Below are 72,089 nucleotides of genomic sequence, written 5' to 3' on the forward strand. Positions count from 1 at the left end.
GGGGGGGTGCTAGGGCCAAGAGAAGGCTCTCCCCAGAAGATCTCCCAGCCAGGGCAGAGGTGGATTTAAGGCAGCACAACTGGCTCCCCCCAAGTGGTGCCACTGGGCATCACAGCTATGACTCGGTGCATGCGCAGAGCAGAAGGTGAGAGGCAGAAGGGGGCCTATTTTGGCCTCACACCAGGCGCTGCTGAAATTGGAAAAAGTCTTCCCCCGCTAGGGGGATGAGCATTTACGGTTCCCAACCCTGATCCTGCGGAAAGCCATCTAATTAGATTTTAATTTGATCCTGACTTGTTTTCAGGAGGTAATTTAATTATTGTTTGGTTTTATAGGTAAAGGGACCCCTGACCATTAGGTCCAGTCGTGACTGACTCTGGGGTTGCGGCGCTCATCTCGCTTTATTGGCCGAGGGAGCTGGTGTACAGCTTCTGGGTCATATGGCCAGCATGACTAAGCCGCTTCTGGCGAACCAGAGCAGTGCACGGAAACGCCGTTTACCTTCCTGCCGGAGTGGTACCTATTTATCTACTTGCACTTAGACATGCTTTCGAACTGCTAGGTTGGCAGGAGCAGGGACCGAGCAACGGGAGCTCACCCTGTCATGGGGATTTGAACCGCGACCTTCTGATCGGCAAGCCCTAGGCTCTGTGGTTTAACCCACAACGCCACCCGCATCCCTGTTTGGTTTTATACTAATGTTATATATTTGATGTTAGTCGCCTTGAGCCTGGTTTCAGCTGGGGAGGGTGGGATACAAATAAAAGTATTATTATTATTATGGCAGGTGTGTATGAGGGAATACAGTCATTGCACAGGGTTGGACTAGCCTTGGGGTCCCTTCCATCTCCACAATTCTGTGATTCTGTGAATAAGCAACAACCGTGTCCAGTTCTTAAATGGGAGAGGCAAGAAGGGGGAGAAGAAGGAGGCCCCTCCTCAGCAGAAGCTGCCAGCAAAACCTCCCTGGGACTCCTTCTTGTCTCCTCGCCTGATGAAAAGACCAGTTGCTGTCGTAAGAAGTTCCATTTTAATATGAGCAAAAATGAAATTCAGGCTGCCAGGTGTCAGGCGACCGCAGGCCATTCTGTTCATGCGCAAAAGACAGTGCGCTCTGCTCTGGAAAGGGGGAGCAGGAGAAAGAGGTGCGATTTTGCAGGGCCTTTTCCCTCCACGTGAAATACTTTTCTGGTTGTCGTCTAAGTGACAGCGACTGTCACTCAGGCAACCCGAGTTAAGAAGAATATTGATAAGCTGGCAGGTGTGCAGAGGAGAGCGACCGAGATAATCAAGAGCCTGGAAACCAGACTCCTATTTATGAAGAAGGGTCGAGGGAGTTGGGAGAGAAGATACGAGAACCACTTTCACATACCTGAAGGGTTGTCACACGGAAGAGGGAACAAGCTTGTTTTCTGCTGTTCTAGAAGGTGGGGCCCGAACCAATGGATTCAAGTTACAAGAAAGGAGATTCTGACTCAATTTTAGGAAGAACTGTCCGGTAGTAAGAGCTGTTTGACAGTGGAAAGGACTCCCTTGGAAGGTGGTGGACTCTCCTTTTAAGCAGAGGTTGGGTGGTCACCTGTCAGGGATGCTTTAGCTGAGATTCCTGCACTGCAGGGGGTTGGACTAGATGGCCTTTGGGTTCCTTCTTCCAACCCTATGATTCCATGATTCCATTATGCTGTTATTCTCTGCCTGCTGGGAGCAGTGCCAGATTTACGTATAAGCTAAACAAGCTATAGCTTAAGGCCCCACTCTCTTGGGGGCACCCAAAAAATTAAAGAGAAAAAACCTGGATGTACGTCTCCAAAATATAACATAAAAAAAACAAATGAAATAAAACCTACACCCAGCAACAGTGTTTTGTGTTGTGTAGGCTCCTATGATGTAAGTCATGGGCCCCGCCTGCACCCTCAAATATCCCTGGTTTGCTCCTTGCTAGATATAGGCTGCCTACATTCTGCATGTGCAAATGGCTTGAGCTACCTATGAGGTCCATAAATTACCATATAGCATATATTCAACACAAAAAACAGCAACCATTGGTTGGTGGCAAACAACAGCTGGACATAAAAAGGGCCCCATTATCTTCAGGAGCTGAGGGCCTCATCAAACCTAGATCCGGCCCTGGCTGGCAGTTATCTTCCCCAAGCTAGAGGAGCAGAGGAGCAGGCTCCCAATATATACGGCTACACTTTTATTTCATAGCACAGTGGTACCTCGGGTTACAGATGCTTCAGGTTACAGACTCCACTAACCCAGAAATAGTACTTCGGGTTAAGAACTTTGCTTCAGAATGAAAACAGAAATCACACAGCGGTGGTGGGAGGCCCCATTAGCTAAAGTGGTGTCTCAGGATAAGAACAGTTTCAGGTTAAGAACGGACCTCCAGAACGAATTAAGTTCTTAACCCGAGGTACCACTGTACTTAACTGTCCTCCTCCATCGGGGCAGGGCAGGGGAGGAGGGTCCTTCAGAAACCATCCCTGCTGTGGGGTTGTCATTGGGGTTCCCACCTTTCGATGGTCGCAGGCTCTGGAATAACAGCAAATGCAACGCAGGATCTCTCTTCCACTTGATAGATGGGGTGGAGTGGGGGAGAGAGAGATGAGGAAATTTTATACTTCATAAAGAAGCCCTCAATGGAAAGCGGAGAATAAATTCTTAGGCAGCATCTCCATTCAGAGGTTTGTAGTGGTTAACAAATGGCACATCTGACCTCAAGAAGAACATAACCCAAGTTATCTCCTTAACATTTGACCTCCCCTGAAGGTGCGAAAGGGGTCTACATTTTGGGAAGGGATGGCTGATTTCATGAACTGACGGGGGCCACTGTTGCCTCCAGACTAAATAATCCATGTTTTCATAGAGTTGTGGAGTTGGAAGGGACCCAAAGCATCATCTAGTCTGACCCCCTGCGGGAGCTGTATGTTGTTGTACCAACGCAACCCTTCAGAGGTGATTTGGCTCGATAAGAAAACTGGGCAGGCCTTCACTGCCAGGCCTTCACTGCTGTGGAGCAAAAGGAAAGCCTAGCAGTCAAACGTTTCGTTTATGGATTAAATGCAGCATCAAAGAGAGAGATGAAACATTCATGCCCAAATCTTGGATTCCTCCCTCGGTGGCTTCTCGCACAGCCTGCAGCCTCCTCTCCATGTGCGCAGAGTGAACTCCCTGCCTTTTGTTTGCCTTGAAGTCTTCATCCAAACGGACGTCCCTATTAAACAAAAAGGGCTAAACTGCACGCAGAGACTCAGATGCAAAACGCGGCGCAGCCTCCCAATCAGTTCATTAAGTCTGAATAAACACATGGAAATTAATATTCAACTTTCATTCTCATATAGCCAAATTAGAAGCCAGCAAAGAGGGAAAGAATGTAATCTAATTAAACTAATGAGAGTTGTGCTAATAAATTGCCCACCATTAATTCTTTATTGCAGCAGGAGCGGCTCGTGAAGGAGACGTCGGCAGCCCCACCGACCCGCCCCTGACGCAGGGGGGCTTCAAAATCAGTTGGTTCTCCCATCAGCTTTGCATGTCCCCCAACCGCTTCAAGGAAAAGCCAGAGATCTGCAAGGCGCTGGAGCCGAGAAGACCCACTCCCAGAGCTCAGTTGCTCCTTATTTTTAGAGAGATATTCACCCACCCCTTGTTTTTACTCCATTAAATTGTTGTTGTTGTTTTAAAGCACCTGAAAGTGGTTTACCAAAAGATAAAACAATAAAATCCACTGAACAATGACAATACTTTAAACACGTACAAAAAGTTAAAATCCACACCGGCATTTCTACGCATCGGGGTAGGATGCTTTTAGCAGCTGCCAAAAAAGAAGCAAGTTGCCAGCTTGATCTCAACTGGCACCAGAGGAGAGAGAGGTGCATTTGGGCTCAAACCCTACAGGTGGGATTTCCGTGGTGGCATCTGGTCGGCCCCTGGGAGAACAGGAGGCTGGACTTTGGGCCTGACCCGGGAAGCTCTTCTTTAAGTCGATAGAAAAATCTGTTGGAGAGGGAGGTGTTCCTTCTCAGCGCCTGATCTCAAACGTGGATGCCATGGAACGAGAAGCTGCCAGTTAATTTTGCTTTAAAGGTAAAGGTACCTGTTATGTACTGAGTTGAATAGGATCCAAACTGCAGCAGTCTGATTGGTCCTAGAACAATGCAGCAGTATGATTGGTTGGCAGGAACCACCCAATAATGCTCCAGATAGAAGTGAATCCACAACCTGATTGGCTTACAGTAGAATTCTGGAATTAGCCAATCATGTGCAGCCCATTGTGTAAATAATGTATATAAAGCAGATACTTTGAGGGGACATTCATTCATTCCTCCTCACCACTATGAGCTGAATAAAGAGCATGAAATCACTTTGCAACTCTGAGTATATTTCAGTACCCCTGCCCATACGGGCCAGTCGTGTCTGACTCTAGGGTTGTGCGCTCATCTCACTTAAGAGGGCCAGCGCTGTCCGGAGACACTTCTGGGTCACGTGGCCAGCGTGACGAAGCTGCTCTGGCGAGCCAGCACCAGCACAGCACACGGAAACGCCGTTTACCTTCCCGCTATAAAGTGGTACCTATTTATCTACTTGCACTTAGGGGTGCTTTCGAACTGCTAGGTGGGCAGGCGCTGGGACCGAAAGATGGGAGCTCACCCCGCCACGGGGATTCAAACCGCCGACCATACGATCGGCAAGTCCTAGGCACTGAGGTTTTACCCACAGCGCCACCTGCGTCCCTAGCACCACCCGCGTCCCTAAAAAATATGGAACGCTTCACAAATTTGCGTGTCAATTTTTCTTTACTTGTTTTTTATTTACTTGTTTCTTATTTCATTGCATTCATATTGCCTTTTTTCATCCATGGAATCAGGGGTGTCTTACCCATATTTTACTCATATTTTACTGGATATAAAACTGGATATTTCAAGTTTTTTCATGTTTTTAATATTAGGTTGGGAACCACCCAGAGGGGCTGGGGAAACACAGCCAGATGGGTGGGGTGTGAATAATAAATTATTATTATTATTATTATTATTATTATTATTATTATTTTATTATTATTATCTACAGGCGTTTTTTTCTTGTGCTTATCTTCCTTCCAAAGTGGCTGGGCACTTTCATTTCCAGAAAGAGAGAGAGAGAGCAGGAGGGATTCAACATTCATTTCTGCACCAAGGAGTAACTTTTGCTATAAGGCTACAAATACAAGACTTTTCACCCGGGAACATGGAGCTGACGAAAGAGGTACATTTCCCCGCTCTGTAAAGCTAAGTCTAAACCCAACCAGTAACCCAAACAGAGACAAACTGAGCCGCAGAAAAATATCCAAAGATGAACGGATCTGCCTCTGGGAAGCACAGAACCATTCTGAGCATTTGAGTGAGCCTAAGTGGGTCACAGGGATCCTTTACGCATCCGGCTCAGAGACTCAGCTGGGATCTGGCGCTCTAAAGCTAGATCATCCTGCCTCCTCTCGGCTTCTGCCGCTTGGCTTGCAAAATCCCCCGAACCGCCTTTGTTGTGCGGTGTCGCATTTGTGATGCTCTCAGTGTCTCCATGGAAAACTCTCAAGTCTGGCAGGCAGGCTCAGCCGAAGCCTCGAGGACCTGGTGGAATTTCCCCATTTTGACTTACAATCAATGGAGGCAGCGCAGCAGAAGGGGGGGGGGAGAGAAGGAGGCCTTGCTTGCTAAGTAATTTTTTTTTTTTTAATGATCCGATGTTTTGATGCCTCTGCCAGATACCGTGGCATGTCGATGGAACAGGAATTTCTTTTCATAGAATCAGTGCATTGCAGAGTCATTGGAACTGGATATGGAACAACTGATTGGTTCAAAATTGGGAAAGGGGTACAACAAGGCTGTATATTGTCTCCCTGCTTATTTAACTTATATGCAGAATTCATCATGCGAAAGGCTGGGCTGGATGAATCCCTAGCTGGAATGAAGATTGCCGGAAGAAATATCAACAACCTCAGATATGCAGATGACACAACCTTGATGGCAGAAAGTGAGGCGGAATTAAAGAACCTTTTAATGAGGGTGAAAGAGGAGAGCGCAAAATATGATCTGAAGCTCAGCATAAAAATAACGAAGATCATGGCCACTGGGCCCATCACCTCCTGGCAAATAGAAGGAGAAGAAATGGAGGCAGTGAGAGATTTTACTTTCTTGGGCTCCATGATCACTGCAGATGGTGACAGCAGCCACGAAATTAAGAGACGCCTGCTTCAGTTTTGGCCCACACTATGAAGAGTAAGACACACCTAGACAGCATCTTAAAAAGCAGAGACATCACCTTACCGACAAAGGTCCATATAGTTAAAGCTATGGTTTTCACAGTAGTGATGTATGGAAGTGAGAGCTGGACCATAAAGAAGGCTGATCGCCGAAGAATTGATGCTTTTGAATTCTGGTGCTGGAGGAGACTCTTGAAAGTCCCATGGACTGCAAGAAGATCAAACCTCTCCATTCTGAAGGAAATCAGCCCTGAGTGCTCACTGGAAGGACAAATCCTGAAGCTGAGGCTCCAATACTTTGGCCACCTCATGAGAAGAGAAGACTCCCTGGAAAAAACCCTGTTGTTGGGAAAGATGGAGGGCACAAGGAGAAGGGGATGACAGAGGATGAGATGGTGGGACAGTGTTCTTGAAGCTACAAACATGAGTCTGACCAAACTGTGGGAGGCAGTGGAAGACAGGAGTGCCTGGCGTGCTCTGGTCCAGGGCGTCACGAAGAGTCGGACACGACTAACGACTCAACAACACAAAGGGACCTCCAAAGTCATCTAGCCCCACCCCATGCAATGCAGGAATCACAGCCTTTGCACAAGCTTCACTGAAAAGAAAGGTGTTGCATATTAATGAAGGGCCTTGCACATTTAAGGAAAAGAGCAGGGAAAAAGAGACAGTTCGTGTTCAAGAAGGGGACAGTTTTACCCCTTCTCACCCTGCTGCAGTCCTGGTGAAAGCTGCTCCTTGCATCAGAGGAGAGGTCAGCCTGGCTCTGGCCAGTGTCTAGGCATCAAAGCTTTTGTCTCCGCAGACCAGGTGTGCTGGTCCAGGGGGGAGGTTACCATGGGGCGAGGTCCAGGACCTGAGTTGAGGGTCGGCCGACAGTCCTCCACGAGTGAAGCAGGGTCCACAGCGAGGAGCCGGGCAAGGACAGGAACTCTGGGGGAACAGGACTGGATGCTGGCCGAAGCAGCTCTTCAATGACGTTGCTCCCGCAACCTGGGACCGGGCTGACTAGCCTTTATCTTCTCTGAGGCCAGGGGCAGTCCCGGCCCCCAGGAGACCCGCCTCTCCTGGCCTTAAGGCGAGCACTCCTCCTGGGAGAAACCAGTTCCCTCCGCCTCTCTGCCCTGAGCCTCTGCAGCTCAGGAGAGGCCGGTGGGTTACTGGACCCAGGGGGAGACTCACTTTCCCCTGACAGGGCTGGGAGAGGCGCACCTGTAGGCAATGCATCCTCAATTGCCTCCGGAGCCAGAGTGGATTCACCTGGTGCCTGCTCCTGAGGATCCAGCACAGGTGCAGGCGCTTCAGAATCAAGGCCCTGCCCCAGCTCAGCCGGCCCTGGAGGTGGGGACTCCTGTGCAGGCTGGGATTCCTCCGGTTCAGCCTCTGAATCGGATTCCCAGGACATCACACCAGGTCAAGCAAGCAGGCTCAGGGGGATGAACGGGAGGTGAGAGAGCAGTGCCCAGGACCCAGCTGCAGAAAGCGAGGGTCAAGTCTGTCTGCCAGGGTTCACCCACCACCCTCTGTCCTCTCCAGTTGCCCATTGATCTGTGGTTTCTCCCCCAAAAGGAGCCACTCTGAAAATCTCAATGTCCAAATGCGTTTTCTCTCAAAATCAACTGTTCTAAATACTCTTTTGTGGGATGTGAAACACAAGAGCAGTCAAGTACAACATTCCTAGAGTGAAAATGTTTACACATGGGGAGGAATGTTTGTCCAGCCAGCAGGTAAACTTCCTGTTTCCTTCTGGGCTGGGACAGACTTCCTCTGCATGTGACTAGAGGTGGGCGTGGCCTCACCTGTGCAGGTAAAAACAAAAGCACAGGGCAGGGTAGCCATCTCTCTCTCTGTGGCTATTTTTGTCGAAGAAGCAACATCTGCTTAGCCAAAGATGCTCTCTTGGGCTCTAGTCAAGAGAGGACAAAGGGACTGTCTCCTTATGAGATAGTTTCCAGGTGTATGTTACTTTTCTAAGCTAAGTCTGCCTTCTGGGATCCAACTGTGAACAGAATGTGAGTGAGTAAACTCTTTTATACTTTTATAGAAGACTGTGTCATGTCTTACCTTCTATGAGGGAATAAAGGGGAAGATTCCAGAACAGTTGTTATAGAGGCTTTAGCGAGCCTGAGCAAACGCATCCGCTGCAAGTTTAAAAAGGGGAATGTTACTCTGCTAAATTGTGAACTTGTTAACACAAGTTGGAAAGGCTATAATCAAACAATATATCTTCTCCTGCATCCCTGAACATTCCCACATATTTTGGAGCTACAAGCTGCACTGGGACATTTGGTCAGCAGCAACAACAACAATGGCTGAATGTCCCTGTACAACTTGTGGCTCAAAAGATAGAATTATAGAACTGTAGAAACTTGTTTTCTACTCTTCCTGATGGTAAGACCCAAACCAATGGATTCAAGGTACAAGAAAGGAAATGCCAACTAAATCTCAGGAAGAACTTTCTGAGGACAACCGCTGTTGGGCAGTGGAAGGGACTCCCTCAGAAGGTGGCACACTCTCCTTCCTTGGAGGTTTTCCATCTGAGGTTCGATTGGCACCTGCCAGGGATTCCTGGGATTCCTGCCTTGCAAGGGGGTGGACTAGATGCCCCTCAGGATCTCTTCCAGCTCTGCAATTCTATGTTTACATGAAAGAGGGCCCCAACAGGGGTGATGGGACAGTTGCAGCTGGGAAGGAAGGAAGGAAGGAAGGAAGGATGGAAGGAAGGAAAAAGCACAGGAAGGAAGGGGAAATGGAAGGAAGGAAGGAAGGAAGGAAGGGGAAAAGGAAGGAAGGAAGGAAGGAAGGAAGGAAGGAAGGAAGGAAGGAAGGAAGGAAGGAAAAAGCACAGGAAGGAAGGGGAAATGGAAGGAAGGAAGGAAGGAAGGAAGGAAGGAAGGAAGGAAGGAAAAAGCACAGGAAGGGGCAATGAAGGAAGGGCAAAGCAAAGGGAGGGAAGGAAAAGCACAGGAAGGAAGGGGGAAAGGAAGGAAGGAAGGAGCCCTCACTATTTCCAGGGCTAATTGGTGCTTTTCTTCCGCCTTCCCAACCCGCCTCCTGTTTTCCAGGAAGATGTGGCGGTGGCACTTGGAGCCATTTCTGCCGGAATGAGCGAAGTGCCAAGGGAAGGCCATTTATTCTGATTAGCCTGCCTCATTACACAAACACAAATGTTGCTTAATCAAATGAAGCCAAGCTGCCTCCTCGCTCTTCCAAGGAGGCCCTTTGTGGCCCCGCCAACAGAACGCGCCAACGGAACCCAGAGCGCCAGCAGCTGAGTAATGAAACATTCATCGGGGCCTCGACTGGAGGGCTCTAGAGCTGGGGGAGAGGAAGAAGGCAAAGGAAAATGGGCTGCAGAGGGAGCGAGAGCAGGAAGAAAGCCTCAGAGGTGCCTGGTGGATCAGGCCACAAGATGCCTCTTCTGGGAAACTTCCAAGCAGGATTCGAGCACAAGAGCAACTCTCTTCTCCTGGGGTTTCCAGCAACTGCTCTCCAGAAGGATGGCTGAGCACAGCCATCTTGGCCAGTAGCCTTCCTTTTGATACGGAAGGGGGGGCATGTCTTCTTCTTCACCTTCTTCTTCACTACAATATATCCATTTATTTCCAATTGCCAATGTCAAAAGGGACTAAAATCTATAAAATTCATAGAAAATCAACGTGCCAATTTGCTCAATTTCTCTAGGACTCCATGACACCTCCCCTGTCCTCCATAATCCCTCAAGCAAGGTGTCAAGACCCTAATCCTGTCAAATCGCTCTGCCAAGCCCTTCCTCCGGGCGATGCCAGGTGACAGACTATGCATACATGGACCATTGTCTTCTCAGGATGTGCTTATCTGCGCATATCTCCAGCTCTGCATATTCCCCCCTCCCTCCTCCATATGTTAATCCAGTGTAACCCAACCTCTTCCTAATGTATTCGTGATGTAATCTGTGTAACCCAACCTCTTCTTAATGTATTCATGATGTAACTGGGATGTATTTTGCACTGTATTCTGGGACATGGAGGGAAATTTCAAAAGTTCATGTCACCCCTTTCTCGCTGTTCAATCTCGCCTTGAACCTGTTGCGCAATAAACTTGGATCTTCTGCAGTTTACTCCTGTCTCCAGCTGAGCTCATTTTAATTCCACAGGGACCCGCAGACTTAGTCCGACGAGCTGGGTGGCAGAGTAGCCCCGCACCCAGATTTTACCGTAACACTTTAAATAATGGTTGCAATAATTAGAGCCATCTAGGTGGTGGCCATCTCTGCTTCCTGCAGGAGTGAGTTCTGCAGTTTAACCAAGGCCAGGCAGCCCATGAGGTGAGGTGAGGCCCTTGCTTTAGGCAGCAGATCGGGGTCCAAGGAGAGGGCTTTGGGTTTTACTTAAAGACTCAAATATAGGTCCATATAAAAAGGAGAAGTCCCTGAATGCCTAGACCCAGGTTTGAGCCCAGAGAGAACCCTGGCAGAGATTTAAAACTCACAAATAATAATTATTATTATTATTATTATTATTATTATTATTATTAATATACCGTCCTATACCTGGAGGTTTCAGGGCAGTTCACAGAAAAGATCAACATAAAAATCACAATATATATAATCAAACTCGTACATTAACATCTTTTGCCTTAGAAGAAAAGCACAATGACAGAGCTTTCAATGACACAAACCACTTTTTATTGAAAGGTAAAAGTTTGCATTTGGCATGCTTTTGAACAATTAATGTGATTTTTGCTGTTGCATGCATGCTGCTAACTTGTCTCACCTTGGCTCATACTTTGTAAGCTGTTGGGTGATCTATTCTAGAAAGATAGTTGCAAAAACTAAGATACTGGGAATGATATTTCCTCAGTTTCCCTTCAAGAAACTCTTTTCTTTCAGTTTCACCAAGTTGGGCAACACTTTTGTGGTTGGTGTCAGAGTGTCGTCGGATGCTTGATGTGCGACACACAACATTTTCATTGCACAGAAGGCAGAACACTTTCCCACTGCGTTCCATCACTCCAAATGACTCTTGGAATGATCTTCCACTATCTGTTCTTTCTTTATCTTTATCTTTTTCTTCTTCTTTTTCTTCTTTTTCTTTTTCTTTTTCTTCTTTTTCTTTTTCTTTTTCTTTTTGCTGTACTCCTTTTTGGGTGTTCCAGACTTGGAGTCTACAAAAACACAATTATTATTTTTTTTAAAAAATGAAACACCCAATACAAATCTATCCCTGTGTCTGCATCACAATGGTGATCCTCAATTCCTCTGGCAATCTCGTAACGAACTCTGGTGAACTTGGTGCTGGTGCGATGGCACATGTGCCCACAAAGAGGGCTCTGAGTGCCCCGTCTGGCACGCATGCCATAGGTTTGCCACACTGGGCTAGAGGGATCTTTCCAGGAGCTCTTAGTGTTTTGAGACTTTTGCGGGTGAACTGAGAGTTTATTTGGACCCTGGGTGAGAATCCAAAGGCTGAGAGGGGGTGTCAGAAGGAAAATGGATCGGTATTGATTCATATATATTAGTCACATTATCTTAATGTTACATTTTTATATGTAACTGTGTGTTTTTGCAATGCTTTCTTTAAGTTGTCCGCCTCTGCTTCGGGTTTTTTTTTGCACACCACTTTGAGATATTTTTCATAAATTAAGCGGTATAGAAGTTAAATGCTCTGATCTAATAATCTAATCTTTCTGAGCCAGGAAACGAGGATGAAGTTGCAGTCCAAGTCAGCAGAATCAATTGTTCTGAAAAGACTGCTAATTTGCTGAAAGTGAGCCCTCAAAGCATTTTGTTCGTCAAGCCACCGTGTCTTTGTTTACAGGTTAAATCCCCGCTGTCTCATCCTGTTAATGATCTCCAAATTAAAGCTGACCTTCCAATTTGGAGCCTTTCAGGGACTCAGAGATAATGGCTGGTGGGGGTGGGAGGCATCATTTAGGAGACCAATGAGACAGGCCGGCAGGTGCCCCGTGCCTGAAAACCTGAATCGGGGCCGTTCCATTTTGAAGAAGGCACAGAGGAAAGGGGTTCTGGGCACTCTCCCTACCCTTAAAGAAGGCAGGAACTTGTGAGTGCATTATTTCTTGGAAATGTCTTGCCCCCCAAAATGGTTTTCCTTGAGCTGGAAAGATGGTGAACCATCTGGAAACCAAGTCTTTTGAGGAACAGCTGAGGGAGTAGGGGGTGTTCAGCATGGAGAAGAGGAGGCTGAGAAGTCAAGGGTTGCAGTGACTCGTTTTTCCAGCCAAGGTACACCCAGAAGCCAGCCCCACCCTTCTGGAAGCTGGAGGAAGAAGAGTGCACAGGCAGAAGGACAAAGCATGTCTTTTGCTTTCCTTTTTCTGCCCCATGCAACTGACTCAGGCCACAGTGTGGGACAAAATAATGTGTCTTTTGGGGCAACCAGAGCTCTGGAGCCCACACAGAACATTCAGACTTGGGATCAGAAGCTTCTGTAAATCTGGGATGCCCCTCTTAAAACGGGACAGTTGCATGCTATGCCAGACCCAGATCTTCAAATATCTGAAGGGCCGTCCCAGGAAAGATGGAGCCAGCTTGTTTTCTGCTGCTCCAGAGGGGAGGACCTGAAGCAATGGATTCCAAAGACCAGAGGGAAGATTCTGACTCAACATCAGGAACAACTTTATGATAGTAAGAGCTCTTCAGCAGTGGGACAGTCAACATCAGGAGATGGTGGGCTCTCCTTCCTTGGAGGTTTTTAAGCAGAGGTTGGATGGCCATCTGTCATGGATTCTTCGGCTGAGATTCCTGCATTGTGGGGATTTGAGCTAGATGACCCCTTCCAGCCCCACAATTCTATGATTCCTCCTGCAACGCCATGGAAGGCTCAAGAAGAACGGAGGCTGTGCCAGTGCAACTGGTCGCTTCAAGTGCTTTGCCAGGGATCTTCAAACTGCAGGTTTCCACCACTTTACCTGCTGCAGTCGAGTCTGCTCTCTGCTCTGCATTACCATCCTATTACGATAGAAAGAGAAGATGTGTGTGTTGTCGAGGATATATATATATATATATATATATATATATATATATATATATATAAAATAAAGACTGGTTGTTTAAATAAGAATGGTTCTGTACTGAATAATTATGGAACCCAGTGTTATCCAAAAGGGCAAAAAATAAAAATAGAGGTTATTTAAATTTAATTTGCATTTAGATTTTCAAGTCAGGTTTATTATATAGCAGAAACATGCTAAAATTAAATCCATAATGTACATTACAGCAAGTTGAGCAAATTGTACCTTGGAGCAATTTCTGCTTCGAACACAGGCTGCCTTGCCTGCCTCTTCTCTTTTTCCCATCATGGGTAAGTAAATTTGCAGGCACTTTTCAGCAACTCTTTTATTATGCCTATTAGTAAATCAATGGAGAGTCTGGAAGAGAGAAAGTGTAACTGCTCAGGCAGCTGAGAGAGATGCAAAACCCGGAGGCGGATTGGACTTTCCGAAAGGACTAGGTGGCGTGGCAGGAAAGCGTTGCCTTCTCTTTGGCTCTGCTGATTCAGCATTAAAGGAAAATTTAAGGATTTTGACAAGCTAGAAAGTATACATACAAGGGTGACCAAGATAGTCAACGGTCTGGAAACCAAGCCTTATGAGGAACAGTTGAGGGAGCTGGGTATGTTTAGCCTGGAAAGGAGGAGACTGAGAGGAGATAGGAGAGCCATCTTCAAATATCTCAAGAGCTGTCCCATGGAAGATGGAGCAAGCTTGTTTTCTCCTGCTCCAGAGGGGAGGAACCAAACCAATGGATGTGGGATGTAAGAATCAGGTGCAGTCAAACACAACATTGCTAGAGTAGACATGATGGTTGTCTCAGTCCTCCAGCTGGAGCTTCCTGCTTTCCAGGACTAAGACGAAACTTCCTATGTGTAACTTGAGATGGGCATGGCCTCTCCTGAAGTAGAAGAACCAGAACCACAGGCTGGTGACCATCTTGTCTCCCTTGTCTCTATCGATGCCATCTTAACAACAGCACTACTAAGATGACCCCTTGGCTCCAGGCCAAGAGCAGAAAAGGGGGGCTTTCTCCCATAAGGAGATAGTCACCACATTTAAACTATGTTCTAACCTTTTAAGTCCGCCTTCTGGGAACCTTTGTGTGAACAGATGATTACTTGTGAGTAAACGTTTTATACTTTACAGAAGACTGTGTAGAGTCTTATTTTAGGAGGGATTAAACGGGGAAAATACCAGGAAATATTCACAGAGACTCTAACGAGTCTGAGCAAGCTATCTGCTGTGCTTGTGTTTAAAAAAAGGGGAATGTTAACTCTGCTGATTTTGTTGAACTTGTAAAGACAAGTTGGGATAGGATATCTTAGACAATATATCCTCCCCCGGATCCCTAAACATTCCCACAATGGATTCGAATGACAAGAAAGGAGATTGCAACTAAACATCAGGAAGAACTTTCAGACAGTAAGAGCTGCTGAACAGTGGAGTGGTCTTCCTTGGACGATGGTGGACGCTCCGTCATTTGAGGTTTTTAAGCCAAGGTTGGGTGGGATTCTTGGGTTGCGATTCCTGTGTTGCAGGGGGTGGAGCAGATGACCCTTGAGGTCCCTTACAGCTCTACAATTCTGTGATCAGATGAATCCTAGGGTGGTATGACAACCATTGCCTTAATGAAAAAGAAAATGCTTCTCTGGACCTTGAATCAATGGCTCCCTCTTGTCACATTCTCAGCGGACTGAATGAAAATCTCTCTCCCCTTGCCCATTCCTTTGGATGTTTGTAAATTGCTAATGTATTCCAAGCTCCTGATCACTGCATTTCCCATTTCCTTCAGCCAGAAGTCCACAATATTGGCCTTCTCCTTATCCTATGGATTATTAGCTCCTTGTGGGGGGCAGTGTAGCTGATACCACAGAAACGTGAACAAGGATTCAGCAGGAACTTAACAAATCACCTCAGTGGCACAGAGTGCCTTCCATCAGCTTCTGCTGGTGGCCCAGCTACGCGTCTATCTTTTTTTATTGGGTTGTTGGTTTTGTTTTGATTTTATGTATTTGATATTTTATGTGAACCGCCCTGAGACCTTCGTGTATAGGGCGGTGTAGAAATTAAATCAATCAATCAATCAATCAATCAATCAATCATATTGGAGACTGGGGCTAAGTCTAACAAAACAAATTCCAATCTTTAGTTGAGGTTCCTGCATTGCGGGGGTTGAACTAGATGACCCTTAGGGTCCCTTCCAACTGATTCTGACTTCTTGTTGAAGCCACTCTTAGCACGGGGGAAAGAGAAGATACACACAAATGGCCTCTGACAGAGAGCCAGCCTCCATTAGGCTCTGCCTTTGAAATACTTAATAAAGACAGATTTGCTTTGCTCGAGAAGAAGGAGATTGGTCTTTCCCAGCCTCGGTCTCCAGTGCTCCCTCTAAATGCTCCCCACATCCATCCTCGCTTTTCCTGGCCGCCAAGGAGCATACGGACTTTGCATTGCCCCGTCGTCTCCGCCATAACATCTCACATCGCCAAGCAAGACATCCCTTTTCTGTTTGGGTTTACGCCTGTCATTTGCAAAAAGCGGCTCACGCGTCACATGTTTGGGAAGGAGCTCAGGGGTTAGGAGGAGACGTTGAAAGGCAGAATTTAAAATCTGATGCTCTGGATCCCATCTCTTCTGGTTACTTTGACAAGAGCATTTCAGAGAGGCTCATATTTGTCCCTTCTTGTTAGGCCCACCATCTCTCCAGTGCCTCACATGCGCTTGGAAGTGAGCACATCATAGGAGCAGAGGCGCCCACTGAAATGCAAAGAACATCCCTTCCCTTCTAGTTAGGAGTTGCAGGACTTCTTGCCAGCCAAAGCTGCTCACTGCTGGAGCTGGCAGCCATGAGGCTACCTCCTTTGCCACAGAAAGGGTTTCAAGGGAACGCCAGAAAGGCACCTGCTGAGATCCTTCATAGAATCACGGAATTGGAGAATTGCAATGCAGGAATCACAGTTAAAGCATCCTTGGGATACGGCCACCCAACTTCTGTCTAAAAGCCTCCAAGGAAGGAGTTTCCACCACCTTCTTGTGGGGTTTGCAGCTAAAATCACAACTGTGTGTTTTGCTTGGCAAGCGCAGAGCTAATACACTGAGAGTTATTGAACTTCCCAGAGAGGACCCTCTGTGTGGTTTAAAGACTCTCTCGAGGTTTAAAGGCTCTCTCAAGGCAAATCTTTAAAAACATAGTATAAACACCGACAACTGGGAAAAACTGGGCTGCCAGTGCTCCAGTTGGAGAACAGCCTTTACCAAAGGTGTTGTGGGCTTTGCAGACACTCAAACTCAGGACAAAAGGGAGGAATGTGCTAAGAGGAAGGCACACTTGGCAAACCCTCACCGTGATCCACTCCTGCCCAGAAACCAATGTCCCCACTGTGGAAGGACGTGTGGATCCAGAATTGGCTGCCACAGTCACTTACAGACACACCATTAAGGCCATGTTCATGGAAGACAATCTTACTTGGCTACAAGGGATCACTAAAGAAGAAGAAAACAAAATCACAAACATGTGTTTTGCTAGACAAGCACAGGGCTAATATACCAAGAGTTCTTGAACTTCCCAGAGAGGACTCTCTGTATGTGTTCACTTCTTTTGCCTCCACTGGGTGAGACCTCTCTAACAAATGAAACAATCCTTCTTATTTCCTTCTGCCTATGAGGAGACCGTCTCTTTTTCCCCACCACGCCTCCAAGCTGACCAGACATGCATGGCCAAAGCTCCTGCTTTCAGCCATGTTAGCTAAGACTACCATTTATTTTATTTTATTGTAAGTTAGAAGCATTTTTCTGCACACTACTTTTGTTGTATTTGCTGCTTGCATTGAAATGTAAGTAACCCCCTCTTTTTTTGTTTATCTTATTAAAAACATTTGGTTCATTCTTTGCAAGGGGGGTGAAGAGGAGAAGGTGAGCTGACCACAAACGAAAGGGATGGAAAGGTCTGAGTGCCTAATTCCTCAGCTTTATTAAGCTGCAAAACGTATAAGTGTTTTATTCTGCTAAAAAGGCTTCACAGCCAGTTTTTACTGTTGTTCTCATAGTGGCTGACCAGGGGCCCTAATGGAAAACCTGGAAGCAAGATTCAGGAAGCATTTTCGTACAAATTTCTCCTAATAAACACCTTGTGCTGTTGTGACTAATATGCACTTTTTTTGGCAACCAATTTCCCCTGATATAATTTATATTTATATGTTGTTTTTATTAATAGATAAATTTTTAATTCCCCTACCATATGCATTTTTGTGGACGTGATTTAGTTGGAGAAGCACGCCTCAAAATTCAGAGATGCACGATTCTCAAAAGCTAGCCTTGTTTTGGTTCAGGAGCTGGTTGCAGAAGGGCAAAGGGGGAATTTTCTTATTGAAATGCAAACAAACACCAAGCTCTCTCTCCCTAGGTTGGCCAGGTGAAAGCAGGAGGCTCAGATCCATTCATTCCATTCAGAGTGAATGGTTCCCTGGCTCCACGGAGAGATGCAGAATGTGCTGCAGATGATCCCTGGAGTGGGAAGGAAGGCAAAACATTGATTTCCTGCACTCCTTTTCGTGGGCTGATTGAAATCAGGTTAGTTCTCCTTTACAGAGACACCCCCCCCCTCCATCCTTTATCTCCCGCAGTGTGTGTACTGGAACAGTGGGGCTCTCCTTCTACCACCCCAACAACAACAAAACGCTGGGAAAATAGAAGCAGGAACAAAATCCCCTGGAAAGATATTGCAAAGGCAAACAAGTTTGCTCGTTTTTTCTCCTCCAAAGCTCCGGTAAGCTCCATGGCAACTGATTGGCTGTTCTCCTGAAGAGCACCGAAGCCGCAGAGCTCCATCAGGATTTCGGCAGCGAATCTGTCTCTGAACTAAACAACAGCAAATGAAGTTAGAAGTTAATCCTGCAGCGTCAGGGCGAGAGTGACAGCGAGCCCTGACAAGGCCCGGGGCTTTGCGCAGGGAGGGGGCGGAAGAAACCCCAACATCACTCAACCCCCAAAAGAAGGTTCTCAGAGCCAGGCGCTCTCACCTTTGCTCATGTGCAGAGAAGTGACAGCATTTGAGGCCGAGGAAGAAATCCTAGGATCACAGGATGGCAGAGGCAGAAGAGACCCCTAAGGGTCGTCTAATCCAGCACCCCCGAAATGCCAGAATCACCACTAATGAATCCCTGACAGATGGCCGTCCAAGCTCTGTGGGAAGATTTCTATGCCGGCTTGCAGGAGGAGAGGCAGTTGGGAAGGGGGTCTTCTCGTTGGGAAAGGGCTCAGAGCATTCAGAAAGTCCCAGCGTTTTAGTTTAGGGAAAAGGAAGGCAAGAGGCAACATGACAGAAGTTTGTAAAATTACGTGTGGCCTGGAGAAAGTGGAGAGAGAAATGTTCTTCTTCCTCTCTCCTAACTCTAGAACTTGTGGATGTGCAACGAAGCTGAACATTTAACCTTTAAAGCCCTATATGGCCTAGGACCCTTGTACCTATGGGACTGCCTCTCCTGGTATGTTCCACGGAGGACCTTACATTCTTCAAACAAAAACATCTTGGAGGTCCTGGGCCACAGGGAAGTTAGGCTGGCCTCAACCAGAGCCAGGGCTTTTTTGGCCATGGTGGAACGCTCTGTCACAAGGGACTAGGGCCCCGTGGGACTGGACATCTTTCCACAGGGCCTGCAAGACAGAGCTGTTCCACCAGACCTTTGGCCAGGGCACAGTCTGACCCCCTCCCTTCAGTAATCCTCACAGAACTCTAGCCCAATGGTTGCCATTAATTTGATTCTGAATTAATTTTAGAATGAATTGATTTTAGACTGTATTTCAATTAATTGGTTGTGATTTTATGTAAACTGTGTTACTATTTTTGAATTGTGGTGCTGGAGGAGACTCTTGAGAGTCCCATGGACTGCAAGAAGGTCAAACCTCTCCATTCTGAAGGAAATCAGCCCTGAGTGCTCACTGGAAGGACAGATCCTGAAGCTGAGGCTCCAATACTTTGGCCACCTCATGAGAAGAGAAGACTCCCTGGAAAAGACCCTGATGTTGGGAAAGATGGAGGGCACAAGGAGTGTTGGCTATTTGCAGTATGGTAGCGCTGCAGAGAGCTTGCTGGGGAGACTCAAAGAGGGACTCAAAAATAACTTAAACAAGGTTTTAATTACAAAAACAAAAACTCCTTATGCACTAAATACATCAACAACAAACCAACCCCAACCACCAACCCATCCCCCAGGGTAATGGGAGAGCTAGGTGCTGCTCCTTATATACTACACCCAATTGCTGACACAGCTTAATCAATACAACTCAGCAGCACCTGCTATGTTTCACAGCTGTAAAGCTGGGTCTCGTTAATTTGCTCTGGCCCCTTAAAGACATACACATCTGGTGGAACAATGATGAACCTTTACATTTAAAGAAACCATTCAACAAGGAGAAGGGGACGACAGAGGATGAGATGGTGGGACAGTGTTCTCGAAGCTATCAGCATGAGTTTGACCAACTGCGGGAGGCAGTGGAAGACAGGAGGGCCTGGTGTGCTCTGGTCCATGAGGTCACGAAGAGTCGGACACAACTAAACGACTAAACAACAACAACATTATTTAGGGAAGGACTTCTTCATGTAGCACAGAGTTCAACTGTGGAACTCCCTCCCATAGGAGGCAGGGATGACCACCAGTCTAGATAGCTTTAGAAGAGGAGCGAGCGCTCTTGTGCTGGGATCCTGCTTGCGGGCTTCCCATGGACATCTGGTTGGCCACTGTGAGAACAGGATACTGGACTAGACGGGCCACTGCCCTCATCCGGCAGGCTCTTCTGTTCCTAGGGTAGGCCTGGGCAAGACTCCCTGAGTCTGCAATACAGGAGAGCCTCTCCTGCCAGTCAATGCAAATCCCTCCCAAGGGAAATTTGGGGGGAGCTCATTTGGAGAGGCAGACTTGGCACCCGGCCGTCGCATTCCTGCTTCCCTGAGCTTTGGCTTGGTGGTTTCCATAGCTGTGTTTGACGGTGGTTAATATTGTTTGCAGTCATCTGTGGGCAGCTGATAATAACTTTTTGTTTCACTCCTGCCTTGGAATCTGGATACTTTTTTGCATTGCTGTCTCCCACTATCCAAGTGTAACCTCTTGCCAACGTCCCTCAAACACTACCAGGCAACAGAAATGTTTTACATAAGCAAACCGTGGATTTGCAGCCGCGCTTGACAGCGACCCAGACGCAGCCTCACCTCGCATTACGTATGGGCAGGTTCTGGTCCCTTGTTTAAAGTACTGCCTTGTATTAGTTCAGCCTGAGTTGCCGCTGCTGGAGCTCCTGCACATCTCATTACAGTGGGGCCTTTTGGAAGCACCGAGGTTCAGGCTACAATGGAGGCGCCGTTGTTTACACTCTTGTTTTATGCATCAGTCATATTAGGATGCCGTGCGTTGGACACCTCGCTTTGCATTCCACCCCCCTCCTGTATCCGTTGGCAGCCGCGAGCAGCAGCCTTGGAGGAAACTTCCAGCTGATGAGATGCAAATGAAGGCAGAACCAGAGATGTCCAGTGGATTCCCAAGGTCGCTCTCCTCCAATGTGCAGAGTCAGGGTGGAAGCAGGATTCGCACCCGGGCTGCGCTGCACGGTCAAAGGGGGAGGGGGGATGGTAATGGTGGGGAAGAGTGTTGGTGGTAGGGAAACTGGCGGGTGGGAGAAGAACAGGCAGCTTCTCTATGTGCCTCCTCATTAAAAACATAAGAGGCCCCTGCAGTCATAGAACTGTAGCCATGCCGATCACTTCTCCTACCTGGGCAGTTCTCTTTCCAGAAGGGCTGACATTGATGCCCAAAACCAGCATCACCTGAGCTCTGCAAGTGCAGCTTTCACCCGACTGAAGTGCAGAGTGTTTGAGGACCAGGACATTCATGGAGAAACCAAAATGCTTGTTTGCAAAGCTATTGCACTACCAACCTTACTGTCTGCTTGTGAAACATGGACCACTTATAAACGCCATCTCCAACTCCTCAAAAGATTCCATCAATGGTGTCTCCGAAAATTTTTCACATCATCTGGGAAGACAGGTGAACTAATGCCAGTGTACAGGAAGAAGCAAAGATCACCCATGTCAAAGCAATGATTCTTCAACACCAACTTCGTTGGACTGGTCATGTTGTGCGGATGCCTGATGATCGTCTTCCAAAGGAACTATTCTATTCTGAACTTAAAAATGGAAAGTGTAATACTGGTGCTCAACAAAAGAGGTTTAAAGACTGTCTCAAGGCAAATCTAAAAAAATGTGGTATAAACACCACCAATTGGGAAACACCGGCCTGCGAGCGCTCCAGTTGGAGAACAGCCTTTACCAAAGGTGTCATGGGCTTTGAAGACACTCAAACTCAGGACGCAAGGGATAAATGTGCTAAGAGGAAGACATGCTTGGCAAACCCTCACTGTGATCAACTCCCACCCGGAAACCAATGTTCCCACTGTGGAAGGATGTGTGGATCCAGAATTGGCCTCCACAGTCACTTACGGACTCATTGTTAAAAGCGTGTTTATGGAAGACAATCTTACTCGGCTACGAGGGATCGCCAAAGAAGAAGAAATGTAGTGCTGGAAGGGGCCTTTCTTCATAAGGAAGTCATTCCCTGCTATTATATGAATTCTACGGTCCCAAATATAAAATAAACGTTCATCAATGTATAAGGCAAACACATGCATAAGTGTATAAACCACGTGTCTGAAATAGTACAGGAGAGCAATCCTGAAGTCATTTTGACTTTCCCAAACCAATTTGACTCTCCCAAATTGACCTCAATATATTTCTCTGCAAGAATGGAGGAAATGGGAAAGCCATCCCTTTGTTTTTCTGCTTTCAGATCCTGTCTTTAGGGCATATTTGTACACAAATAGGGTGAGCCTGTGACCTGGATTCAGGAATTAAAATATTTACCATCACAAAAGAATGGACAGGATGCCCAGGTAATGCAGTCAGTGACCATTAATAGTTATCCTGGCAGACAGGATTTCTGCTGTAGAAATGTGATGTATGTATGATGTTTTGGGGGGTGGTCTTGAGGTACAGGGTCGGCAGTTATAGGGGCTTGCAAGCCATTGTTCTGGGTTCCTCCTCCCTCCTGCGTGTGGTGAGTGAGGACCCTGTTGCAACAGATCAATAAAGATCAGGCTTACTAGCTGCTTTGCTTCTCAATATTCTCTGGTTAGCCTCCGTTATTTTCTCCTACCAATAGGGAACCTACTTAAGGACTCCATATGGGCTCTTGGGTACCCCATAAGGGGAAAGGAGCAGGTTTTTTCTTATAACAGTTTGTTTACCAAGATCAGGAGCATCATATGCTGCTGCCATATTTAAGACTCACAGTCATAAAACTCACAGCGTCATATGTAGAGTTGGAAGGGACCCCAAAGCTCCTCTAGTCCAACCCCTGCAATGCAGGAATCACAGGTTAAAAAAAATCCCTAACAAATTGCCAACCATCCTCTGTTTTAAAACCTCAAAGGAAGGAGAACCGACCTTGCTCAGGGGGAGTCTGTCCAAAGGGCAGGATTTTCAGGAAGGACTTTCTGAGGGAGAAGTAGAAGTAGAAGAAGAAGAAGAAGAAGAAGAAGAAGAAGAAGAAGAAGAAGAAAGAAGTTTGGATTTGATATCCAGCTTTATCACTACCCAAAGGAGTCTCAAATCTGCTCACAATCTCCTTTCCCTTCCTCCCCCACAACAAACACTCTGTGAGGTGAGTGAGGCTGAGAGACTTCAGAGAAGTGTGACTGGCCCAAGGTCACCCAGCAGCTGCATGTGGAGAAGCGGGGAAGCGAACCCGGTTCACCAGATTACGAGTCCACTGGCTGTTCAGCAGTGGAACAGACTCTGTTGGAAGGTGGTGGACTCTCCTTCCTTGGAGATTGTTAAGCAGAGACTGCTCCACAGGAGGGGAGCATTGCACTTGTGCTAAAGTCCTGCTTGCAGGTTTCCCAAGAGACATCTGGTTGACCACTGTGAGAACAGGACACTGGACTCACTGGCCTGATGCAGCAGGATTTTCTGAGGACCTCAAGGTACACGAGGAGAGTCTTCCCTGGAGAGCACAGAGAGCGGGTTTCCCCAGGAGGGAGTCGGGCTCCCTCAACACCCCTCCAGCATCAAATAAACATGGAGCCATAATCGTTCTCCTTTTGACTAAGCCAATTCAGCACATACCAGAAAACAAAACGGACAACCTTTCACGCCTCGCTGGCCTCCCGTTTGCTGAATCGGCACTGAAATTACTTTCCGCTTTGCTGAACAAGAGGAATGGTGTTGTGAACCAGCTCCTTTCCATGCTTCATCTTTTGGGGATGATTTCCCCTCCCTCTCTTCTCTCTCCCCCCCCCCCCAACGCGCAGGCTGATGATGCACACATCTCGCAAGCCCTTCTGTTGAGAGGGGACAATGGCATCCTGTTTGCTGCCCTCCATGGAAGAGGCCAACTTGCACACTGTCAAGAAAGAGCCTTGTGATGGCCTTAGAGATGTCTTTAAATAACCCCCCAGTGGAGATGAAGAGCAAGGCAGCCCCACGAGTGGAGGAGGACATGGAGTGTCTGCTTGCCCTGAACCATGGCTTCCTGCATGTTGCTGTTGCTGTGGTACAGAGGAAGCATTCAGCATTGTGCTAAGGCCAACACCCCAAGCATTTTGGCTTCCCAGTGACACAGCATAGGATCGTGGAACGGTAGAGCTGTAAGAAACCCAAAGGGTCATCTGGTCCAATCCTCTGCAATGCAGGGGTCTCAGTCCTCCATTTCTCCCACCACGCATTGTTCCAGGGGTTTTCTTGACCCTCATCTCTCTCTCTTGTCATCAAAGGAAGGAATAGTACCGCTCTATTTTGCCTTGACCAGACCCCACCTGGAGTCCTGTGTCCAATTCTGGGCACCACAATTTAAGAAGGATGTTGATAAGCTGGAATGTGCACAGTGAAGGGCAACCAAGATGGTCAAGGATCTGGAAATTAAGCCTTATGAGGAACGGTTTAAAGAACTGGGTATGTTTAGCCTGGAAAGAGGAGATGGAGAGGAGATAGGAAAGCCAAATACCTTCCGGGCTGTCACATGGAAGATGGAGCAAGTTTGATTTCTCCTGCTCTGAAGGGTAGGAATCAAATCAATAGCTTCAAATGACATTGTCCCCCAAGACAAATCAATGCCAACCAGGAGGGAGTTGGGGGGCATTTAGCCCGGATAAAAGGAGATATGATAGCTCTCCTCCAGTGTCAGATGGGCTTTTGCACAGAACATGGAGCAAGAATCTTTCTGCTCTCCAGGGAAGACAACCAATGGATTCAAATGACAAGAAAGGAGATTCCAACTGAACATTGTTGTTGTTGGACATAACATAATGATGGCTGACTGGGAACAGTTATGGACCACAGGTATGAAGTTTACGGCATGTAATGCCTTAAGAGAGAATATTATGAAAATGATATACAGGTGGTACATGACACCAGTCAAGCTTGCAAAAATCTATCACTTGCCCGATAATAAATGTTGGAAATGTAAAGAGACTGAAGGTACATTCTTTCACCTTTGGTGGACTTGCCCAAGGATTAAGGCTTTCTGGGAGATGATCTATAACGAAATGAAAAAGGTATATAAATATACCTTCCTGAAGAAACCAGAGGCCTTTCTCCTGGGCATGGTCGGCCAATTGGTGCCAAAGAAGGACAGAATTTTCTTTATGTATGCCACAACAGCAGCAAGAATACTTATTGCAAAGTATTGGAAGACACAAGATTTACCCACTCTGGAAGAATGGCAGATGAAGGTGATGGACTATATGGAACTGGCGGAAATGACTGGCAGAATCCGAGACCAGGGAGAAGAGTCGGTGGAAGAAGATTGGAAGAAATTTAAAGACTATTTACAGAAATATTGCAAAATTAATGAATGTTAGAATGATGTCAGAATGAAATTAAGTGGTCTTAGCAGCAATGTTATAAAGGTGTATGTACAAATGGATTGTTAACAGATGAGAATCTAAAGTTATAATATGTTAAGTTAAAGGATTAAGACAAAAACAAAGAGGGAAAGGAATTGCTGAATTAACTAATAGAACTGGAATACAAAAAAAGGAAGGTGTGAGGAAGTCAGGGAAGTAAGGAAATGAAATGTAAGTTATGGAAAGATCGATGTGTTTTTCTTTTTAATGTTTTCTATCTTTTTTCTGTATTTTGTATTTTGTATTTTTTTCTTTTTTATTTCTTTTTCTTTTTCTTTTCTTTTTATCTATGTAACAAATATCTTTTTTTTTTTTTTTTAAGAATTCCTTCCTTTTGCATGTCCTGAATCATCTGCTTCTCAGCTTTGTTGAGCAAGTCCCAAGTTCTAGCATAACGGGAGGGGAACCGGCACTTTTGCACTGGACACCTGTAACCCCCTCACCCCAATATCTCCTCAGTCCTGGCCCAGTAAATAAGTAGTCCAGAGTTAAGGGATAATTGGCTTATTATCCTAATTTTGTTTACTCCCTCACCATCGCATTATTAAATTCCTCAACAAAGGCAGCTCTGCCTGAACCATAATTATCTGCAGGTGTGAATTAGCCAATTATATTTCCTGGCTCTTAAGCTACGTACCCCATAATAGTTCACCAAAGAATCCATTTAAGGGAGGGAACCTTGTGTTTCAGTGCGGGGAGAGCAAGTCACTGCAGATCTGGGGCAAAGGGAGCAGTTTTAGTAAACGGGTCAGTGCCACAAGTTTTGCAGAATGGGAAGAACCAGACTCTGCTTCCTGCTTCTTAATGCCATGGAACCCTGGAAGACCTCAAGGAGGAACTGGATCCCTTTGGACTTTCTAGGCCAGAGGTCAGCAAACTTTTTCAGCAGGGGCCGGTCGACCTTGTGGGGGGCCGGACTATATATTTTGGGGGGGGGATGAACGAATTCCTATGCCCCACAAATAACCCAGAGGTGCATTTTAAATAAAAGCACACATTCTACTCATGTAAGAAAACGCTGATTCCTGGACTGATTTAGAAGGCGATTGGGCCGGATCCAGCCCCCGGGCCTTAGTGCTCACTGGAATGACAGATCCTGAAGCTGAGGCTCCAAGACTTTGGCCACCTCATGAGAAGAGAAGACTCCCTGGAAAAGACCCTGATGTTGGGAAAGATGGAGGCACAAGGAGAACGGGACGACAGAGGACGAGATGGTGGGACAGTGTGCTCGAAGAGACCAACATGAGTTTGACCAAACTGTGGGAGGCAGTGGAAGACAGGCGTGCCTGACATTCTCTGGTCCAGGGGGTCATGAAGAGTTGGACATGACTAAACGACTAAACAACAACAACTAAATGACTAAACAACAACACCATTTCAGACACATGGTTTATATACCTATGTATGTGTTTGCCTTGTATATTTACGGACGTATATTTTTTATTTGGGACCTTAGAATTCTTATAACAATTCTACATGTAGATTATTTTTTTAAAGCCATGTCTTCTTTTTCTTTCTGGTGACGGAGAGTTGGAAATGCAAAGGAACGCCTTCATCTGTGCGGGTCAAGTCAGATCATGCTCCTTAAAATAATGGCCTCTGATTCTTCTCCCAATCGGCTGAGCTTCCTGGTAATGATTCCTTTGCTGGGCTGAGCGAAGGAATTGAAATCAGCTTTAAAAGGCAGTGGATTTGCTATTGCTGTGTTCTACAATCCAGAGGTGAGCTTTAGCGAGGATATTCTGATGCTAATTCCTCTTCCCTAGAGGGCATTTTGCTTCATTTTCACGCTGTTTCACTGCCGCCCCTTAAACGTTTTGCCATCATAACGCACGAAGAATAAGCCTTCAGGATAAGTGTTGGACGCCTTATTATATAAATTAATATAAAGGCACTTTCCACCAGCCTTTCTGAAGTCTCTCTCTTTCTTTCTTTTTGCCCCAGAGCCAGCTGGCCGTCTTCTCAGTGAAATGATGGTGCCATCATGACTCCCAGACCTGTGCAATCTGTCTGTGGGTGAGTTCAGCTGGAGGACACGACAGTTCAGAAGGTGACCTCGCCCAGCTTCTCTGCATTCATGGAAAACTGGGTCCTTCCCAGCCCCCCAGATCATCCCCCAAATTGAACAGCCATGAGATGGGCTTCTCTACAAGGGGCTGCTACTGCCCACTCAGTGAAACCTCCCAAATGCTGCTTATCCTGCAATTATTATTATTATTATTATTATTATTAAAAAAATATTATTATTATTTAAATTTATGTACCACCCTACACCCATCGGTGTGAGGGTGGTTGCAACATAAAACCACAATATAAAAACACGACATACATAATCGAAATAAAAACAACCCATTAACCCCCCCCATGCACATTTAAAAAGGGCAGCAGGCCCCTTTCGTGTGAGACAGCTTTGCCCCACAAGTGCCCTTGCGGCGGCTTGGATGGGCAGAACTGGCACCACGAAAGAGGCCACAAACTGCAGGTTCCACATCTGTAAGAACTCAGTCTTTTCACTCAGCAACATACCCTGCAGTGTTCCTCAGATGTAAATAGGGACATTTCTCACCCCCCACCCCCCAACTGACCCTCTTCGAACCCTCCTTTCATCTGTCCCCCCTGAGCATTTCCTATCATAAGAAGGATGAGTGCCATCACCACTTCACCAATGAATTTGAATTTTACTATTATGGTCACAGACCAGTTCCGGGTCACTTACAATATCAGGAAAATCATAAAACACAACAGGAATACATTGAATTGCAATTGGATATAACAGAGACAATTCAAATATAGTGGCAGTTTTAAAAAAAAAAAAGATCACTAAAATATAACCTAAAATTATCATTTAAAACCTTAATCATTTTGGTAGTACAGCTTGTTCCTTAGGTTGTATGGCAGTCACACAGAATTTGGCCACCCTGAGTGTGATCTCTGGATCCTTGTCCTCTACCAGGAGTTTTAAACATTGGAGTTCGGACCCATTTGGAGATTTTTGTATAACAGGGGTGATAAATGGCGAGCGTATATCCCCATAGAAACGGCAGAGTAACAAGACATGAGAGACAGTTTCACCAATGGGACACAGGACACATGCCCTCCACTGTCCTGAAAAAACCTCCTAATATTTTGTTTTGTGTTTCGTTTTGTTTTGTTTTGTTTTGTTTTGTTTTGTTTTGTTTTGTTTTGCTCTGCTCTGCTCTTTGGTAGATTTACAAAAAGGGAAGCACACACCATTAAATATATTTTAGCAAGGGCTTCTCCTTCCTTCTTTCCCCCCCCCCCGGGAACACCTGCCCCTTGCCTGCCCATCAAAGCCAGTGCATCCAGCAAGTCTGGGCCTTGGTGGAAAAGACAGGATCTCCTCCTCCTCCTCCTCACTCTCTGAAATATACTCGGAGTTGAGAGTGGATTTCATGCTCTTTATTCAGCTCATAGTGGTGAGGAGGAATGGAAGTTCCCCCGAAATGTCTGCCTTATATACATTATTTACACAATGGGCCCCACGTCATTGGCTAATGCTGGGATTCTCCTGTAGGAAGGAGGCTGGCAGGGGCGGCCATGGGGTGCCCCCTCGCAGCCTCCACAACCATTAGCAGGGCTCAGGACAAGCACCGACTCATCCTCCCCCTGGAGAATGGCAGCCCTGGGGGGGGGGGGGATAGGGACATTCTGGGATCAAGAGGGAGGCCGGGGTGGCTTTTGTGATTCCAGGACTGTCCCTGGGAAATTGCAGCAGCATTCAACACCTTGGAACTTCCTGCCTATTGACGACGAGTTTAACAGAAACCCCCCATCGACATAGAACAGGTAAATGTTAATGTTTGACATTTTTATTATTTTGCTGGAAGCCGCCCAGAGTGGTTGGGGAAGCCCAGCTAGATGGACAGGGTATTATTAGTTGTTGTTGTGGTTGTTTAGTTGTTTAGTCGTGTCCGCCTCTTTGTGACCCCCTGGACCAGAGCACGCCAAGCTCTTCTGTCTTCCATTGCCTCCCGCAGTTTGGTCAAACTCATGCTGGTAGCTTTGAGAACACTGTCCCACCTTCTCGTCCTCCGTCGTCCCCTTCTCCTTGAGCCCTCCATCTTTCCCAACATCAGGGTCTTTTCCAGGGAGTCTTCTCTTCTCAGGAGGTGGGCAAAGTCTTGGAGCCTCAGCTTCAGGATCTGTCCTTCCCGTGAGCACTCAGGGCTGATTTCCTTCAGAATGGAGAGGTTGGATCTTCTTGCAGTCCATGGGACTCTCCAGAGTCTCCTAGTATTATTAATATTATTATGGGCTCTGTAGGGGAGACATCTTTGTCCTCCTGAAAGCATTGAACACATTCCCCCATCGACACTTTCCCCAACCTTAGCAAAAGATAGTTATGGCACCTCCGTCAGGTCTAAGGATCCACCAACCATTGTCAACCCCTTTTTGCCTGGTTCCCTTCTCCCTGCCCCAATCCACCTCCCACATTCTGCTCGCATTTTTCTGGCTCCTCCTGGCTGAAATGGGGAGCTGGGAGGAAGGGAATTGGGGGCTGCCTTCATCATATCAGGCACCCCAGAGCTGCCAGGAGGCTTCTGAGATACCCACTGATGGCGCCATGGCCATTCTCTGGACAGCAAACGTCTTTTGAGAGAGAAGGAAAAAGCAACAGGAGACAGAGAACTAAATGCCACATGATTTAGATTTCTCAGGTATAAAATAATCTGAAATAGACTAGCACAAAGTACACCATAAGCAAAGGTATAAAATGGCAGTTTATGGATAAGCAGCCTCTTTTAAGTACTAAACGTTGAGTCGTGCGAGCAAATCTTCAAAATAATGAGCGGGAGCATTAAAAATGCATTTATTTTACAGTCTGCACCTTAAGATTCCACAACATTTTTTGCTTAGTTACCGATACAGTGAAATTGGAGGCTTTTAATATTGCTCTTAATGGAATTTCTGAAAAGGCAAATGGAAAAAGCTGTAAGATGACAGTTTGTAAAATGGTGATGGAAAAGATGAATTAAGAGGAAAGGGCCTTGCCGATATATATATATATTTAGATGTATGGCTGGGAAGGGGCTGTGGTCCAACAGAAGAAGGAGTCACAGAGCTGGGAGATGATTAAGAGCCCAGTTACCGATGGCTTGTTTTATTTTATTTCACAAGATTTATATACCCTTTGCTTGCAGTAAAACCATAAGGAGAGATGTCTTCTTAGGCACGTAAGGCTATAGGAAGCTGGATTTTCCTGAACATACATAGCTCAGTATTGTCCACAGTGACTGTCAACTGCTCTGCAGGGTCTGTAGGAGAGGTTCTCGTTGATGGTTCCAGTATGGAGCCTCACACCCAGTTCCCAACTGGTCAGAATTTATTCAATGATGCATTACCAGGCAAAGTTCAAAGAGAGAGCTTTCAGTTTTGGCCCACACTATGAAGAGTAAGACAAACCTAGACAGCATCTTAAAAAGCAGAGACATCACCTTACCGACAAAGGTCCATATAGTTAAAGCTATGATTTTCCCAGTAGTGATGTATGGAAGTGAGAGCTGGACCATAAAGAAGGCTGATCGCCGAAGAATTGATGCTTTTGAATTCTGGTGCTGGAGGAGACTCTTGAGAGCCCCATGGACTGCAAGAAGATCCAACCTCTCCATTCTGAAGGAAATCAGCCCTGAGTGCTCACTGGAAGGACAGATCATGAAGTTGAGGCTCCAATACTTTGGCCACCTCATGAGAAGAGAAGACTCCCTGGGAAAGACCCTGATGTTTGGAAAGATGGAGGGCACAAGGAGAAGGGGACGACAGAGGATGAGATGGTTGGACAGTGTTCTCAAAGCTACGAACATGAGTTTGACCAAACTGTGGGAGGCAGTGGAAGACAGGAGGGCCTGGCGTGCTCTGGTCCATGGGGTCACCAAGAGGCAGACATGACCAAACGACTCAACAACAACAAATGAAGAGTAAGCCCAAGAGAAATTCATTACCAGGTTCAGGGAGTCTTATCAGGAAGCCCTACCTGAAGATCACAGCGAGGACTGAGCTTCGATTTCTGCAGGTAAAGCAGATGGTGTACCCCTGAGCTAGGCCAGATCATTACTCTCCCATCTTGTAAGGTGGTGGACATGCCTTCCTTGGAGACTTCTGAACACAGAGGTTAGATGGTCATCTGCCAGGAGACTTGTAGCTATGATTCCTGAAACACAGGGAGTTGGACTAGATGCCCCCTGGGTCCCTTCCCACTCCACAGTTCTAGGATTCTGTGACTCTATGACCTCAAAAGGTGGTGGACTCTCCTCCATTGGAGTTTTTTTCTTCCCCCACAGGTAGGATGGCCACCAGTCAGGAACTCTTCAGCTGAGATTCCTGCTAGGCAGAGGGTTGGACTGGATGTCCCTTGGGGTCCCTTCCACCTTGACAATTCTACGATTCTATGAAACCTTGGAAGCAGAAGAATTAATTCATGCCTTCTCAGTTATTTCTGGCTCTTCTCAAACTCCCCTTGGAAACAGGAACTGCAACATAAACCCACAACGTGGGGTATTTCCCCCGACCTAGAGAGTATGGCCATTGTCATCACGTCCAGAAATACTTTTTTGAAATGGGGAGGACTGCAGTCCTGGTAGAGCATCCAGATTTATTGCTCAGGGCCTTACTTAATCTTTGCAGGGGCTAATTCATGCGCTGTAACAGTCAAGGATCCCCCACTTTTCCTAGCAATTGGCTTTGTTGCAGCTACAATCCCCACAGAGAAAAGCATCATTTTCTCCCCTGAAATTTGCAGTGTGGGTAGAGCATTACTCACTCCTGCGCGAGACCTTCCAATTAGCCGGAAATTAATTCCATCGCCTCTACTTTCAGCACAGCAGCTACGGGTTGGTGTGTGGACCCGCAATGGGCCTTCACGGTCGCATGGAGAAACCCTCCCCTGCAGAACATTAGAGGGAAGCTGTGCAAGTGTATTATTAAGCCTTGTGTTGCGAGGAAAATATAAAAAAGGCACATTCTCAATAGAATCCTTTCTGAAAGAACATGATTCTTCCCAAGCACGAAACAGTGTCCCATAACTTTCAGGGGGATGTGATGTTGACCTAGAAAATGGCAGTTCACGCCTCCTGCTCCTTCCGCAGATGGCCTTCGATGGTCCTCTGAGGACAGATTCTGCACCCGTAAAAAGGGAACAGGAACAACTTGCCTCACATAATTATTGTGACAAAGAAGTGGAGCTAATCAAGGATAAATTGTATTATCCACCATCAGCCTCAGGGGTAGGATTAAAACCATAAGGAAATAAATTAAGCCCCTGAAAACTTTCAGATAACTGGAAGTGAAAAGTATCCTCCAAAACAAGGCAGTAGAAAATGAGAACTTATGAAGGACTTTAAAACAAACATGGCACGTATTATTTTTGGAGCATATATAGAATATATATATATATACAAGCTAGAAGGTGTGCAGAGGAGGGCGACCAAGATGACCAAGGGCCTGGAAACCAAGCCTGATGAGGAACGGTTGAAGGAGCTGGAAAGAAGGGACTGAGAGGAGATAGGATGTTGTTGTTGCTGTTTAGTCGTTTAGTTGTGTCCGACTCTTCGTGACCCCCTGGACCAGAACACGCCAGGCACTCCTGTCTTCCACTGCCTCCCGCAGTTTGGTCAAACTCATGCTGGTAGCTTCGAGAACACTGTCCCACCATCTCGTCCTCTGTCGTCCCCTTCTCCTTGTGCCCCCCATCTTTCCCAACATCAGGGTCTTTTCCAGGGAGTCTTCTCTTCTCATGAGGTGGCCAAAGTACTGGAGCCTCACCTTCAGGATCTGTCCTTCCAGTGAGCACTCAGGGCTGTTTTCCTTCAGAATGGAGGAATTTCCTTCAGAATAGTGGAGAGTTTTGACCAAACGTGATCCACCTGGAGCAGGAACCGGCAAGCCACTCCAGTATCCCTGCCGAGAAAACTCCATGGACAAAGGAGATAGGATAGGCATCTTCAAAGACCCAAAATGCTCTCATTTGTCACAAGCTTGCTTTCTGCTGCTCCAGAGGGGAGGACCCAAACCAATGGTTTCAAATGACTAAATCGTTAGGAAGAACTTTCTGCAGGTAAGAGCTGTTCAATGGTGGAACGGACTCCCTCAGAAGATGGTGGATTCTCCTTCCCTGGGGGATTTTAAGCAACAGTTGGATGGGCATCTGTCTCGGGTGCTTTAGCTGAGATTCCCACCTTTCAGAGGGTTGGACTAGATGGCTATTTGGGTGCCTTCCAATTCTACGATTCTATGAACAATTAAGATTCTGTGAAGCAAGCAAGCCATTATCTCTGAATGGCACCTTGGGTCCTTCCTTCCTTCCTTCCTTCCTTCCTTCCTTCCTTCCTTCCTTCCTTCCTTCCTTCTCTGGGTGCCTCCTCTGTCCCAGCACTAGGCACACAGGGACTGTCCTGGTTTTGTTTCCTCGCAATCAATAATCTCTCCAGGTCCAGCCTTCCAGGCAGATTAGAGCAGGCCTGGGATGCACAGAGAAGGGCTGAGCTGCCACTGAGTAATGGGTGCAATAAATATCCCCTTTGTTATCCTTGCACAAAAGATGTTTTCACTGATGTATAACGGTGCCATGTTCAGATTAGCCGCCTTGCTGCCGCCAGCGAGAAGGAGCTTGAATCATTTCCAGCACCTTCCCTGACTGAAGTGGGCCAGAGCCTCATAAAACACCCTTATTGCTTTCTGTCCTTCCTCCAAAGCGCAGATCAAGGTGTTATTTCATTGCTAAGATCCTGACGCTGGGAGAGAGGTGGCCGCTCTCTGCCTAGAGCTCAGAATGGCAGGTCAACGCATCTTCCGGTGTAATGGGGTTGAGATTAATTGGTGATAAGAATCTATGAACGTAAGAAGCTCCTGCTGTGTCAAGACAATGGCCTTTCCAGTCCAATCTTGTCTTCTCACAGTGGTCAACCAGAGATTCCAAAGGGTTACCATATTTCAAAAAGGGACACAAAATTTGTTGTTGAGCTTTTTTTGGGGGGGCAAGGTTCTTGAGATGGATAGATAGCTATATTGGCCAAAGTTGTGGCTAAATCTCAAAAAAATTAAAGTTTTTGAACTATTTATTTTTAAAGAAATTTGCACTTCTGGCATGGGTTGCCATATGTCCAGGTTTTCCCAGACATTTTTTGTGGTACTACACAATATAGAGGAATTATACCAGAAAGAAATGGGTGTCTCGTACACCCCAGGTAGTGTGGTTGCTGACCTTGAGCCAGACATCTTGGAGAGTGAAGTCAAATGGGCCTTAGAAAGCACTGCAAATAACAAGGCCAGTGGAAGTGATGGTATTCCAGCTGAACTATTTAAAATTTTAAAAGATGATGCTGTCAAGGTGCTACACTCAATATGCCAGCAAGTTTGGAAAACTCAGCAGTGGCCAGAGGATTGGAGAAGATCAGTCTACACCCCAACCCCAAAGAAGGGCAGTGCCAAAGAATGCTCCAACTACCGCACAATTGCACTCATTTCACATGCTAGCAAGGTTATGCTTAAAATTCTACAAGGCAGGCTCAAGCAGTATGTGGACCGAGAACTCCCAGAAGTGCAAGCTGGATTTAGAAGAGGCAGAGGAACCAGAGACCAAATTGCAAACATGCGCTGTATTATGGAGAAAGCTAGAGAGTTCCAGGAAGACATCTACTTCTGCTTCATTGACTATGCAAAAGCCTTTGACTGTGTCGACCACAGCAAACTATGGCAAGTTCTTAAAGAAATGGGAGTGCCTGATCACCTCATCTGTCTCCTGAGAAATCTCAATGTGGGACAAGAAGCTACAGTCAGAACTGGATATGGAACAACTGATTGGTTCAAAATTGGGAAAGGAGTACGGCAAGGCTGTATATTGTCTCCCTGGTTATTTAACTTATATGCAGAATTCATCATGCGAAAGGCTGGGCTAGATGAATCCCAAGCCGGAATTAAGATCGCCGGAAGAAATATCAACAACCTCAGATATGCAGATGACACAACCTTGATGGCAGAAAGTGAGGCAGAATTAAAGAACCTTTTAATGAGGGTGAAAGAGGAGAGCGCAAAATATGGTCTAAAGCTCAACATCAAAAAAACGAAGATCATGGCCACTGGGCCCATCACCTCCTGGCAAATAGAAGGGGAAGAAATGGAGGCAGTGAGAGATTTTACTTTCTTGTGCTCCATGATCACTGCAGATGGTGACAGCAGTCACGAAATTAAAAGACGCCTGCTCCTTGGGAGAAAGGTGATGGCAGACCTAGACAACATCTTAAAAAGCAGAGACATCACCTTGCCAACAAAGGTCCGTATTGTAAAAGCCATGGTTTTCCCAGTAGTGATGTATGGAAGCGAGAGCTGGACCATAAAGAAGGCTGATCGCCGAAGAATTGATGCTTTTGAATTCTGGTGCTGGAGGAGACTCTTGAGAGTCCCATGGACTGCAAGAAGATCAAACCTCTCCATTCTGAAGGAAATCAGCCCTGAGTGCTCACTGGAAGGACAGAACATGAAGTTGAGGCTCCAATACTTTGGCCACCTCATGAGAAGAGAAGACTCCCTGGAAAAGACCCTGATGCTGGGAAAGATGGAGGGCACAAGGAGAAGGGGACGACAGAGGACAAGATGGTTGGACAGTGTTCTCAAAGCTACAAACATGAGTCTGACCAAACTGCGGGAGGCAGTGGAAGACAGGAGTGCCTGGTGTGCTCTGGTCCGGGGGGTCACGAAGAGGCAGACATGGCTAAATGACTAAACAACAACAACACACAATATAGTTTGTTAAGAAACTTCCCAAACTCGGATCCACAGGTGACTCTGGGTCATTTCTCTATGGTAGTCTATCTTAAAGTTTTTATGTGTTTATATGCCTACTGCATTTTTAAACTTAAAATCCATTGTTGAATATTCAGCTCCATTGGATTTTCACGAGTTCTCATGTTATGAGGGAGCAAGGAAAGCTTCCCTCTCTTTGCCCCCTTCTCTTCTGCCTCTCCCGCCACCCTCTTCATCCTTCCTCCTTTTCTGGCACCCCTCGCCAATCAACAAGTTTAAAAATTCACCGCTCCAGCAAGCCCCAATTAACCAAAGTGGTTGTGCACTATGCAGATGATGACAAGTTGGGGACAGCTAATTAGTTGCCTTGTATTCATAAAAATGTATCGGGTTTTGCGGCAAAGTTCTGCAGAGTCGTTTTTAGCAAGGACCCTTTCAGTTCAGGAGGAGGCTAGGCTCTCATAGGAAGAAAAAGAGGTCATTTATAACAGATCTGCTCCCTTTTAAAATCAAAACCAATCAGGTTGGTGATTGCGGCTCCCAGTAAGCACCCTGCTGTCTTGTTTTGCACTCAGGCATCCCCAGGTGTGTCACATTTGGGGGCTTCACACAGTGCTCCTCATACATCAAGACCACATCTTCTGATCATGATGGGGCTTGGTATGTAGGGAACACAGAAAGTGGCCACATAGTGAGTCAGACCACTGGTCCTGCTAGCTCTGTCTTGTCTACACTGCAGATCTCCAGAGTTCAGACTGTGGGAATGTTCAGGGTGGCAGGAGAGGATATATTGTTTATTAATACCCTTCCTAACTTCCGTTAGCAAGTTCCTTTGCTTAGCAGAGTGCATTCCCCTTTACACAGCACAGCAGATAGCTGGTTGCAGGCTCGTGTGAGCCTCTCACTATTGTACAATTCAGTCTGTCTCAGATTGAATTGTCCGTTCCTGGTAAGTTCCCTTGAATCCCTCTTAAAAGACCAAATGCGCCACAATCTTATTCAAAGTCAATAAAAGAGGTTTACTTACATCAGGCAGAGCACAGTGTGATCCCTGAAGGCAGACTTAGTTACAAATATGTACACATGGATCTGGGACGCGGGTGGCGCTATGGGTTAAACCACAGAGCCTAGGACTTGCCTATCAGAAGGTCGGCGGTTCGAATCCCCGCGACGGGGTGAGCTCCTGTTGCTCGGTCCCTGCTCCTGCCCACCTAGCAGTTCGAAAGCACGTCAAAGTGCAAGTAGATAAATAGGCACCACTCCGGCGGGAAGGTAAACGGTGTTTCCGTGCGCTGCTCTGTTTCACCAAAAGTGGCTTAGTCCTGCTGGCCACATGACCCGGAAGCTGTACGCCGGCTCCCTCGGCCAATAAAGCGAGATGAGCGCCGCAACCCCAGAGTCAGCCACGACTGAACCTAATGGTCAGGGGTCCCTTTACCTACCTTTACACGTGGATCTCTCCCATATGGGGGATAGTCCCAGTGCTTCTCCTAGCTGAGAAGCTTTGCTAGAAGCTGGTCAAATGAAGAAGGAAGTGAAAAAGAGAGAGGTGTGCTGCGTGACTTGTCCTTTTGTTACCTGGACAGGTTACGTCATGCCTACCTTCTAGTCACATACAAGAGGAAGGATGCTCCAGCCAGGAGGAACAGGAAGTTCCGACTGGCTGGGCCAAACATTCTCTCATATGTCTTCTCTAGCATTACAAGGAATGTTGAACTTGACTGGTCCCCATGGATTACATCCCACACAGACACGGGTTCTTTCTGAGCCATGCCAGGAGATGCCATTGGGGACTGAGCTTGGGACCTTCATCATGAAAGGCAGGTGCTCTAGCCGCTGAGATATGGACCTCCATGACTTGGTGGATGTGCCACTTATTTGGAGGCCTGGAGGGCCATCTCATCTGGTGTCATGATTGAGCCAGCTCCCAGTGAAGGAAGCAGTCAGGAAGAGAGAGTTCACTGCTCGACAAGATGAACATAGCTGAGTGCCAGCTCCCCCACCCGTAGGAATGCCAGTGGATAAGAGAATGACGGAGGGCAAACCGGAGCCGTGCCAACCCTTTCGAGAAGTGCAAAGGACTGCAAAGAGAGAAGAAAGCAGTTCATCAGGCGGGAACAGAGACCGAGATAGTGACTCGGAAGAGGTTGGAGCTGATCAAATCTCTCCCCGGAGCCAGCATATGGGGGGCTTGCTAGACAGGAAGCAGAAAGGACGTCAGCTTTGTAAGTTCACTTTCTGTTTTAGAAAGCGGAAGCGACCTTAGAAGCGTCATCGTTCTTCATGATGGCGGAGGCTGTGTTAATGTCGTCTGGCGTTACAGTGGTACCTCGGGTTAAGTACTTAATTCGTTCCGGAGGTCCATTCTTAACCTGAAACTGTTCTTAACCTGAAGCACCACTTTAGCTAATGGGGCCTCCTGCTGCCGCCGCGCCGCCGGAGCCCGATTTCTGTTCTCATCCTGAAGCAAAGTTCTTAACCTGAAGCACTATTTCTGGGTTAGCGGAGTCTGTAACCTGAAGCGTATGTAACCTGAAGCGTATGTAACCCGAGGTAGCACTGTATCTGTATGTTTTGACAATAAATCATCCTTTTTAATTAACTACGCTCACTGTGTTATCAAGCCAGGGACTGGACTCCTGACATCCAACCCCCTGCAGTGCAGGCGTCACAAGAATTCCCCACAGATGGCCACCCAACCTCTGTTCAGAAACCTCCAGTGAGGTAGAGATCCGGGGCCACCCATTGCACTGCTGAATGACTATTTGCAGGAAATAGTCCCACTCTACTCTGCCTTGGTCAGACCCCACCTGGAGTCCTATATCCAGTTCTGGACACCCAGGTTTAAGAAGGATGTTGACAAGCTGGAAGGGGTGCAGAGGAGGGTGAGCCAGATGATCAAGGGTCTGGAAACCAAGCCTGATGAGGAATGGTTGAAGGACAGGGGTATGTCTAGCCTGGAAAAGAAGAGAATGAGAGGAGATGAGATTTGTTGTTGTTGTTTAGTCATTTAGTCGTGTCCACCTCTTCGTGACCCCCTGGACCAGAGCACACCAGGCCCTCCTGTCTCCCACTGCCTCCCGCAGTTTGGTCAGACTCATGTTTGTAGCTTCGAAGACACTATCCAACCATCTCGTCCTCTGTCGTCCCCTTCTCCTTGTGCCCTCCATCTTACCCAACATCAGGGTCTTTTCCAGGGAGTCTTCTCTTCTCATGAGGTGGCCAAAGTCTTGGAGCCTCAGCTTCAGGATCTGTCCTCCCAGTGAGCACTCAGGGCTGATTTCCTTCAGAATGGATACGTTTGATCTTCTTGCAGTCCATGGGACTCTCAAGAGTCTCCTCCAGCACCAGAATTCAAAAGCATCCATTCTTCGGCGATCAGCCTTCTTTATGAGATGAGATAGCCATCTTTAAATATCTCAAGGGCTGTCCCATGGAAGAGGGAGCAAGCTTGTTTTCTCCTACTCTGGAGGGGAGGACTTGAGCCAGTGGCTTTCAGTGACAAGAAAGGAGATTCTGACTAAACACCAGGAAGAACTTTGGGACAGTAAGAACTGTTTGACAGGTGGAATGGTCTCCCTCGGGAGGTTGTGGACTCTCCTTCCTTGGAGGATTTTTTTTAAAAAAATAAATTTTTATTAATTTTCCAACAAAATTATACAATTTTATCCAAATTTTTTAGCAAATTAAATCTTTTTTGGACTTTCTTCAGCTGCTCTGGGAATCATCCATAGTTGTTCTTCCATACGCTTTCCCTTCATTATATTGCCATTTGTCTTCCCTCCCCCTTCTATTTCTTTTTGACAATACATCTTAACTTTTACAGTGCTTCTTGAAACCCCACTAGTGTTGTTTGCACGTCACACACATTTTTCAGATACTCTACAAACTTTTCCCAGTCTTCGGTAAACTTTTGGTTTCTCACATATCTAATTTTCCCAGTTAGTTTGTCCAATTCTGCATAGTCTGTCAGTTTCATTCTCCATTCTTGCATCGTCGGTATTTCCTCTTGTTTCCATTTCTGGGCCAATAAAATTCTTGCTGCTGTAGCTGCATGCTGAAAAAGTTTGCAATCCTTTCTTCTTATTTCTTTTCCTGTAATCCCTAAAAGAAAAGCTTCTGGTTTCTTCACAAAAGTATATTTTAACATCTTTTTCAATTCATTATATATCGCTTCCCAGAAACTCTTCACTTTCTTACATTCCCACCACATATGATAAAACGTTCCTTCTTTTTCTTTACATTTCCAACACTTATTACATGTCTTATACATTTTTGCTAATTTTACCGGTGTGATGTACCATCTATAAAACATTTTCATCACATTTTCCTTCAATACCATGCATGCAGTAAATTTTAGATTTTCCTTCCACAGTTTTTCCCAATCATCAAATTGGATATTATACCCAAAGTCTTTGGCCCATTGTATCATTACCGATTTAACCTCTTCATCTTTCGTATACCATTCCAATAATATCTTATACATTTTTGACAAAATTTTACATTCATTATTTATTATATCAGTTTGAAACTTCGAATCTTTTTCTCCATAACCACTTTCTTTTATATCTTTTTTAAACATTTCATTTACTTGGAAATAATGCAACCAATCATAAACATACTCTTTAACTTGTTCATATGGTTTCAGTTTCCATTTTCCTCCTTCTTTAATTACCATTTCACCATATGTAATCCATTTACTTCTCATATTAACTTTCTTTACACTCATAACCTCCAACGGAGATAACCAATGTGGTACTCTTGGTTCCAATAGATTTTTATACCTGTCCCATACTTCTATTAACGAATTCCTGAAGATGTGGTTCCCAAAACCTTTATGAACTTTCTTTTTGTCACACCATAAATATGCGTGCCATCCAAATCTGTTATCAAAGCCTTCCAGATCTAATAATTCCTTATTTTCTAATTTTATCCATTCCTTTAACCAACATAGGCATGCTGCTTCGTAGTATAATTTCATATTTGGCAGGGCAAAGCCTCCTCTTTCTTTTGCATCCGTTAGTACCGTATTTTTCGTTCTATAGGACGCACATTTCCCCCTCCAAAAATTAAGGGGAAATGTGTGTGCGTCCTATAGAGCGAATGCAGGCTGCGCCGCTAAGCCCAAAGCCAGAACAGGAAGACGGAGCACTGCGGAGCGCTCCGTCTCGCTGCTCTAGCTTGGGGACGGCTGCGCGCAAACCTCTGCAGGGCAGCGGGGTGCCTTCACCCCGCTGTCCTGCAGAAGCTAGCAAGGCTGTTCCCAAGCCAGAACAGCGAGACGGAGGGCTCCGTTTCGCTGCTCTAGCTTGGGGACGGCTGCGCGCAAACCTGTGCAGGGCAGTGGGGCGCTGCGCTCCAAAGGCTTCAGGGATCTTTGAGGCTGGCGGTGGGGGAAAGCAGCGCTTCCCCCCACCGCCAGCCCCACAAGCTCTGGTGAATGTACCTTGAACGCACCTTGTTTTAGAGGGGGAGAACAAGAAAAAAAAATTTTTCCCTGTTCTCCCCCTCCTATGATCCGGTGCGTCCTATGGTCCAGTGCGTCCAAATGGAGCGAAAAATACGGTAACTTATATTTTATTCTTGGCTTTTCCCCCTGCCAGATATACCTTGAAATCACTCTTTGCCATTCTTTAAAAATCCCTACCCCCTTTATAATGGGGATAGTCTGAAATAAAAATAACCTCTTTGGAAGCACGCTCATCTTTATCGTAGAGATTCTGCCCCAAAAGGACAATTTCATTCCTTGGAGGATTTTAAGCAGAGGTTGGGTGGAATTCTTGAGCTTTGCTTCCTGTCTTGCAGGGGGATGGAGTAGATGACCCTCAGGTACCCTTCCAACTCTATAATTCTATGGTTCCTACCTTACTGTCAGAAAGTTCTTCCTGATGTTTCGTCAGAATCTCCTTTCTTGCCATTTGGATCCCTTGTTCCAGGTTCTCCCCTTTGGAGCAGCAGAAAACAAGCTTGCTCCATCTTCCATGGGGCAGCCTGTCAAAAAGTCAGAGGTGGCTCTAAAGTCATTTCTCAGTCTTGTTTACTCCCGGGAAGCTGTTGGACTGACCGCTGGCCACAATGGCTGGCTCTGATGAAGTCCCAAAACATCGGGGGGGGGGGATTTATTTATTTAAATAGGAGAACTGGGTGCTGTGCAAGGGGCCACTGGCAGGATGAGTCCCTTCCTTTTTGGGAAAGGCAGGGAAGGGGACTTTCCCAATCCAAAATAGCACTTAAAATTGTTCCCTGTGCACCCGTGTTTCAGAAGAGGGCTTTGGGCTGTGTGCATTTGCCAGCTCTTGTTTTCAAAATGTATTTTGCTCCCTAGAAACAGAACTTTGCAGTTGCCTGAGGCAGCGGAAGCAACCAGACTGCAGAGCAAACAGCTTCCCTCCCCCCCCTTTCTTTTTTTTTGCAAGCCTGACCTGTAGGAAAACATCTCTTTTGCAACAGGAAAACAAATTGGTTTGAAGGGGAATGTCAATGGACACAGACTCCCTTACCTCTTTTCCAGACCAATTAAGCCCATGTTCTTCGTTGAGGGCTTGTGCATTTCTCAGAAATGGATGAAGATGCCTTGTGGATAAAGACCCCTTGACCCACCCTGAGGAAGACTCGATCAAGGCATCACTTTTCTTCTTCTGCTGAAATCTCCTGCTTGCTCCTTCCTTTGCATAGGAACCACACATCTGAGACAAGGAGCGCTGAACCGACCCCTGCAAAGAGGAACCTGCCAATCATAGAGCCTAGGAAGTTTCCCCAGACCAGGAGTCAATTGAGTGCAATATTGCCCACGCCTTCAGTGACTCATTCCCTCCCTCCACTGCTTGCCAGGAGAGATGGAATAATAGAATTGTAGAATTGGAAGAGACCCCAGGGGTCATCTAGTCCAATCCCCTCCAATGCCGGGATAGCCAGACAGAAAGGAAGGAGCCAGGGAGGAGAGCGTATGTGGATCCCATCTTTTCAAGGGCTCCTCAAAGCCTGGCAGCACCCCAAGGTGAAATGATGCTTCTGCAGGATTCAGGCTTCTACCACTGGGCTGAAAGTTCCAGGTTTCCCTGTCTCTATCTCTCTCCCCCTCTCTCTGGATTGGAGGGGTCAGTCTGGATGATGCCCAGAGTCCCTTCCGTTTCTTTGGATCTGTATCTGGAGCAGTAGAATGTGTGAGAGCAAGCTTGTCAAACCAGCCGTTCTGTCAAGGTGATAGTTTGGGCTGGCCAGTTAAGCACCACGATTAGCATAACCAAAGAAGTTGTTTTGTGCCATAGAACAGGCATGTCCAACTTTCAAGAGACGGAGATCTACTCCCACTATAAGATAACTGGCAGTGATCTACCAAAATTGTTGAGCTTTTTTTTTTAAAAAATCCTTCCAGTAGCACCTTAAGGTAAAGGGACCCCTGACCATTAGGTCCAGTCGTGGCCGACTCTGGGGTTGCGGAGCTCATCTCACTTTATTGACCGAGGGAGCCGGCGTACAGCTTCCGGGTCATGTGGCCAGCAGGACTAAGCCGCTTCTGGCGAACCAGAGCAGCGCATGGAAATCTATGTATCTACTTCCACTTTGTGCTTTTGAACTGCTAGGTTGGCAGGAGCAGGGACCGAGCAACAGGAGCTCACCCCATCGCGGGGATTTGAACCGCCGACCTTCTGACCGGCAAGCTCTAGGCTCTGTGGTTTAACCCACAGCGCCATCCGCGTCCCCACAGTAGCACCTTTGAGACCAACTAAGTTTGTTCTTGGTATGAGCTTTTGTGTGCATGCACACTTCTTCAGATACACTGAAACAGAAGTCACCAGACCCTTACATATAGTGAGATGATGGGGTGGGGTCTTACTCAGAAGGGTGGTGGGAATGGGTGATTGGCTGATAGGTGTGGTAAACCTGTTGGCAACTGATAACTACAATTGGTCTTACAGGAAAAAGCAAGGGGTGAGATGGCTAAAAATAGCTTTATCATGTATAATGAGATAAGAATCCAATTCTCTATTCAGACCAGGTCTCTCCATGGTTTACCACACCTATCAGCCAATCACCCATTCCCACCACCTTTCTGAGTAACACCCCTTTCCACCTTCTCACTATATATAAGGGTCTGGTGATTTCTGTTTCAGAGTATCTGAAGAAGTGTGCATGCACACGAAAGCGCATACCAAGAACAAACTTAGTTGGTCTCTAAGGTGCTACTGTGGGGACGCGGATGGCGCTGTGGGTTAAACCACAGAGCCTAGGACTTGCCGATCAGAAGATCAGCCGTTTGAATCCCCGCAATGGGGTGAGCTCCCGTTGCTCGGTCCCTGCTCCTGCCAACCTAGCAGTTCGAAAGCACATCAAGTGCAAGTAGATAAATATGTACCGCTCTGGCGGGAAGGTAAACGGTGTTTCCGTGCGCTGCTCTGGTTCGCCAGAAGCGGCTTAGTCATGCTGGCCACATGAACCGGAAGCTGTACGCTGGCTCCCTCGGCCAATAAAGCGATATGAGCACCGCAACCCCAGAGTTGGCCACGACTGGACCTAATGGTCAGGGGTCCCTTTACCTTTTAAGGTGCTGCTGGAAGGAATTTCTTTATTTTGTTTCGACTACGGCAGACCAACACGGCTACCTAGCTGTAATTAGAGCTTTTTTTAGGAAGCCAAAGTTGTTGAGTAGGAGGACAAGCACCAGAGCGTAGTGTGTGTGAACAGAGATGGAAGCAGATTGGAAGCTGGAGACTCAGAGACCTGCTTGCTCTGCGCTGAATCCAAAGATGTGGCAAATGGAGAAGGAAGATCTGTTTGGGTGTTGATGCCGTGACCCCTTCCAATCCTGGGCTCAAGCTGGAGATTTAAAACCACATGTCCTGAAGGCACCACAGTCTCTGCTGACCTTCATTTCAAGGAAACTGAACCTGGGTCAGGGCCTGGAACCCCTGGATTCTCTAACCGCTCACAGATTGGGGTGGTGTGTTAACGACAACTTCAGGAAGAACTTTCTGGCAGTAAGAACTGTTTTACAATGGAAGGCTCTCGCTCGGGAGATGGTGGACTCTTCTTCCTTGGAGGTTTTCAAGCAGAGGTTGGATGGCCATCTGCCATGGATGCTTGAGTTGAGATTCCTGCATTTAAGGGGGTTGGACTAGATGTCCCTCGAGGTCTCTTCCAACTTGCTGTTCTGTGATTTCCCACACACACACACATACCTGCCTCTGTAGCATCTCCTAGAGGCCTTAAAGGTAAAGGTAAAGGGACCCCTGACCATTAGGTCCAGTTGCGGACAACTCTGGGGTTGCAGCGCTCATCTCGCTTTATTGGCTGAGGGAACCGGCGTACAGCTTCCGGGTCATGTGGCCAGCATGACTAAGCCGCTTCTGGCGAACCAGAGCAGCGCACGGAAACACCGTTTACCTTCCCGCCGGAGCGGTACCTATTTATCTACATGCACTTGATGTGCTTTCGAACTGCTAGGTTGGCAGGAGCTGGGACTGGACAATGGGAGCTCACCCCGTTGGGGGGAATTGAACCGCCGACCTTCTGATCAGCAAGTCCTAGGCTCTGTGGTTTAACCCACAGTGACACCCGCGTCCCTCCTAGGGGCCTTCTTGCTTGCGAATTCCAGGTCCTCCTCCTCCACAACAGTCCCCACCCAGGCTGTTTGTTGGCATTTCTCTGCTCAGTGAATTCATTTGTCGCAATATGTCCCAAAGAAATAAAAAATAAAACAAAATCCTTCTTCAGAATCTGCTTGAAAACTTCCACGGGCATCTTTGATGTATGTCATTAATTGTACATGCTCTTAACTATTTCATGGTGATTTGGCATTCCAATTCATTTCTTAATTGGACATCTGTTCTCCCTGTAAATTTGATTTCTGACTTGATAGAACTCTTGGCCTCTTCATTGGCTCAGACAGATCTATTTCTTCCCTTGCTCCCTTTCTCTCTCTCTTTTTTTTAAATTGCAGAACAGTCCATTTTCAGTAATTTGCCGAAACTTTGTTTTATCTTGCAAGGATACTTAACAGCAGGATATAAGGAAACAGAAAGAGCCAACTGCCTTCTTGGGTGGAGATGCTGGTGGCTGCATAGATTGCGGCTTCAGGTTTCCTGGATCCACACATGCTATTGCCAGAGGCAGATTGCGTAGATTATGCTGGTTTGATAATGTTGCATCACTTCTGGAGCTGCTGACGGCATATTTCCTGGAATACGCACACACAAAAATCAATTTAAAATCATCTTAATTACACTTTTTAAGGGGTTGAATAAATCAGACTGTTTTCAGCAATCAATTCTGCCTCGTTTCCACATTAATTTGTGGTTTATATGTTTTGCAAAGAAAAATCTGTAGGAACATTTGTGCCTAAATGCACCGTGCATTTTATGTCAAAGGGGACATAACTCTCTCCCCCCCTTCCCTCAAAAGGGGCACTTTAAAAAAAATGCATTTCCTGAGCTGAGAACTGCAAAGGGGAAACCTTTAAGCTGCAGCCAGACTAAAAACATAAGCAATTTGGGCAGGATGAGGCCAATGGCCTGTCTAGTCCAGCATCCTGCTCTCACAGGGGCCAACGAGATGCCTCAATGGGAAACCCACAACCAGAAAAATTCAGGAGTGGGACCCCGATTTTTTGGAGTGCTTAACATGATGGTGAGCTGTTCTGGGAATTTTCCCACCATTCCTGCCTTTGGACACCTTTCTTATAAATGTCAGCTTCCTGTCGATACCTGTTTAGAAATCCAGATGCCATGCATCGATTTAGATGTTTAAGATGGATGGATTGATGGTAACTGCATTTTTTTAAGGTGACCCAGTCAGCTTTAGCTGCGATTCCTGCATTGCAGGGGGTTGGAATAGATGACCATTGGGATCCCTTCCAACCCTACTGTTATATGGATTTAATGTCTCCAACATACAAATTAAATGTTCATAAATGTACAAGGCAAAAACATACATAGCAATATAAACCATGTGTCTGAAATAGAACAGGAGAACAATCCTGAAACCATTTTGACTTTCCCAGTGAGAGTCAAATATTCCTTTGCAGTGAGGAAGGAAATGGGAAAACATCCCCATGGTCTCACAAATCCTGTCTTAATTCATATTTGTGTATGAATAGGGTGAGCCTGGGACCTGGATTCAGGAACTAAAAGTATTTAGCATCTCAAAAGCAATGGACAGGCTGCCCAGGTAAAGCAATCAGTGACCATTAACTGTTATCCTGGCAAAGAGAATTTCTGTTGTAGACCACCTCCTTCTGTGATGTATGTATGATGTTTTGGGGGATGGTCTTGAGCTATAGGGTGGGCAAGTATAGGGGCTTGCCCGCCATTGTTCTGGGTTCCTCCTCCCTCCTGCGTGTGGTGACTGAGGACCCTGTTGCAACAGATCAATAAAGATCAGGCTTACTAGCTGCTTTGCTTCTCAATATTCTCTGGTTGGCCTCTGTTATTTTCTCCTACCGATAGGGAACCCGCTTAAGGGCTCTATGCAGGCTATTGGGTACCCCATAAGGGAAAGGGAGCAGATTTTTCTTAAAACACTACAAACCAATGATTCTATGAATAACCATTCAGGTACAGTGGTGCCCCGCAAGACGAATGCCTCGGAAGACGGAAAACCCGCTAGACAAAAGGGTTTTCCGTTTTTGAGTTGCTTCGCAGGACGAATTTCCTTATGGGCTTGCTTCACAAGACGAAAATGTCTTGCGAGTCTTGAGATTTTTTTTCCGCTCCCCCCCCCTTTTTCTAAGCCGCTAAGCCGCAAATAGCCTTTTAACAGCTAAGCCGCTAAGCCTTTAATAGCCGCTAAGCCGCTAATAGGGTTGCTTCGCAAGACAAAAAAACCGCTAGACGAAGACACTCGCGGAACGGATTAATTTCGTCTTGCGAGGCACCACTGTACTCAATCATGGGTAAAGGTAAAGGTACCCCTGCCCATGCGGGCCAGTCGTGTCCGACTCTAGGGTTGTGCGCCCATCTCACTTAAGAGGCCGGGGGCCAGCGCTGTCCGGAGACACTTCCAGGTCACGTGGCCAGCGTGACGAAGCTGCTCTGGCGAGCCAGCACCAGCGCAGCACACGGAAACACCGTTTACCTTCCCGCTAGAAAGCAGTACCTATTTATCTACTTGCACTTAGGGGTGCTTTCGAACTGCTACGTGGGCAGGAGCCGGGACCGAAGACGGGAGCTCACCCCACCGCGGGGATTCGAACCGCCAACCATGCGATCGGCAAGCCCTAGGCACTGAGGTTTTACCACAGCGCCACCCGCGTCCCTCTACTCAATCCTGGGAGGCAACTGCAAATTATTATTTTATTGTTCTTTATTGAATTTATATACCTGGAGGTCTCAGGGCTGCAAAGCCATGCTGCTGCCGGCAGGAGCTGGTGGAGGGTCCTAAAAGGGGGTGTTCTTGGATCCGCTGGACCAAAATCTGCCTGGGGACCAATCTTTGGATCTTGGGATGCTGTGGAGGCTCAGGCACTCAGATTCCTTCATCAGCCAGGGTGAGATTGACCACTTATAAACACCATCTCCATCTCCTCGAAAGATTCCATCAACGGTGTCTCTGAAAATTTTTAGACATCACTTGGGAAGACACGCGAACTAATGCCAGTGTACTGGAAGAAGCAAAGATCACCAGTGTTGAAGCAATGATTCTTCCACATCAACTTCATTGCACAGGTCATGTTGTCTGGATGCCTGATTATCGTCTTCCAAAGGAACTACTCTATTCCAAACTTTAAAATGGAAAGCATATTGCTGGTGGTCAACAAAAGAGGTTTAAAGACTCTCAAGGCAAATCTAAAAAAAATGTGGTATAAGCACTGATAACTGGGAAGCACTGGCCTGCGAGTGCTCCAGTTGGAGAACAGCCTTTACCAAAGGTGTCATGGGCTTTGAAGACACTCAAACTCAGGATGCAAGAGAGAACCGTGCTAAGAGGAAGGCACGCTTGACAAATCCACACCATGATCAACTCAAAGGCAGAAACCAATGTTCCCACTGTGGAAGGACGTGTGGATCCAGAATTGGCCTCCACAGTCACTTACGGACTCATCTTACTCGGCTACGAGGGATTGCCAAAGAAGAAGAAGCTCTGCCCATCCCTGATCCATGACGTGGTTCCAGGACCCTTGTGAAGACCAAGAGTTAGAAGGGGGCTGGAGTTCTCCACTGGGTTGCCTCCTGGGATGGGTTGTGGCAGAAGCTGATGGGGAACATGCAGAGTTTTATCATCAAAGGGAAGCAGCCTTTTCATTATCTCGGTTTCCAGCCGGCCCACAAGCCCCTCTGTAGCGAGGGAGAAAGGGAGAGAATAATTACATTTTGGGTGTGTGTGATCGTCCTTTTGAAATTGCTAACAGCCTCATTGCTTGGTTCAATCAATTAGACTGGAATTCACAGCAGGAAATATAATTATTTTAATTATTCAGAATTTGAAAGTGACGTGTGAAGAATCCAAAGATGCTTTGTTATTCAGGCTGGGCATTGATGAATAAATACTCTCCCATCATTTATTTTGGGGTGGGTGGGTGTGAAATGAAGACTCATGAGCATTCACCTTACAGGCCACTCAGAGCAGACATTCATTGGGACGGTGTTCACACATGCACAAGGAACTGGTCTGTGGTGGACTCGTGGATTAGAGAGAGCATCTGGTGAGCTGGAAAGCACTGCAGCCCCAGACATCGAGAAATGCAATTATTTCATGTCACCACTTCCTTCATCCTTTGTCTTTGCTGCTCTGGAATTCATCCTGCAGAGCCTTATCTGGACTTCCAGAAAAACCAAGGGAACAAAGGAAAACAAGCAGAGAATGACTGAGCAGATGGTGGAAGCTGACAATGGCTGGCTGCTGGTTATCTTGTCCGGTGTCTTATTGTATAGCCTTCTTCAAACATCTGGTTCCAAGCCCTGAAGTAGTGGAGTGCTGCTGGCAGCTCCGAAACCTTCATAGAATCATTTATTTGAAAGGAAACCCGAAGGTCATCTAGTTCAACCCCCTCAATGCAGGAATCTCAGCTCAAGCATCCCTGACAGATGGCCATCTAAGTTCTGCCTAAAAACCTCCAGTGACTGAGAGTCCACCACCTTGTGTCTCTCCCGCTATCAAACAGCTCTTACTGTCAGAAAGTTCTTCTTCATCTTTAGTCTCTGCTATAGAAAACTTGGGAGGCTGGCCTTCGCAGCCCAACTCTCCATCAAGGGACTCTGTGTCCCCTGTTATAAGAATTTTAAGGTCTTAGATATGTAATAAATGTTCCTAAATGTACCAAGCAAACACGTACATAAATATATAAACCACGTGTCTGAAACCCCACAGAAAAAAAGTCCTGAACAAATTGACCTCAAATATTTCTCTGCAAGGTCAAAGTGGAAAACCTCCCCATTGTCTCTTTCCTCACAAATCCTGTCTTAAGGGCACATTTAAGATATGAACAGGGTGTCAGCCTGTGACCTCAGGACCTCAGGCTCAGGAACTAAGTATTTATCATTACAAAAGACTGGCCAGGCTCCCCAGGCAATCCAATCAAGTGACCATTAAACAGGTAACCTGGCGGACAGGAGGTAAACAAAGCACTCAGATTTCTGCTGTAGACCTCCCTTTCTGTGATGTAGGTATGATGTGTCTGGGGGTGGTCTTGAGCTACACCCCTTCTGTGATGTATGTATGATGTTTCTGGGGGTGGTCTTGGACTCCAGGGTGGGCAATTTAAAATGTCTATATAAGGGCGGGCCCACCTGGGTTCTGGGTCCTCCTCCTTTCCTGTGTGCGAGGGGAGCCCCCTGTTGCAACAGTTCAATAAAGATCAGGCTTACTAGCTGCTTTGCCTCTCAATATTCTCTGGCTGGCCTCTGTTATTTTTCTCCGACTGATGGAGAACCTGCAAAGGACTCTACAAGGGCTCTTGTGTACCCCATAAAGGAATAAGGGCAGATTTCCATTTATTACACCCCTAAGTCCATTATCAGTCAGAGAAGAATAGATGGAGGCAGGATCCAGATGAAAGCAAGGAAGGAATCTTGATTTTCCTGTTGCATAAGACCCCCCCCCACACACACTTTCAAGGACAAAGGGTGCAAGAACTTTTGAAGGCTTTAGAAATTGTGCAGCCCCTTAGTCAAAGACCACCCCAAAAACATCATGCACACGTCACAGAAAGAGGTGGTCTACAATTTGAAATTTGAGGGTGTGGTTTCTCTCCTGTCATTGATGCTACTGGTCCTCTCTTGCACACCTGGTGCTCAGCACTGCATACAAAAGGCAGAATTGGGATAATTATTTTTTAAAAAAACATTGTCCAGTAGCACCTTAGAAACCAACTAAGTTTGTTCTGGGTATAAGCTTTTGTGCGCATGCACACTTCTACAGGAGGGTAGTAGGTTGACTCAAGGGGTCCAGGTTCTTGCATTTAGTCAGAAAGGAGATATCAGTCTGTACCTGTGCAAGTTTGATGGACTTCCATTTCATGTGGCTCAATGCGAAGCCTTCCATGATTATAGATTCAGGTAGGTAGCCATGGTCTGGTGACTTCTGTTTCAGTGTATCTGAAGAAGTGTGCGTGCACAGGAAAGCTTATACCCAGAACAAACTTGGTTGGTCTCTAAGGTGCTACTGGACAATTTATAATTTTTTAGATTTATTTTGGCTGCATCAAACCAACACGGCTACCTACCTAAAGGCAGAATTGGGGGAAAGGGACAATGCCACCTCCTTCCCATTCTCAGGGCAATGGCTGGATTTGGCCATCCTGTGAGCCCCTCCCCCACCTTGAGGAAAGGAAGGCTGTTGCTTTGCAGCCAGAAAATTAGGCTCTGGAGCATGGGGTTGTCTATGCTTGGTTCAGCAATTTCAAAAGCAGAGAACCAGTCCCACAGCAGCTGCCAAGATTTGAGAAGCTTGACTCCCAAGCTCTGTTTGCAAAAAAAGGGAAGAAGATGCAGGGTGAATGCAAAGGCCTTAACCTGGCAGGAATCTTGTGTTGTAGGGTTGCACTGCTTGCCAAAGTGCCATTGCTGTAAACGAATATTGCCCTTTTCCCCCCTTATGGGGTATCCAAGAGCCCATACAGAGTCCTTACGTAGGTTCCCTATTGGTAGGAGAAAACAACAGAGGCCAGCCATAGAATATTGGGAAGCAAAGCAGCTAGTAAGCTTGATCTTTATTGAACTGTTGCAACAGGGTGCTCCCCTCACCCGCAGGAGAGAGGAGGAACCCAGAAAAATGGCGCTCAAGGCCTTATAAAGACTTTTGAAATTGCTACCCTGTAGATCAAGACCACCCCCAGAAACATCATACATACATCACAGAAGAGGCAGTCCAAAATAGAAATTTTAATATTTTTCTCCTGTTGTTGTTTATCTCCTGTCTGGCAGGTCACTTGACTGGATACCCTGAGGAGCCTGGCCAGTCTTTTGTAATGATAAATACTTAGTTCCTGGGCCAGGTCACAGGCTCACACCCTATTCATATCTTAAATGTGCCCTTAAGACAGGATTTATGAGGAAAGAGACAATGGGAGGTTTCCCACTTTGACCTTGCAGAGAAAACATTTGCTCAGTTTAGGAATCAAAACAGTTCCAGGTTGCTCATCCTGTGCTGATCTATGTACGTGCTTGGTTGGTAGGCTTATGAACATTACCATATATCTAAGACCTCAAAATTCCTATCACACCATGCACACTCTCACAATAGCTGCACAACACACACTGCCCATCGCTGCCGCATCAATATTGTTGCCACCTGAATTTCCGATCAGGGAGAGATTCCAGGGAGTTCCAGCGCTTGCTCAGAGTTTGGCTTCCTTGGAACAAAGATCAGCAGATACTGTGGTGTCTTTAGGATATATGGTTTCATTTGCATATCTGGACAACCTGAGCATAAGATGGAGGGGCTCAGGGCATCAGCACCCCCAACAGATCCTGATTCTCCATTAGTCACAGCTTTGGATCCAGCACAAGCTCCCAGCCCAACTTGCCCAAACTTCCTCTGGCTCTTGTTCTCCTAACAGGCCCACCCAATAGCCAAGAGGGACTCATCCGTTAGTTTTTCTATGTTATGAACAATTAGGTTCTTTTAATTTGCTTAGGTGTTTAACATAGATGAGACCCAGTACGCTCCGGGGAAGGCACAAATAATCCTCAGACAACCAATATTGGATTTTCTCTATAAATAGTGTTTTATAGATTAACAGGCAACAAACAGTTCACATTTCAAGACAAGGAATATACACTCAATCATACAGCCGTACATACACCTGCCATACTTACACCACTCTCCACTCAATTGATCAGGTTCAGTGAAAGCCACGGGTGGCAGATGGGCAGCGCTGTCAAATGTCTGGCACACAACTCAGGCAGGAGGGCTTTGTGTGTGTATATATATATATATATATATATATATATATATATATATATATTTGGGGACGTGGGTGGTGCTGTGGGTTAAACTACTGAGCCTAGGACTTGCCAATCAGAAGGTCAGCGGTTCGAATCCCCACGACGGGGTGAGCTCCCGTTGCACGGTCCCAGCTCATGCCAACCTAGCAGTTCGAAAGCACATCAAAGTGCAAGTAGATAAATAGGTACCACTCCGGCGTTTCCGTGCGCTGCTCTGGTTCACCAGAAGCGGGTTAGTCATGCTGGCCACATGACCCGGAAGCTGTACGCTGGCTTCCTCGGCAGTAAAGCGAGATGAGCGCCGCAACCCCAGAGTCGGCCACGATTGGACCTAATGGTCAGGGGTCCCTTTACCCTTTACCTTTATATCTGACGTTTGGCCTTGCACAACTTATGACTCTTGTTTTGGCATCATTCTCACAACACTTATCTTATCTCGGATGTAATGTTGCACACGCCATCTCTTTGCCTCTTTGTGTATGCTGTTCTGTCCTTGGCCTAGCACACACCGTTCCCGCCAGATTATCCTGATGTCCATCAGCGCTTATATAACGCTGTTCATGATGTGTTCAAATACATGGAGTCCATTCTGTGGTGTTCTTCAGTCATCTTCTAGGCCCATGCAAACCATGCCATTCATTACATCTATATGCCGGAAGCCTCCCAGAGTGGCTGGGGCAACCCAGTCAGATGGGAGGGGTACAAATAATAAATTATTATTATAATATTATTATTATTGTAGCTCTTGCAACTTGGCTCATCCTTTTGGGATTCAGAAGAGGACACTTAAGTGGCCATCATCTTGCAAAGAAACTTGTCTCACTAGCAATAGAATTTGCACTTAGATACTAACCCTCACTGGGTCCAGGACCCCAAGAAGAGGTTTGGCCTTGGGGCGTCATCTAGACTGCTCCCCCCAACCCACAGCATCATCAAAGGGTAGATCTCTTCCCTATCATATATTGACAGTTGTTGTTTAGTCGTTTAGTTGTGTCCGACTCTTCGTGACCCCCTGGACCAGAGCACACCAGGCACTCCTGTCTTCCACTGCCTCCTGCAGTTTGGTCAAACTCATGCTGGTAGCTTCGAGAACACTGTCCCACCATCTCGTCCTCTGTCGTCCCCTTCTCCTTGCGCCCTCCATCTTTCCCAACATCAGGGTCTTTTCCAGGGAGTCTTCTCTTCTCATGAGGTGGCCAAAGTCTTGGAGCCTCAGCTTCAGGATCTGTCCTTCCAGGGAACACTCAGGGCTGATTTCCAGCAGAATGGATGTATAATGACTAGATCAGCATAATTTGCAGAGCCTAAAGGCCCAGGCATCTCAAAGCAGCAATGTTCCCCTTGAAGTACCGTGGTACCTCGTTTTACAAACAGTCCTGTTTATGAACTGTTTGGTTTACAAAATCCGCAAAACCGGAAGTAGTGTCCCAGGTTGTGAACTTTACCTCAGTCTATGAACAGAAGCCGACTGGTGGAAGGGCATTGGCGGTGGGAGGCCCCATTAGGGAAAACGTGCCTCTGTTTAAGAACGGTTTTGGTTTAAGAACGGACTTCCAGAACAGATTACCGTATTTTTCGCTCTATAAGACTCACCAGACCACAAGACGCACCTAGTTTTTGGAGGAGGAAAACAAGGGGGGGGGGGATTCTGAATCTCAGAAGCCAGAACAGCAAGAGGGATGTGGCTTCTGGGATAGCCTCTTGCTGTCCTGGCTTATGAGAAAGCCGCGCGCAGCCTCTCCCAGGCAGCAGGATGAAGGCTCCCCCAAGAGCCGTGCTCCCTTTAAAGAGCTGCGTGGAGCGTGTGTGCGGCTCTTGGGGGCTTTTCCCCCGAGGAGGGAGAAGGGCAGCCCCTCTCCCTCCTTGGGGAAAAGCCCCCAAGAGCCGCACACACGCTCCACGCAGCTCTTTAAAGGGAGCGCTGAGCAGAGCCTCCCACCTGCATTCACTCCATAAGACACACACACATTTCCCCTTACTTTTTAGGAGGGAAAAAGTGCGTCTTATGGAGCGAAAAATACGGCAAGTTCATAAACCGAGGTACCACTGTACATATATGCTACTGAAGCAGACACAGCAAGGAGAGGATCAAATTCTGAAGCCAAAGAGGGTCCTCATTCTTGTTTAGAATCTCGACGAGTCTCCTCGGCTAATTTGGTTTATACATCGGCTTTGGGTCTCATTTTATTTCCCTCCTTCCCCTTGCGCTTTCTATAACTGTGGCATTCTTCTCTCCAATGCACAGACATAATGAGATGCTAAATCTTTCTTTAGGCAATGTTTAATCCACATTTTAGATTTAAGAAGCACACAGACCAAAATTCTCTCTCTGCCGCGCGCTGTATCTAGCCGAATGGTTAAATACATATTTATATCAATTCTACCCGCCGCCGCCCTCTCTCCGAAATAGTTTCATTCAGAGCACCAGACCAGGGAAAGCGGCTAAATATTAAAATGCATGATATTTATAAGCAAACTTGTTATGCAAATGTATTTTTAAAGCAAGCGTTTTGACTGATACGTTTCCTCCCCTTCCAAATATCACAACATGTTTTCCTTTGAGAAAGGGATCCACAAATAGCTGCGGAGTCTGTGATCGCTGGCAAAATATTTAATTTCAAACCTGTGCTGCTCTCCGGTTGGCAACATGAATGTTGGACAAGCATCTGCCAAGGCAGCCTTAAAGTCAGGGCCTTTTTTGCAAATCTCCAAAGTCAAGGCAGAGAAGCTTCTCCAGAATAGCATCTGCAGAGCAAAATGCAAAAGTGGGGGGCTGGGGGGCAAAGGCCAATCTTAGCCCTACTTTCCTCACTGGGTATTTGCCTCCTGCCTAGTTTACTCATTAGGAGTCAAACCCTGAGCCTAGGGAGAAGGTTTGCCTGTCCAGTGTATTATGAAATGCGTTTCGCAGCATCCTTCCACAAGCATCCATCGGGTTTGATCTTTCTCTTTTTTTAATCCTCAGAAACTCTGTAATTCGCAGCTTCCCATCATATCAGGTGACAAAGGAAACAATCTGCAGCCGCGGATCCGCAAACAAGGGAAGCCGAGAGCTCCAGTAAAGGAGCACAATGCATTTTATTGGCTTTCAAAGTCCTCCCGCCTTTGTCAAAGGAAACGTCTCCTCTAAGTGCACCTTGAAGAGGGCTGATTGTTGGGTGTCATCACACTCTCCATTGTCTGGCAAGGAAGACGGAGACCCCGCTGTCTGCCCAAGGTCAACACTTACAGCAAGAGGAGGAATGCAGGAAACTGCTGGCACCTTGGCCTCAGAAAGTCCAGAGGTCTTTTATTAGCTCATTCAGGAACAGCTGCTGAGAGACGTGTGTGTGTGTGTGTGTGTGTGTGTGTGAGAGAGAGAGAGAGAGAGAGAGAGAGAGAAAGTTGTCTATCTGTCTGCCCACCTCTTCTCTGTGGTTCTGTGATTCACTCAGACACCTCTTAAGCAGGGCTCAGCAAACTTTTTCAGCAGGGGGCCAGTCCACCATCCCTCAGACCTTGTGGGGAGCCAGACTATTATGGGGGGGGGGTGAACAAATTCCTATGCCCCAGAAATAACCCAGAGATGCATTTTAAATAAAAGAACACATTCTCCTCCTGTAAAAACACGCTGATTCCTGGACCGTCCACGGGCTGGATTGAGAAGGCGATTGGGCCGCACCCGGCCCACGGGCCTTAGGTTGCCTACCCTTGCTCTTAAGAATACCTTCTGAATACCAGTTCCTGGAAACTGCAGAAGGGGACAGTTACTCTTGTGCTCAAATCCTGCTTTAGGGCATCTGGTTGGCCACCATGAGAAGCAGAAGGTGGACAGGATGATCCATTGGCCAGTTCCACCAGGGATCCTCTGGCATCCAGATTTTGCATGATGGTTCCTCAGACTGGCAAACAGGTTTTCATCCAAGTTTGGATAGCATAAGAAAAACCTTGCAGGAACAGACCAATGGACTGTCGAGTCCACCGTCTTGTTCCTGCCGTGGCCAGCCTGATGCCATCAAGGGAACCCCACAAGCAGGATCTGAGCACAAAAGCAACTCTCTCCTCCTGTGGTGTCTGGTAAAGGCTGTTCTCCAACTGGAGCGCTCGCAGGCCAGTGTTTCCAAGTTGTCGGTGTGTATACTACATTTTTTTTTAGAATTGCCTTGAGACAGTCTTTAAACCTCTTTTCTAGACCACCAGCATTACACTTTCCAACTTTAAGTTCAGAATAGAGTGGTTGCTTTGGAAGACGATCATCAGGCATCCGCACAACATGACCATTCCAACGAAGTTGATGCTGAAGATTTATTGCTTCAACACTGGTGATCTTTGCTTCTTCCAGTACATTGGCATTAGTTTGCCTGTCTTCCCAAGCGATGTGTAAAGTGATATATGTGGAGGCATAGTATGGCCATCCTGGCTATCCTGACTGATCAGTCAAAACGTATCCTGACTGATATGTTTCCACCCCTTCCTCTGCTCCACAAATTTGTCCAATCTTCTTTTGAAGCCATTGAAGGTGGTGGCCACCCCACCTGCTGTGGAAGTGAGTTCCATAGTTTAACTCTGCATTGCATGAAGAAGTCCTTTCTTTTATCTATCCTGAATCTTCTCAAGAGACCAGGGCCCTGCGGGACTTGACATCTTTCTGCGTGGCCAGCAAGACAGAGCTGTTCCGCCTGGCCTTTGGTTTGGACTCACTCTGACCCTTATGTTTCCCTCTCCTTATGGTCTTGATTTATCAGCTACTTTAAAATGAGGTTGCATTTTAAATGGCATTTTAACCTGTATTTTAATCCCCCCCCTCTTTTTCCCCTATTATGTTTTTACTGTGATTTTATGGGCAAATGGGTGGGGCCCCTCCCTCAATTCCAGGTAGTTAGAAGGACCAAGTGAGAGTTGAGGCCAGAGAGTTGTAGTGAAGTGAGCTAGAGGGAAAGCAGCAAACGAGAGAGAGAGAGAGAGAGAGAGAGAGAGAGAGAGAGAGAGAGAGAGAGAGATTTCTGTTTGAATCCAAGGCTGTGAGAAACAAAACTCTCTTGGGGTGTTAATGCTCTGAGCCCCTCCATCATAGGCCCAAATTGTATGTAGGTGTGAATAAACAATCTGTCATAAAGTCATCCAAGTCTCCAGTGGGCCTCCTTTCCAAAAGGAAGCACAGACCCTGGGTGAGAACCTGGAACCCTTGGAATCTCGCATTGCTCAGAGATCAGCCTGCCGCAATATGTTTTACTGAATGTGAGAGTGTCCCCAAAATGGGATCTGGGGCTGTTTTTACAGAATTGGGTTCATAGATCTTTTCCCTTACCTTCATGTCCCTTCCTGAAGAATAGCCAATACAATTCATGTCCTCTGGAAAAAGTATGACAGCCCTGGGCTGCAGAAGTCAAAAGCTCGCTAATAAATTGTGATGGGATCGATAAGCATCACCTCCCCACTGGCTGTGCAGTAAATCCTCTCTGCTCTTACTGGACATTTCCGAGAGCCTTCCCAAGGTAAGTCAACATGGCAGAAGGTGGCCACAAGAGGCCCTTGCTGGCTGGGCCATTGGTTTCATGAACAGGTTGCTTGGATAGATGTGGTCACCCGCTTTCCAAGGACCCCGAAGAAGAAGAAGAAGAGTTTGGATTTGATATCCCGCCTTTCACTCCCTTTAAGGAGTCTCCAAGCGGCTAATATTCTCCTTTCCCTGTGAGGTGAGTGGGGCTGAGAGACTTCAGAGAAGTGTGACTGGCCCAAGGCCACCCAGCAGCTGCAGGTGGAGGAGCGGGGAAGCGAACCCGGTTCACCAGATTACGAGTCGTCCGCTCTTAACCACTACACCACACTACACCACCTCTGCCCGCACTCTTCTCTTACATGAGAACTCAAGGGCATCCAAGGAAACTGAGTGTTAGAAGATTCAGGACAGAGAGAATAGAAAGTCCTTCTTCACACAGCACATAAACCTCCCAGGGTACAGAACCCCAAGAATTGGAGGAGACTCAGGATATCAGCCAGGCTGACCCCTCAAACTCAGAACAACACTGAACCTAACAAGAGTCCTGCTGGATCAGGACCATGTCCCATGCAGTCCAGCATCCTGCTCTTACATGGCCAACCAGATCCTGCAAGTGGGCTCTGAGCCCAAGAGCCCCCTCCCCTCCTGCTGCCTTCAGCCCCTGGCATTCACAAGCATCTCTGCCTCCTGCTGTGGAAGCAGAGCATGGTCATCCTGCCCAGTAGAAACCGATAGCCCTCTCCTCCTCCATGAATTAGCTCCATCCTCTCTTAAAGCTCCTGTGGGAGGGAGTTCCACAGTTTAACCATACACACCTTGAAGAAGTGATTTCTTCTATGTGTCCTGGATCCCAACAAAAGAGGTTCAAAGACTCTCTCAAGGTAAACCTTTAAAAATGTGGTATAAACACCAGCAATTGGGAAACACTTTCCTGCAAGCGCTCCAATTAGAGAACAGTCTCTACCAAAGGTGTCATGGGCTTTGAAGACACTCGAACTCAGGACACAAGGGAGAAACATGCTAAGAGGAAGGCACGCTTGGCAAACCATCACCATGATCAACTCCCACCCAGAAACCAATGTCCCCACTGTGGAAGGACGTGTGGATCCAGAATTGGCCTCCACAATCACCTATGAACTCAGTGTTAAGACTGTGTTTATGGAGGACAATCTTATTCATCTACTTGTTGTTGTTTGTTGTTGTTTAGTCGTTTAGTCGTGTCCGACTCTTCGTGACCCCATGGACCAGAGCACGCCAGGCACTCCTGTCTTCCACTGCCTCCTGCAGTTTGGTCAAACTCATGCTGGTAGCTTCAATAACACTATCCAACCATCTCGTCCTCTGTCCTCCCCTTCTCCTTGTGCCCTCCATCTTTCCCAACATCAGGGTCTTTTCCAGGGAGTCTTCTCTTCTCATGAGGTGGCCAAAGTATTGGAGCCTCAGCTTCAGGATCTGTCCTTCCAGTGAGCACTCAGGGCTGATTTCCTTCAGAATGGAGAGGTTTGATCTTCTTGCAGTCCATGGGACTCTCAAGAGTCTCCTCCAGCACCATAATTCAAAAGCATCAATTCTTCGGCGATCAGCCTTCTTTATGGTCCAGCTCTTGCCAAAGAAGAAGAAGAAGAAGAACATTCATTGGATGCCTGCAGCTTGTAGTGTTATGAGACACTTTGCCATAGCTGTCTTCAGGAAGAGGGCAGCAAACTTCCATTGGCTCTGGGGACAATTTCCCATCTAAAAAGAGCTGTGCCTTTGGCTGTGACCTCATTGACACCTCCTGAAGTGACCATCAGTGGCCAGTGAGGGCAGGAATTACTCCACTTGCCCCCACCCACCCTTCTTTGATGAACTTGCAACAGGACTCATGCAATAACTCTGTAGCTGTCTCAGGACTACATTGTGTAAACCCAAGAAGGTCCCTGAGTCGGAATGGGGCTCCTCTCTCTGTGGCTGACATGCCTGCAAGAAGGTTCCTGCTCTAATCTGCCTGTCAGGTTTATGTAAAACCAGACAAGATAACTGCTGCCAGCTCTCCCTTTGTCTGACAGGAATCTGTGACCTATTTAGAAACGGCAGAAAAGCCTGACGCACCGAGGAGGAGGAGGAGGAGGAGGAAGGGGGATCAGCGCTGGTGCTCACCTCCGCCTTGCACGAGTGACATTATTTTGACAAGTGTGCTGCTTTCGAGTTGAGAGGCCCTTCGAAGCATCAAGCGGGGATTATGCAGATGGAGCCGTGGTGAGATGGCAAGGAACTGCCAGCCAGGTTTGAACTCAGAGGTTGGGGATGATGGAGCCAGGAGCCACGGGGACCCGGAAGGGTCCAGTTGGGTGCTCACACAGGTGATGGATGGCTGTTCTCTTCCTGGCCGAGATCTGCTTATTCTGAGCGGCCATCTGTTCCATCGTGATAAAATGCACTTGCTCCAATGCACAATATGCCAGGCATGGCTGTCTGGAGGGCTGCCCGGCTGCCCTAGCTTCCTAGAATCCTAGAATGATAGAGTTGGAAGGTACCCTAAAGGGCATCTAGTCCAGCCTCCTGCAATGCAGGGAGTGCAACTTAAGGATCCCTGACAGATGAGTCCAACCCCCTGGAATACAGACACCACAGCTAAAAAAAGGTAAAGGTACCCTGGATGGTTAAGTCCAGTCAAACTTGACTATGGGGTGTGGCGCTCATCTCACTTTTCAGGCCGAGGGAGCCGCTGTTTGTCCGGGTTGTGTAGCCAGCAGGACGATTAAACAACTTCTGGTGCAATGGAATACCATGATGGAAACCAGAGCGCAGGGAAACGCCGTTTACCTTCCCGCCGCAGTGGTACCTATTTATCTACTTGCACTGGCATGCTTTCAAACTGCTAGGTTGGCAGGAGCTGGGACAACTAAAGCATCCATGGCAGTGGGCCATCCAACCTCTGCTTAAAATCCCCCAACAATGGAGAGTCCATCATCTTCCAAGGTTGTCAGTTCTACTGTCAAATGGCTCTTACTGTTGGAAAGTTCTTCTTAATGTTTAGTTGGAACCTTCTTCCTTGTCATTTGAATCTGTTGGTTCAGGTCCTCCCCTCTGGAGCAGCAGAAAACACGCTTGCTCCATCTTCTGTGTGATAGCCCTTTGGTCCATATAGTTCAAGCTATGGTTTTCCCAGTAGTGATGTATGGAAGTGAGAGCTGGACCATAAAGAAGGCTGATCGCCGAAGAATGGATGCTTTTGAATTCTGGTGCTGGAGGAGACTCTTGAAAGTCCCATGGACTGCAAGAAGATCAAACCTCTCCATTCTGAAGGAAATCAGCCCTGAATGCTCACTGGAAGGACAGATCCTGAAGCTGAGGCTCCAAGACTTTGGCCACCTCATGAGAAGAGAAGACTCCCTGGAAAAGACCCTGATGTTGGGAAAGATGGAGGGCACAAGGAGAAGGGGACGACAGAGGACGAGATGGTTGGATAGTGTTCTCGAAGCGACCAGCATGAGTTTGACCAAACTGCGGGAGGCAGTGGAAGACTGGAGTGCCTGGCGTGCTCTGGTCCATGGGGCATGAAGAGTCGGACATGACTAAATTACTAAACGACTAAACAACAACAAAATCATATCAGAGATACAGTGTTGGGTGGCAGCTGAAACAGGAAAATGATCTTTGTGCTTGCCAATGAAAGCCTGTGACAAGAAAGCCCCACCTTTCAAGCCTGTGAGAAAGGAGTGTGTGTTTGTTTGCTGTTGTGCTTGCTCCTCTAAAAACAATTGTTTCGGTTCCACTCAAAATACCAGATGCCTGTGCGAGGAAGTGAAGATGATGGGTTTGGGTCCAGACGCTTTCTCTTCAATCTTGCAGCAGGCACTGACCCCTGGTAGCCATTTATTATATGTCAGCGAGAACCGATTTCCAGCGGCAGCCGACATTTTTAACACATGAAAGCAAAGAGAAACACTTCATATTGGAGAGTTTAAATTTAAATCAGGCAGAGATATACGAGTTCTTCTGTTCCGTGTTACAGGCGCTGAAAAATACTTTTGAGGAAGCCGCTCAAATCTTTCTTAAATCATTTCCACAGTGATAAAACAATTCACAACTGTAACAAATATATTTATCCCTGGCAAAGATTAAACTGTCTCCTCATTGTATTGCTAAAGAGACTGTCGGCTTCTCCTTCTGGGGCTGAGAACCACGAAATCTGACCGGCGGTCGTGTCAAGCAGGAAACTGACAATGCACAAGATCTATTTGCTGGTAGGGCTAAAATATTGCAAGGAGGAGGATGAGCCGAAGTACATTTGTGCAAAGTCAAAGGATGCCTGCCTGAGATCACACCTGTGGTGCTCTAGTCATAGAATCATGGAATTGTAGAGTTGGAGGGAACCCCAAGAGTAATCTAGTCCAGGCCCTAATATTGGTGGTCTATTAGGCCAAATGGTGAGAAGATGTCCCTTGGTGATTATGGACTATGAAGACCTACGGGGATTTTTGTCCTGGGGTAATAGAGCAGCGGTTCTCAAGCTGTGGGTCCCCAGATGTTGTTAGACTACAACTCCCATCATCCCTGAGCTCTGGCCTGTCTAGCTAGGGGTAGCCAGGTTGAGAAAGGCTGGACTAGAGGGACTCCTTGCCTCTGAACCTCCCAACCAATCTCACCTGCTCTATGGATTCCTCCATCCAAATATGCCCAAAAGTCTCTGAGCGGGGGCTAAGAACATCAGAAGATAGCCAGTGGTCCATCTCATCCAGCCTCCTGTTCTCACAGTGGCCAACTAGATGCTTGTCAGAAACCCACCAGCAGGACCTGAGGAACTTCCCTCCCCTCCTGTGGTCTCCAGCAACTGGCAAAGCAGAGCCCAGTCACTGTGACTAGCGGCCCCTGACAGACCTCTTCTCCTCCATGGATTTGTCTCCTCCTCTCTTAAAGCCATCCATGTTGGTGGCCATCACGGCCTCCCATGGGAAGGACTTCCATCGCTCAAACACTTTGTGAAGGATGGCTTCCTTCTCTCTGTCCTGGATCTTCCAACATTAGCTTCCTCGGATATCCATGAGTTCCAGTGCTGTGAGAGTGGAAAAAGGATTTTCTCCCTCCACTTCCTTCATGCCATGCATAATATCATCATCTTCTCTCCCATTGCTTCTGACTCGCATTTACTCTAAACTAAAAAGTCCCAAACGCAGAAACCTTTCTCTTCATAGGAGAGTCAATCCATTCCCTAGATTATGGTTAGGCAAACTAAGGCCCGGGGGCTGGATCCAGCCCAATCGCCTGTGAGGCCCCATCGCCTTCTCAATCCGACCCACGGTCGGTCCAGGAATCAGCATGTTTTTACATGAGTAGAATATGTCCTTTTATTTACAGTAAAAATGTGCTTTTATTTAAAATGCATCTCTGGGTTATTTGTGGGGCATAGGAATTTGTTCATTTTTCTCCCAAAATATAGTCCGGCCCCCCACAAGGTCTGAGGGACAGTGGACCGGCCCCCTGCTGAAAAAGTTTGCTGACCCCTGCCCTAGATCATTTTGGTTGCTCTTTTCTGAACCTTTCCAAAGTCTGCAATATCCTTTCCAAATGCAGTTGTGCTATACATTTCTGCGACATTCTTGGTTACAGATGCTTTAAAAGTGTTTGTAATTTCAAAAGTCTACATTTTTATTTAAATTGATGTGGCCTCTTGGTTTCGCTGTACGGTTGTTCCCCATCTGCACTGAAATATTGATCTACCAAAATAATAATAATAATAATAATAATAATAATAATAATAGGAAATCATATAGAATCTTATATAGAATCAGGACTATTTAACACAGCTAAAGATATGTTTATAACGGGTGGAAAAGATCCTATTTTGTTTGAGATGAACGCATAGTGATAAGAGTTGCTGCATGGCAGCGAATGTGAATGCTGTTAATTCAAACACAGGATAAATATCCATTTATGGTTGAGAAATGAACACCTCTCCAGTTTCCCATCGTGTTACAAAAGGAAGATCTTGATCTGGAGAGAGAGAGAGAGAGAGAGAGAGAGAGAGAGAGGAGCTTTTTTGCTTCTGGAATTGGTCAAATGTCACCGGCAAATATGCCTTGTCTTGACTTCCTCAGAAAGCAGGCTCCTGGTTACCTTAGCAATCTTCTGACCTAATTCAGGTCCCTATTATGAATTTTTTTTTAAAAAAAGTTCTGCCTTTTAGTTCTTGCAGGCAAACATCAAAGAGTCTCATTCGCTTCTCCTGCAGCCCAACGGCTTTGCTGCACACAGAGAGCCTTGTGCCAGAAGAGAACAGCCATTTCTCATCAAGGCAAGGGGGAAAATGGAGTCAGAATGACCTTCCACAGGGAGCTCATCTCTGGGCAGAACGACAATTTTGGATGTGCTTTGCCTGGTGCAGGATGCAGAAGAAAGACACCTTCGGACAAAAGTTCTCATTCTGCTCCAAGGCTGAGGGGTCTGAGGAATCCTTATGAGTCCACGGGAAACAGCTGGTCTCTTCTGTCCTTTATTAAGGTTGCATTCTGTGCTTTTTAGAATGTGTGGCCCTCTGAAAGGCTTGGGAAGGGTTATGATGGATTAAAAAGGCAATGTTTAAATGCTGCCGCCGTCGCTGCTGCTGCTACTGCTTGTTTAACTGGAGACAGGCCTGGTCCCAGATGTGGCAGCAACGCTGATGGATACCAGTTGCTGGAAAGTGCAGGAGGGAAGAGGGCTCTTGTGCTTGGTTCCCGATTGCTGTGAACCGAGCATGAGAGCATAAGAGCATAACAGAAGAGCCTGTGAGATCAGCAGCCTGTTCTCACAGAGGCCAACCAGATGCTTCTTCTGGGAAACCAGCAAGCCGGATTTGAGCAGAAGATCAACCCTCCCTGCCTGCGGTGCTGCCTCTAAGTAGGACCTCAAGCAGCCGACCTTCTGGGGCGCTGAGGAATGTCAGTCTTACTCTGCTCCCAACAAAGAGCACGAGGGACAGGGAGGCTGGTGGGTCATAGAATCGTCAAGTTGGGAGAGAAGCCAATGGTCATCGGTTTTAACTCCCTGCAGGAATCATGACGAAAGTGTCCACGACGGAGGCAGCACCATGGACAGCTCTCAGGAAGCAGCTGCCTCCAACAAAGGCTGGAATAATAATAATAATAAATAAATTAATAATAATAATAATAATAATAATAATAATAATAATAATAATAATTTATTTATACCCTGCCCATCTGGCTGGGTTTCCCCAGCCACTCTGGGTGGCTTCCAACCAAATATTAAAAACAATACAGCGTCAGACATTAAAAACTTCCCTAAACAGGACCTCCTTCAGTAGTCTTTTAAAAGTAAAATAGTTGTTTATTGCCTTGACATCTGCTGGGAGGGCGTTCCACAGCGCAGGCGCCACCACAGAGAAGGCCCTCTGCCTGGTTCCCTGTAACCTCACTTCTCGCAGGGAGGGAACCGCCAGAAGGCCGTCGGCACTGGACCTTTGTGTCCAGGCTGGGTGATGGGGGTGGAGACACTCCTTCAGGTATGCAAGTGGAAGGACACCTCTATAATGGCATACGGAGAGCCCACTGGATCAGGCCCAAGGCCTATTTGGTCCACCATTCTGCCTGTGAAGAAACCTGCAAGCAGGATTTGAGCACAAGAGCAGCTCTCTCCCCTCCTGTGGTTTCCAGAAGCTGGTCTTCAGCATCATTGCTGCCTCTGACAGTGGAGGCAGAGCAGAGCCTCCATAGCCCTCTCCTCCTCTGTGAGTTTGTCTAATCCTCTTTTAAAGCCATACATGTTGGTGGCCATCATTACCTCCTGGGGGAGGGAGTTCCACAGTTTAACTATGTGTAAAGGTAAAGGACCCCTGGATGGAGAGAGCCAGTGTGGTGTAGTGGTTAAGAGCGGTGGACTCATAATCTGGGGAACCGGGTTCGCATCTCCGCTCCTCCACATGCAGCTGCTGGGTGACCTTGGGCCAGTCACACTTCTCTGAAGTCTCTCAGCCCCACTCACCTCACAGAGTGTTTGTTGTGGGGGAGGAAGGGAAAGGAGAATGTTAGCCGCTTTGAGACTCCTTAGGGTAGATGTGATCTCAGAACCACTGGCAGTCATCTTTGAGAATTCCTGGAGAACAGGCGAAGTCCCGGCAGACTGGAGGAGGGCAAATGTTGTCCCTATTTTCAAAAAGGGGAAAAGAGAGGACCCAAATAATTACCGCCCAGTCAGTCTGACATCAATACCAGGGAAGATTCTTTAGCAGATCATTAAGCAAACAGTCTGTGAGCACCTAGAAAGGAATGCTGTGATCACCAATAGTCAGCATGGATTTCTGAAAAATAAGTCATGTCAGACTAACCTGATCTCGTTTTTTGACAGAATTACAAGCCTGGTAGATGAAGGGAACGCAGTGGATGTAGCCTACCTTGATTTCAGCAAGGCATTTGACAAGGTGCCCCATGATATTCTTGTAAAGAAGCTGGTAAAATGCGGTCTTGACTATGCTACCACTCAGTGGATTTGTAACTGGCTGACTGACCGAACCCAAAGGGTGCTCATCAATGGTTCCTCTTCATCCTGGAGAAGAGTGACTAGTGGGGTGCCACAGGGTTCTGTCTTGGGCCCGGTCTTATTCAACATCTTTATCAACGACTTGGATGATGGACTCAAGGGCATCCTGATCAAATTTGCAGATGACACCAAATTGGGAGGGGTGGCTAACACCCCAGAGGACAGGATTACACTTCAAAACGACCTTGACAGATTAGAGAACTGGGCCAAAACAAACAAGATGAATTTTAACAGGGAGAAATGTAAAGTATTGCACTTGGGCAAAAAAAATGAGAGGCACAAATACAAGATGGGGGACACCTGGCTTGAGAGCAGTACATGTGAAAAGGATCTAGGAGTCTTGGTTGACCACAAACTTGACATGAGCCAACAGTGTGACGCGGCAGCTAAAAAAGCCAATGCAATTCTGGGCTGCATCAATAGGAGTATAGCATCTAGATCAAGGGAAGTAATAGTGCCACTGTATTCTGCTCTGGTCAGACCTCACCTGGAGTACTGTGTCCAGTTCTGGGCACCACAGTTCAAGAAGGACACTGACAAACTGGAACGTGTCCAGAGGAGGGCAACCAAAATGGTCCAAGGCCTGGAAACGATGCCTTATGAGGAACGGCTAAGAGAGCTGGGCATGTTTAGCCTGGAGAAGAGGAGGTTAAGGAGTGATATGATAGCCATGTTCCAATATATAAAAGGATGTCACATAGAGGAGGGAGAAAGGTTGTTTTCTGCTGCTCCAGAGAAGCGGACACGGAGCAATGGATCCAAACTACAAGAAAGAAGATTCCACCTAAACATTAGGAAGAACTTCCTGACAGTAAGAGCTGTTTGACAGTGGAATTTGCTGCCAAGGAGTGTGGTGGAGTCTCCTTCTTTGGAGGTCTTTAAGCAGAGGCTTGACAACCATATGTCAGGAGTGCTCTGATGGTGTTTCCTGCTTGGCAGGGGGTTGGACTCGATGGCGCTTGTGGTCTCTTCCAACTCTAGGATTCTATGATTCTATGATTCTAGGGTAGTGATAAAGTGGGGTATCAAATCCAAACTCTTCTTCTTCTTCTTCTTAAGTCCAGTAAAAGGCAACTATGGGGTTGTGGCGCTCATGTAGCTTTCAGGCCGAGAGAGCCAGCATTTGTCCACAGACAGCTTTCCAGGTCATGTGGCCAGCAGGACTAAACTGCTTCGCGCGCAATGGGACACCGTGACGGAAACCAGAATGCATAGAAATGCCATTTACCTTCCTGCCGCAGTGGTAGCTATTTATCTACTTGCGCTGGCGTGCTTTCAAACTGCTAGGTGGGCAGGAGCTGAGAAAGAGCAACGGGAGCTCACCCCGTCACGGGGATTCAAACCGCTGACCTTCTGATCGGCAAGCCCAAGAGGCTCAGTGGTTTAGACCACAGCGCCACCCACGTGGCATCACACTGATACAACAACAACAGCAACAATTTATTATTTCTATCCTGCCCATCTGGCTGGGTTTCCCCAGCCACTCTGGGCGGCTCCCAACAGAATATTAAAACAGAATAAAACATCAAACATTAAAAACTTCCCTAAACAGTAAGAGATAAATAAGAATATCTGTAAGTCGTGTACATCAAATTCTGGAAAATGCATTAAAAATACATATGCGCGGACACACACACAATGCTTCATGCGCAGAGAGTTCACACGGTTATGCATTAGTTTGCGAATCTTTTTATGACGAGTCGCTAACGCGAAAAGCAGGCCCTGTCCTTCCCAGTACGCAACTGCGCCCTCCTTCTTGGGGGGATGCCTCGCCCCCCGCCCACCAGAGCCACATCTGCTTGGCCTCTTCGTGCACCTGCCTCCCCCCACCCCATTCCAGAGTCATGTTTTCCGCGCCTGGAAAGACTCCATTAACATCGGCAGTATTCTGCTGGCTTATTGTACCATGAAGTGTTTCTGATTAGCAGGTAATTTGATGGAGTGAGGCATTTTAATGGGACCGGCACAGGAATGCTCATGCAAACATGATATAGAAATAGAATTTCATGAGCATCTTGCTCCCGGCACAGGTATTTTCGCTGTTCCGTCTGGAGCTGCAACACCCATTTGACTCGAGTGATACAAAGTAATTGAATTAGAAAAGGGGATTAGGGCTCTTTCAAGCGCGATCTCAGACAGAGGTTTTTTGTATTGCAATCTGTTGTGTTCCATAAATGGTTGCGAGGGCATTAATGCACGGAACCGCTTGCCTGGTGTGGGGAGAGGTAATTGAGGAGTAGGAATTCTCGGCTTCCTTGTTTACGTTTACTCTGCGCAGGTGCGTCTCCGGGAGGAGGGAGAAAGATAACTTTCTCTGCTGCCACACTTGTTGAGGCCACGAGGCAAGGATCGCCACCCTGTGATGATGGCAGGCAGGGGCCATGGTGTCCTTTGCAGGCAGGACGTGTTTCATGCAATTGGAGGGTTGGAAGGGATCTCTAAGGGTCATCTAGTCCAGCCCCCAGCAATGCAAGCGAAAGCAGGGGTGTCCAAACTTTTTTCAACGAGGGCCAGATTTGATAAAGTGAACATGCGTGAGGGCCGACCAAAGTTCTTGACGTTGGGTTGAAGTATTGAAGTTGCTGACCTTTTCTTTTCTTTTCTTTTTTAAAGTGTTTTTATTGACAAATTCAACATAACAATTTATCAAAACATATCATATTCATTATTTTCCCCCTTCCCCCCTTCAAACCCTCCCTCCCCCTCCTCCATCCATCAGCTCCTCTCTCTGATTTCTCAGCACATATTACTCTCTGCATCTTATAAAACTATACATATCCTTACATTATCTATCTACCGTGTTATCAACCAATAAATTTGTGTATGTTTATTCAAAACCTGCCAAGGAGTCCAGTTTATTTTGTTGTCTTCTTAAATAAGTTGTAAAAAGCTCCCATTCTTCCTTAAAGTCACCGTTGTCCTTGTCCCACAATTTGCATGTCAATTTAGCCAGCTCTGTGTAGCTCCTCAGTTTTTCTTGCCACTTTTCTTCATTGGGATTTCCTCATTCTTCCATGCTTGTGCTATCAAGACTCTTGCCGCTGTTGTAGCATACATAAATACCAGTAAATTCTTTGTTTTTCTTAGTAGGTCTTGTCCTACAATCCCTAACAGAAATGCTTCTGGGTTTTTTTTTTTTTACAAATGTCATTTTAAACATTTTTTTTTCAATTCGTTATATATCATTTCCCTTTTTTTAAAATTTCTCTACATTCCCACCACATATTAGTCATAGAATACTTTTCATATGGGACGCGGGTGGCGCTGTGGGTTAAACCACAGAGCCTAGGACTTGCCGATCAGAAGGTCGGCGGTTTGAATCCCCGCGACAGGGTGAGCTCCCGTTGCTCGGTCCCTGCTCCTGCCAACCTAGCAGTTCAAAAGCACTTCAAAGTGCAAGTAGATAAATAGGTACTGCTCCGGCGGGAAGGTAAACGGCGTTTCCGTGTGCTCCTCTGGTTCGCCAGAAGCAGCTTAGTCATGCTGGCCACATGACCCGGAAGCTGTACGCCAGCTCCCTCAGCCAGTAAAGCGAGATGAGTGCCGCAACCCCAGAGTCGGCCACGACTGGACCTAGTGGTCAGGGGTCCCTTTACCTTTACTTTTCGTATACCTTTTGGCTCAGATCGCAGGCAGCACAGGGTGGGAGACGAACAGCGGGCAGGAGTGACAGATGACTGGAGCATGGCACAAGCCAAATGGTGGGCGGGAGAGAAGGCTGAACGCCGGCCACGTGTGAGAGCCGGCAGACGGATGGGATACAGAGTGGGTGCATACAAGAGCCGGTGGGTGTCTTAGGGATTCTTAGGGAACCCACTGGCTCTTGTATGAATTAAAAAAGGTATTTAAATATACCTTCCCTAAGAAACCAGAGGCCTTTCTCCTGGGCATAGTCGGCCAAATGGTGTTAAAAAAGGATAGAACTTTCTTTATGTATGCAACAACAGCAGCAAGAATACTCATCGCAAAGTATTGGAAGACACAAGAACTTCCCACGCTGGAGGAATGGCAGATGAAACTTATGGACTATATGGAATTGGCGGAAATGACTGGTAGAATCCGTGACCAGGGAGAAGAGTCGATGGAGGAAGATTGGAAGAAATTTAAAGACTATCTTCAGAAACATTGCAAAATTAAAGAATGTTAGAGTGATGTTGGACTGAAAATAAGCGGTTTCCAGCTGTACAGGTTAAAGTTAATGATAGACTAAGATTAAAGATTAGGATTAAAGATGTTTAAAGAAATGGAAATTTGACATTAAGAGGGAAAATTTTAATGTTATATGATACTAAGACCAAAGATCAGGTTTAAAGAAGCTGAAGTTATATATTTCAATATCTTATTAAAGCTAAAGATTGGGATTAAAAAAGTGGAAAAGAAATTGCTGGACAAACAATTTGGATTGGAATACAAAAGAGGGAGGTATGAGGAAGTCCAGAAAATAAGTAACTAAAAAACGGAAATGGAAAAGAGATATTGTTTTTAATTGTTATGTTTTTTGTTCTTTTATTGTTGAATCTTGCTTTTTTTGTGTTTTTGTTATATGTATTGTGTATGTTTTTCTTTTCTTTCTTTGTTGTTCAAAACTTCAATAAAAATTATTAAAAAAAAAATAAATACAAGAGCCGGTGGGTGGACGGGACCTAGAGCCGCACACCGGGTGCCAGCGCAAGCAAGCAACCAACAGGGAGAGAGAGAAGGGCGCATGCGAGGGACGATGGCTAGATGGGTCCTCGAACCACACGGCAAGCAGCTGCGAGAGCCGACTGGCGGG

At 46.7% G+C, this 72,089-nt stretch overlaps 1 long non-coding RNA gene across 3 annotated transcripts; it reads left to right on the top strand.

Moving 5' to 3' along the window:
* Nucleotides 1-5,073: 5,073 nt before the first annotated feature.
* Nucleotides 5,074-58,235, top strand: LOC308470499. Of its 3 annotated transcripts, none has more exons than XR_013982445.1 (4): nucleotides 5,074-5,244; nucleotides 26,712-26,904; nucleotides 27,128-27,199; nucleotides 56,285-58,235. It is a non-coding gene; the product is annotated as an uncharacterized lncRNA (long non-coding RNA). The 3 variants fall into 3 exon arrangements; XR_013982446.1 differs by lacking the exon at nucleotides 56,285-58,235 and adding an exon at nucleotides 31,483-32,630; XR_013982447.1 differs by lacking the exon at nucleotides 56,285-58,235 and having other exon boundaries at nucleotides 27,128-27,282.
* The last annotated feature ends 13,854 nt before the right edge of the window (nucleotides 58,236-72,089 follow it).

Source organism: Podarcis pityusensis (genome assembly GCF_964106645.2).
Source record: "Podarcis pityusensis genome assembly, chromosome: 1".
NCBI lineage: Eukaryota > Metazoa > Chordata > Lepidosauria > Squamata > Lacertidae > Podarcis > Podarcis pityusensis.